This window comes from Neomonachus schauinslandi, chromosome X, assembly GCF_002201575.2.
Source record: "Neomonachus schauinslandi chromosome X, ASM220157v2, whole genome shotgun sequence".
NCBI classification, from domain to species: domain Eukaryota; kingdom Metazoa; phylum Chordata; class Mammalia; order Carnivora; family Phocidae; genus Neomonachus; species Neomonachus schauinslandi.
This window is the reverse complement of record NC_058419.1, coordinates 107,722,543-107,794,631: the sequence shown is the minus strand read 5'-3', so window position 1 is coordinate 107,794,631 and position 72,089 is coordinate 107,722,543. Positions and strand designations below refer to the sequence as shown.

Here is a 72,089-nt window from a genome sequence, read left to right as displayed (position 1 = left end):
TGAGATCAAGCCCTAAGTCAGGCTCTGCGCCGGGCATGCAGCCTGCTTAAGATTCTCTCTCTCCCTCCACCCCCACCCCTTCCTAAAGAAGCATTTGAGTGAAAAGCACAGCATTCCTAAGTGGTATGGATAGAGTGTGCTATGGAGCTTAGTTGAAGGAAATGAACTAATTATGTGATGTGGGAAGAAAATACAGGTTGGGTATAATGTTACTGAAGAGGTATTTGAACTAAAACTTGGGCCATGATAAAGATTATTCTAAGTAATAAAGCTAGTGAATCACTTTCTAGGCAGATGAAACAGCATGTACAAAGCAATGGAGTCAAAAGAGATCGTGCATGCACGATCTCTCTCTCCCCCTCAAAAAAAAAAAAAAAAGTAAAGCACAAGGTAGCTTGGTGATAGGCACACAGAAATAGTAGAAGGGATTCTAGGGGATCGGAGCACATATAGGGGATGTGAAGTCACCATTCAGATGGGCACTATGAGTACAAGGGGGAATAAGGCAGAAAGTATTCCTGCACTAATAGAACTTAATATTCTAAGCTGGAAAATGCAGACTATAAGCAAAGAAACAAAAATATTAACAAGATAAGGACGGTTTATTTAAGTATGATAAAGTGAATTAACATGTAAAATAAAGAGAAAATGAGGAGAGGGCATTTATTCTATAAATATGGAGTCAAAAAAGGCCTCTCAGACAACGGGATATTTATTTAGATACATGAAACTTGAGTCTTAATGAAATGAAAATAGAGCTAGGTAACAAGAAAATACTGTAAAAAAAAAAATGTGGGAGGAGAAAACTCAGTAGAATTCTATATTAAAAGCATAAAAGAATGAAATCTTGCCATTTGCACCAATGTGGATGGAACTAGAGAGTATTATGCTAAGCAAAATAAATCAGTCAGAGAAAGAAAAATATATGATTTCATTCATATGTGGAATTTAAGAAACAAACCTGATGAACATAGGGGAAAGGAAGGAAAAAGAAAATAAGATAGAAATGGAGACAAACTATTAGAGACTCTTAACTATAGAAAACAAAAGGGGAGGTGGGGGGGATGGGGTAACTGGGTGATGGAGGGCACTTGATGGAATGAGCACTGGGTGTTATATGCAACTGATGAATATCCTAAATTCTACCTCTGAAACTAATAATACACTCTATGTTAATTAAATTGAATTTAAATAAAAAATTAAATAATAAAAGCATAGAAGAGGGATGCCTTGGTGGTTCAGTCAGTTAAGCACCTGCTTTCGGCTCAGGTCTCAGGTCAGCTCAGCAGGAAGTCTGCATGTCCCTCTTCCTCTGCTTCCCAGGCCCCCACCCCACCCCACCCCACCCCACCCCGCCCAGCTCATGCGCCCACACATGCTCTCTCTCTCTCAAATAAACCTAAAAACTCAAAAAAAATAAATAAAAGCATAAAAGATCAATTACACAAAACATGGACTACAAGTCCAACATAGCAAGCTCCCTTAGACAAAGTAAAGCCTGAGTTTAATGACCACATGTATAGTAACAGGAAATAAAGCCTGGGATCCAAGAAAGATGGGGATTCAGATCAAAGACCCACATATAAGTACAGTTCGTGGGTAACCTAGTAAAAACTGGTAGGGATGCATGTCTATTTAGCCACTTTGCACAGAACAGCAGGGACAAACAAAATCCTCAAATGCTTAACCACTTTCTCTACTCAGGTAGATTTGGAGTCTAAATTCACACTATCTCGATGGCCCAAAAAATCTAAGATGAAAAATTAGATTACATGATCCTGGGATGAGTGTCCCTGGGTTCTTGGCAGAAGCAAACATAAATCCTCACTGGAACCATGCACTATAATTATAGACACTAAAGTTCTAGGAAACATGAGGTCACAATAAAAAGGAAATCACTAAATGCATGAGTAAGACAGGTAAGCTATGAGAGAGAACTGAGAAAACCAACAAAGTACAAAATTAGACCCACTAAATGAGAGATTTTGGTTTTAGTAGATATGTAATATAAATTTGCTTAATGAATTTATAGAACTGAAAGATTAACAAAAGAAGAGATATAAAAATCATCAGCATTTCTGATGCTGTCCAATTTGATAAACATGAGGTTTAGTTACTTTTCAAATATATTTTAAATGATTAGGCAAAAATATTATTGATACACTTGTAAACCAGATATTGTTTGTTGGCTTTAGGAATCATTCCCACCCATCTATAATTCTCCCCTTTATGATAGGGGCATAAAGACAGGAAACTACATTTCTCAGTCTCCATTACCAAGCAGAGTTTAGCTAGATCAAGCCAATGAAAGGCACCTGCAAGAGATTTGGATGGCACAAGGCAAGGAGAAATTATTTTTCTCTGGCAGCTGCATCTAGGAACATGAGCGTCAGCAGATGGTAGATTTCCTGAAATCCACCCTCCTGACTTTTGTTCCCCAAGGCTTCAATGATTGTGTGAGCCTCTAATTCCTAACGTTAAACCAATTCCTGTTGGAAATACCGAGAATAGCTGCTGTTTTCCTGACAAGGCTTAGCCAGTGATCTAAGAGGCATAGTCAAGGACATGAAGAATGAGTAACAGTATCCACAAGGAGCTTTTAAAGGGAGTCCTGACAGCAGTGATTTATAGTCAGAGCTGAATTTTGACAATTGGATTAAATAGTGAGATTCAGAAACATGGGATCAGTAACTGAACAGCTGAGCAAACTCTGCTGAGCATCTTCCTTGATGCCAAGACAAAACAGGCATGAATAGATAGATTCTGCAAAGTAATTAGTGGAATTTCTCAACTTATAAAAAATGGATCATCATAAACACTCTAAAAACCTGGACAAGATGTCAGAACCCCATCAAATTAATGTGATCACAAACAAGATGATAAATTAGGAAAATGTCAAGCTTAAGAGCCTAAATCACTGCCAAAAGTTGGGCTTATTCCTATAATGAAAGACTCTGGTGGCCATGTTAACTGATGACTCCTTTGTGATTATTTTGTTTCTCAGATTTAATCATTTGTAGTCTTTCAGATTTAAGGAAATGTGGACTATTTTTAGTTGCTGCAAATGTTGCTGAACATTGGCCCTGAGAAATTAGGGAATATACCCAAATTTTCCTTAATATACTCATAGAAACAAGTCAACTCCATAATATTCAGTCTTCTGGACAACAAAGTTGTTTTTTTATTTTTTTGTACAAAGAAACATAAAACATTTCAGAGTCTTTAATTACAAAAGACATATAAATCACTTGGCAATATACTCATATTCAAACAGTTACTATGTTTTGCTAAATAGTATTTACAGGATTTATGCAATTTAGTTTTGAAATTTGTTTTTGCATAATTTAATTTGTACTTGGACACAACATCTCAGCAATCATGCTGCATACTCAAGAACTCCAGTAAAATGAGGTTTTAAAAACATTTAGCACCAGGGTACCTGGGTGGCTCAGTTGGTTAATAAGCATCTGCCTTCAGCTCAGGTCATGATCCTTGGGTCCTGGGATCTAGCCCCATGTTAGGCTCCCTGCTCAGTGGGGAGTCTGCTTTTTCATCTCCCTCTGCCCCTCTTCCCACTCCTGCTCGCTCGCTTGCTCTCCCCCCCCATAAATAAATCTTAAAAAACACATTTAGTGCCAACAATTCTATTTTTCATATCTAAATTTCACAAACACTTGAGAAACTCTACTTGGTATTAAACATGAGACCACCAATAAGCAATTTGCAGCTTGGGCTGAGAGTATGCATTCATATGGTCATGTAACTCAACAGTTACAAGTTTTCTTCTTCCCAATCCAAGCTAGGAAAGAATCTGTCCATCTGTCTTTGCATTTACAAGTCCACCTAAACTGTTATTTGTCAAGCAATCAATTCCTACACTCCCACATCCCACAGGTTAAAGGTGCTCTCCCTCCTACCCAGTTGCTCTCTCATACTCAAGAATCATGTGACCATTTCCTATCAATCTTTAGAGCTTAAAAGAGCCCAGTCTGGCCATTAAGGATTTAGAATGGGCATCAACAAAGGTCTGGAGTCAGAACATAATCACTACTTAGATGGAAGTGCCTAGCTGACAGTCCTCTTGGCTGACACAACTGGCCTTTTCTACCATTTCACTCAAGAGCAGGTATTTTGATAAATGTCTTCCTGGGGAAGGACAAATTGCTTTCCTCCACTAGTAACAGTGGCTTTTATAGGAAAAATGCCTGGAATGGTATCAGTTTCAATAGGAAATGCTATTCTTCTCCATCAATTTATTCATCTTTCTAGCGTAACAGTAGCTAATAGGATATCTGCCCTTTATGAGATGGAACTTTTATCAAAAATCTACTTTATGCCAGACACTGTGCGAGTTGCTTCATATACATTCTAATCTAATTATCATAAAAATTGTATCAAGTAGGTACTTCCACTGTCTATTTTAAAAAGAAACAACAAAGGTATCAGCTTGCATGTAGCTGTTTTCCAGTCCTTGGCTATCAATCCAAATACTCTTTGGTATCAAAGCCCATCTATGTCCCATGACCTCACACCCACTACCTCTGTTTACAAAGCACTTTCACATGCATTCTCTTCTTTTACAACAAAGTCAAGTCCATCATTTTAAAGGAGTTGGGAGTAGTAATTAAAGTAGCAATTTTTAATTAACCTTTTTAGATGTTCTGACATAAAAGGGACTGTGCGGACTTCACAAAACTGTCCATTAAAAACCTTTAGGCTGATAAAGTACATTGTAGAGTGATTTCCTTTCTGAACATTTAATCAGATATAGAGGAAATTTAAATAGTCTCATGCAAATGAAAACATTTTGCTCTTCAGCAAGAAATTACAACAACCTCATGAACCATTCCAAAGTAGCACTACCATACCATAGATGTTATAAGAGAAACAAAGAAACAGACTTGATGAAGTCTATTTTAAAATGATTATTAGTGGATGAAGCCAATACGTGCTATCCTAGAAGGCAATTACCAAGAACCCTGCTCCCTCCAAAAGTGATGAATAGCAGAAAATGCTAGTTTTTGTCAGCCAGGAGGGCCATCAGCTTAACTAACTACTGTATACTTGTTACCAATGTTATTTGAGACTATTTATTTACATTTTGAGTATTATACATAATGAGGTATTTTTAAATACCTCACAAATATGTTTAAAAATGGTCACATAAAATGAGAAGTATCAGGCTAGCCTCATACATATCTGCTATGAGGCTAACCTCATACATATCATACATATCCAAAAGTTAAAAGACAAGCAATTACTAGGAAATTTTATGGAAAAAATTATAGCTTCAAATTTTATAGCCAACTAAGGGCTAACCAATGAGTAAGGGCATCAGAAAGATGTTTGCAGATATTTGAGGGCAGACAACATAGAATATTTCGTACCATTTCTGAAGAAAATACTGATATTTTTCCAACTCATGATAATAAAAAAATAAAAGTTCGAGAAGAGAACAAGGAATAAAGCATTTAAAAAAAAAGAAAATGAGGGGCGCCTGGGTGGCTCAGTCGTTAAGCATCTGCCTTCGGCTCAGGTCATGATCCCAGGGTCCTAGGATCGAGCCCCACATCAGGCTCCCTGCTCGGCGGGAAGCCTGCTTCTCCCTCTCCCACTCCCCCTGCTTGTGTTCCCTCTCTCGCTGTGTCTCTCTGTCAAATAAATAAAAAAATCTTTAAAAAAAAAAAAAAAAAAAAGAAAATGAACATTAAATCCCACTAATGTAGAAATACCTCTTTAAAATGGAGTTATAGATTAGAACTTAAAAGTCAAATATCTCTTATATGAAAATGTCTTTTTTAAAAAAAGATTTTATTTATTTTTTTATTTTAGAGAGAGAGGAGAGAGCAGGGGGAAGGCCAGAGGGAGAAGGTGAGAGAAATTCTCAAGCAGACTCTGCATTGAGCACAGAGCCCAATACGGGGGCTCCATCCCACAACCCTGAGATCATGACCTGAGCCAAAATTAACAGTCAGATGCTTAACAAACTGAGCCACCCAAGTGCCCCTGAAAATAACTTTAATGTAAGTGTATTTTTTAATTGTATATATATTATATAATAATCTAACAGTGAACATGTTTTAAACAAAGACCAAGAAGATGCAAATGAGTAGGCAAAGTGAAGAATGTTAAAATCTTGTCTCAAAGACAGAAGAGGAAAATGCAAATAATCTTAGTTCACCATGAGGGAGAAATACAAAGAAATACATTAAGAAAGGATTTTGGAATAATTAACTAGAAAAATTAGAATTAAAAATAATTTGCAACTTCATTTTTACAGTATCAAAAGCAAAACATAAAATACAAAAAGACATTTTATAATAGAAAAGTTTATAATCTAATGTTACTGTGTATGTTATGAACCTATAGTGGAAATTCTGACTTGGAGCTCTGTGTGCATCTAGATAGGACCTATCAACTGTCTGCCTTTACTTTAAGATATTAGAAAGAGACACCAACATCAGTCTTGGGAACTTCCATGTGCTAGAATTGAAAAGGACTTGACTTAAGGTCAACAACATGTACGAGGAAGTCTCAAACATTTTGGTCTATTTCATTAGAAAAGACTTCCAACATTTTAATTATGTTCTAAGAAACCACAGGCCCAAAATGGTGTCACTTAAACTATGTTCCCAAACCAGGGCTTAACACCTAATTGCAGTTTCAATCTCCCCCAAAAATGTAGTCTTAACTAGTCAGTCAGCAATTTTCTAATCAGCACCAATGAGTCAGCCAAAAGGTCCCTCTCTATCCCTCAAAGGAAGATCTAATCTGCAGGATAAGGCTCCCTGCTCTCCCTAGTAAGGAAAAGCAATTTTACCTGGAACAATCCTTGCCTTTATGGACAGGTTTCTTGCCCCACACTCCTAAAAAAAACAAAACAAAACAAAAAAAACCTTTCATTTTTTACAACTTCTCAGAGCTCCCCTCTAACTTGCTACATGGGATGCTGCCCAACTTATTTAATAAAGCCAATTATATCTTCGAATTTACTCGGTTGAATTTTTTTTTAACAGATTCTAACTCCCTTTCCTAGCAACTACCTTTCATTATATCAAACAGTAACCCTTGCCCCAAAGAATGTGTTCAACCCACTATCCCCTAAATAAATTATGTATGCGATTTAGGTAACTTAAATGGGTCCCAATTTGTCCTTCAGTGTGTGTGTGTGTGTGTGTGTGTGTGTGTGTGTGTGCAATGCGGAAGATGGGTAAGTAAAGAAGCGTCAGTTGTTCTTCAATTAACTCCCTAATTCTCATACCTACTTTTCATTTCTGCCCTCTATTCTTTGCTGACACACGTCCAGAGCTTGTTTGCTAATCCTCTGAAGCCCCTCATAGCATGTTGTTGTCTGTGCTTATTTCATTTTTGGATTTATTCTCATCTGCTTTCTGATTCATATATCTGTAGCTGTATCTATATCTCTATCCTCTGTCCCTTATTTCTACCTTCCTATGTGTATCTATCCATCTAATCTACATTGATACAAAGATATTAGAGATCAGGAATCAAACTCTCCAAGTGTTAAAAAGTTGCCTTTTCTTCTCTAAAAATGATTATGTATATATTCAAATACTGATATAATTATTATTAAAATATGAAATCCTGTTAAGACCCTCTCCGCTGGCAATTTCACTTAGTAATTTCTCCTAAAGTACAGTAAAATAACTGTTAAAGACTGTGTGCATAAGCATATTTGTGGCAATTTATTTCTATTATACAGAAAATGGAAAAAACTAAATCATCAATATAGGATTAAATTATGGCATAAGCTCATCAATGAAACATCATGCAGTCATTGGAAATTATAATCTAATCATCTATTGTGGAGAAGGCCAATTATAATGTTTTTCAGTGTTTGGGAATATATGCTTAGAAAATGTCTGGAATTACAGATACCAAAACATTAGCAAAAGTATCATCTGAGTAATAGTTTGGCTTCCTTATTTTTCTCTATTTTCTTTATTTTTTACTTCAGTGAACATGTGTTACTCATATACTCAGAATAAACCTGTTTCTAGTTTGAAAACTACAGAGAGAGTGTACTAACATAAAATGATATTTATGACACTAACCAATACTATTTTGAAAGATGCCAACATCTTAGTATTTGTATTCACAACATACATTGAGTATTTGACATTTTCAAGCTACTTTTATAAGAACCACTCTTTCTACTGTTTTTCTTGTCATTGTTTTTCCATTAGCAGTACAGATATAACTAGACATATTTCACCTTATGTGGTGGTGGTTAAAAAAACATTGGAACACCTCAATTTTTTGTTATTGAGTATATATCAAATGTTTTACAAAATGATAACATTTCCTGTAGAGACCATAGCTTGCAAAAAAAAAAAAAAAAACAGGCTAACTGGAGTGATTCATAGCTATCATATACTCTAAGTGGAACTGCAAAATTTCACATAATCTCAGCATTTAAACTGATTCAAGTACATTTTGTGAGTATTCTTCTCCAGACTTTATTACCAGACACTGGCTCTATGTCTACTTTTGTATCAGACTGCTCATCTTATCCAGATTTTCTTCAGTAACAATAGCAATATCACTGGTGTTAATGAGTTCTTCACCAATAATCTAAATTTTTGCCTTATATTTGATGCCATAACTTTCTTTGAATGATGTCATACATGTATTTTCATCTTCATGTTCAAGTTATCTTTGCTGAAACACTAAAGAATGTCCAAAAAAATCCTGGAATTCTATGAAACAGAGCCTGAAAATCATTTAAAGGCCTTCAAGTACATTTTTTATAATCTCTTAATTCCTGCAATAAATAATTTTCAGTTTTGCTCTTCCTCTAACTCTTCAGGAAGACACTATCTTTCATTTGTTTTGTCAGTGTCTTTTCCAAAAGTCTCACCTATTTCATTTATTTTTCCCATTTATTTAGGTATTTACCATCTGGAGGATATGTGGCTTTACTTTGGCTATATAATCTTCCCTCTTGGTGCTAGTGAAATCTGTAACTTATATCGATAGCTGGAAAGGGACCAATACCAGTCCAAAGTGATTCCTGCCCCAAGGAGAGGGAAAGATAACCATACACATCAGTCCAACTGAGGCCCCAGCAGTAGGCTGGGGGCAAACATCTGGTCTGACTGCAGGCCCCTCCGACCAATGAAAGCTTCTTAGGGGGCAACACAGGGAAAGCGCCCTGCAGCTTTGTGCTGCTGAATCTCTGCCAAGTGCCAGGTCTGACTCAACTCAAGCACACGGGGACCCTAGACTGGACCACTACCAACACAGAGATCAAATCCTGCCCTCAACAGGCAAAGAGAGCCATTGCAGATGACAGGACTAAAGGCAAAAGCAGCTCAGCCACAACAGCAGGGCACATCCAATACACATAGGTGATATCCCTGAAGTGCCAGGTTCTGGTGAATAAGGGACATTGTGCTATAGGGCACTACAGGACCTCTTCTTAAGAAGGCAACTATTGTCAAGAGCAGGAGATGTAGCTGACTTTCCAAACACGTAGAAACAGACACAGAGTTAGACAAAGTGAGGAGAGAGAAAAATACATACAAAATGAAAGAACACGACAATCACAGCAAAAGAACTAAATTAAATGGAGATAAGTAATATACCTGACAAAGAACTTAAAGTAATGGTCATAAAGATACTCACTGGACTTGAGAAAAGAATAGAGGATCTCAGTGAGGCCCTCAACAAAGAGACAGAAAACATAAAGAAGAATCAACCAGAGATGAAGAACTCAATAACTGAAATGAAAAATACACTAGATGGAATAAATGGTAGACTAGAAGCAGCAGTGGAACAGATCAGTGACCTGCACTACGGAGTAATGGAAAGCAATCAAGCTGAAAAGGAGAGAGGAAAAAAAAACAATAATAAATGAAAATAGAATAAGGGAACTCAGCAAGTGAGGGAGGTCAGTGACCTATAATTGTCATAACATTCACATTATAGGGATCCCACAAGGAGAAGAGAGAGAAAAGGGTGCAGAAAATACATATGAAGAAAAAATAGCTGAAAACTTACTGAATCTGGGGAAGGAAACAAAAATCCAGATCCAGGAGGCACTGAAAAATCCCAACAAAATCAACCCAAGGAGGTCCACACCAAGACACATAATAATTAAAATGGCAAAAAGTAGTGATAAAGTGAGAATTTTAAAAGTCAGCAAGAGAAGGAAAATCGTTACATACAAGGGAAATGCTATAAGGCCATCAGCTGATTTTTCAGCAGAAACTTTGGAGGCCAGAAGAGAATGGCATGATATATTCAAAGTGCTGAAAGGAAAAAAACCTGCAACCAAAAATACTCTATCAAGCAAGGCTTTCATTTAGAATTGAGTGAGAGATAAAGAGTTTCCCAGACAAACAAAAGTTAAAGGAATTCATCACCACTAAACCAGCCCTAGAAAAAATGTTAAAGGTAATTCTTTGAGTGGAAAGGAAAGATCATAAGCAGGAGTAAGAAAACTAGGAAACACAAAAGCAGAATTAAGTGTATCTATAAAAACCAGTCAAGGGATTCACAAAATGAAAGGATGTAAATTATAACACCTAAAATGTGGTGGGGGAGAGAAGAATGGGTTCAAATATAAGGGACCATCAACTTAATAAAGACTGCCATGTGCCTAAGATGTTATATATAAATTTAATAGTAACCACAAATCAAAACCTGGTAATAGATAAGCAAAAAATAAAGAGGAAGGAACCCAAATACATCACTAAAGAAAGCCAACAAATTATGAGAAGAGAGCAAGAGAAGGTACAGACAACTTCAAAAACAACCAAAAAGTACCTAACAAAATGGCAGTGAGTACTTACCTATCAATAATTAGTATGAATGTAAATGGACTAAACACTCCAATCAAAGGACAAAGGATAACAGAATGTATAGAAAAGCAAGACCCATCTATATGCTGCCTTCAAGAGACTCATTTTAGACCTAAAGACACATACAAATTAAAAGTGAAGGATGGAAAAGCACTTATCATGCAAATGGAAGTAAAAAGAAAGCTGGGGTAGCAATACTTACATTGGACAAAATAGACTTTAGAGCAAGGACTATAGCAAGAGACAAAGAAGGACACTATATAATAATAAAGGGGACAATCCAACAAGATGATATAACAACTGTAAATATTCATGCACCCAACATGGGAACACCCAAATACATAAAGCAGCTAATAACAAACATAAAGGAAGTAACTAACAGTAATACAATAATAGTAGGGGACTTTAACACCCCACTTACATCAATGGCTAGATCATGCAAACAGATAATCAAAAACCAAATAGTGGCTTTGAACAACACATTGGACCAGATGGATTTAACAGATATATTCAGAACATTCCATCCTAACACAGCAGAATACACATTCTTTTCAAGGGCACATGGAACATTCTCCAGAACAGATAATATGTTAGGATACAAATGAAGTCTCAACAAATTCAAAAAGAATGAAATCATACCATGCATCTTTTCTGACCACAGCACTACGAAACTAACAGTCAACCACAAGAAAATATCTGGAAAGAACACAAATACATGGAGGTTAAATAACATGCTACTAAACAATTAATGAGTCACCCAAGAAATCAAAGAGGAAATAAAAAATAAATAAATGGAGACAAATGAAAAAGAAAACACAACAGTCCAAAACCCTTGGGATACAGCAAAAGCTTTTCTACAGGGGATGTTTATAGCAATACAAGCCTACCTCAATAAGCAATAAAAATCTAACATAAACAACCTAACCTTACACGTGAAGGAGCTAGAAAAAAAAGAACAAACAAAACTCAAAACCAGTAAAAAAAGAAGAAAATAATAAAGACTAGAGCAGAAGCAAAATAGAAACTAAAAAAACAACAGAACAAAAGAAGAGATCAATGAAACCAGGAGCTGGTTCTTTGAAAAAAAAAAATCACCAAAATTGAAAAACCTTTAGCCAGAATCATGGGGGGGGGGGGGGGGTGTACTCAAACAAAATCAGAAACGCAAGAGAAATAATAACCAATACCAGAGAAAAACAAAGGATTATAAGAGAACAGTATGAAAAATTATATGCCAACAAATTGGACAACCTAAAAGAAATGGATAATTTCCCAGAAACATATAAGCTACAAAAACTGAAGCAGAAAGAAACAGAAAATTTGAACAGACTGATTACCAGCAATGAAATTCAATCAGTAATCCAAAACCTCCCAACAAACAAAAGTCCAGAACAAAATGGCTTCACAGGTGAATTCCACCACACATTTAAAGAAGAATTAATACCTATTCTTCTCAAGCCGTTCCAAAAATAGAAAAGGAAGGAAAACTTACTAAAACCAGATAAAGACATTACAAAGAAAACAGAACTACCAGCTAATATCTCTGATGAACATAGATGCAAAAATCCTCAACAAAAGATTTGCAAACCAAATCCAACTTCACATTAAAAAAAATCATTCACCACAGTCAAGTTGGATTTATTCTTGGGATGCAAGGGTGGTTCAATATTTGCATATCAATCAGTGTGATATATCAACAAGAGAAAGGATAAAAACTATACGATAATTTCAATAGATGCAGAAATAGCATTTGATGATGTACAACATCCATTCATGATAAAAACCCTCAAAAAAGGTCTAGAGGGAACATACCTCAACATAATAAAATCCATATATGAAAAACCCACAGCAAACATCATACTTAATGGTGAAAAACTGAGAGCTTTTCCTCTATCATCAGTAACGAGGCAAGGATGTCCACTCTCACCACTTTCATTTGACCCAGTATTGGAAGTCCTAGCTAACAGGAATCCAACAAGAAAAAGAAATAAAAGGCATCCAAATCAGTAAGGAATAAGTAACACTTTCATTATTTCTACAAGAGTTTGAACATGTGGGAATTAAAGGTATCAGAGCTTATATTCTATGAATCACCAATTATTCTATTTGTTTGAAAAATGCTCGTGTGTTATCTCCACTATACTTTCTGCACAGGCTCCAGAGCATCATATTTAAGAGTTGGTTGGGGTGCAAAGACAGACTAGTCAAGGTTATAAATGCTATCCTCACTTTAACATTTTATTGGCTAGTGTCTTGGCCACTCTCTTAATGTCTCTAAGCCTTGGGTTTCTTTTGTAAAACGAACCTAATAATACCAGCCTCAGAGGGTTTTTTATTCTAAGGATCAAATGACATCAAGTATGTGTAACATGCTTAGCAAAATGCCTACTACATTCAAAACTCAATAAAAGTAAACTGTCAGGCACCATTGGCTGTCAATCTTATTTATTTTATTAGCTTATTTTGTACTGTACTGTAGAAGTTTCTGATCATATTCAGAAATATGGGGGTTACTCTATTTTCCGAAGTATTGCCCTGTATAATCCTACTTTCCTCTTAGACTAACCTAGGAACATCTTCTCCACTGCACTTAGAAAATACCTCTATTTAGAAACAGAAGATTTCTTGAGGAGAAGCAGATCCTTGGATTCTCCCTTTTATCTATGACAAGGGGAAAAGATAAACCATTTTTTTAAAACCACCCACATGCAGAGGAGGCATCCACAAGCCATTTCAATAGCTTGATCTGTGTCCTTGGAACTCAGGCTACTTGCCCCAGGGAACATGGTGCCAGCAACACCACAGGCTCCATACCAATACGTAGCCAACCATCAGAAAGTGGTATGCTGGTAAACATGTCAAAATGGACTCTCCAGAAAAAAAAAAAAAGCCTTGATTTGCAGTTTGCCTATTTCTATAGAGCAAATATTCTTACTATGACTAACTTCAAGTTATCAACATGACATCACTGAACACAGAGCTAAGGAGATACGTACAGTCACCCCATTATACAGTATTTCTGGCACAAAAATAAAATAGACTTAAATAACCACAAGAGCATAGATAATAGTAAAATAATTAGAAATTGATGAGTTTTTATTATTTTTTATAATACCATTGTAAATTTATATAATTTCATTCTTATCGGTTGTGTTTACAACCTGCTCACAAAATTCATGATAATGTAACATCAGCCCTGGCAAGCATACAAGCTGACCTGGGCACACCACTGCCTTTGGAGGTAAGAAAGAAGCATTATGTGCAGAGAGATACCGAAGCTTTTACAATGTAGGGGCCTTCTTTAAGAAAAAAGAATGCTTAAATGAATGCAAAATTAATATTTATTTAGAAGAGAATATTTATTTTGAATGCCCACAGCCACTCCAACACCCCTGACAAGAGGGAATACATAGGAAAGGAACTCCAAATTGAGTGCATTAACCAACTGCAGTTCACATACCTGGCTTTGGCAAAATTTTCCAAAACATATGATCACATGTGAACATATTGCTAGAACCTCTCCCAGAGCCTTAGGGGGCAAATGAAATATGAGTCCAAAAGCTTAACCTTCATCAGCTCAATGTGAAGTCTGTCTCTGATTGTGAGTAATCAGGCTAGAGCTACTTTGATTCTTTATGAATCAGGGAGAATAGCACATACCCTGATAAATTATGAACCTCTGAGAAACCTTTCACCCTTAGAAAAAGCAGGCTGAAAGTGATGTATCAACAGGGACTAATAGGTCAAATGAATGAGCGAAGCATGCCTGCCGGCTCCTGTGGCTAATAGAGGGGCACCTGCCCTGTTTAAGAAGGTACTATTGCCCTGCTCAGGGTTGAGTTTGTCACGGTATACTACTAGCCCAGTATATTCTACCAGATATTCTAGTTTTTCAGGAGAATCCAAAAATCTGGAATTTTACAACAAATCTAATTTTTAAATGTTGGCAACTAATTTAATTAAAAGAAAATGGAAGGTCAAAGAAAACTGGGGCCACCATTTTGCAAACTCTGCCTTAGATAACAAACAGTACATTACTTGAGTGCAGTGCTTTGTTTCTATCTTTCACCGTGACTGTCCTCTATCCCTCAACCCACCAGGACATGGAGAAATAAACACTATATTAGTAATTATTAGGTAGTATCATAATTGCTTGCCAGTGGGTTTGTCACTCAATTAGATCATGTGTTCTTCATAGTGGTTGATATATTCTCTTTGTTTTCCTGGTGTAGAAAATACCTGGCAGGGGGGCGCCTGGGTGGCTCAGTCGTTGGGCGTCTGCCTTCGGCTCAAGTTGTGATCCCAGGGTCCTGGGATCGAGCCCCACATGGGGCTCCCTGCTCCGCGGGAAGCCTGCTTCTCCTTCTCCCACTCCCCCTGCTTGTGTTCCCTCTCTCGCTGTGTCTCTCTCTGTCAAGTAAATAGATAGGATCTTGAAAAAAAAAAAAGAAAAGAAAATACCTGGCAGATAGCAACTGGCAATTTGAACTGCACATGACATCTAGTATCACAGAAAGAGGCAATTTAGGAGAAAGATAATGAGTATGAGCCTTGGGACCAAACTGCCTGGGTTACAATTCCAAATACTGTATTTATTAGTTGAGTGTCTTTGGACAAGTTACTTTATACTTCAGTGGTTCAGTTTCCTCATATATAAAATGGAAATTATTGTAATAGTCATCTCCTAGGATTGATGTATGGATTAAATGAGCTAATGCAAAGAAAGAACTTAGTACAAGGCAGGCACATATGAAGCACTCAGTGAATACCAATAAATATTAGGCTGTTTACATATTTGTTTCTAAAAGGCCAATATTACTCTTATAATGTGGATAAAAAATATAAAGGCTATTTAAGCATTTGTTTCTAAAATACAAGTATTATTTACAATGTTATTATTAATATAGTAGGTTCTCAATAAATATTTGTTGATCCATGCTTTTCAATTTCTACCTGATATTATACTTACTTTTTCATACAAAATTACACACTGCCCATAAAGTGTTTTATGTGAAATTGGTAGAGGTAAACTTATTTGGATTAAACTGTAGCTTCTGTAAACTTGACCTGAATAAAAGGTGCAGTGTAACTATAAAAACATTCTCATAGGGCACGTCTATGCCTCCTCTTAAATCTCCTGTTTGTCTGATTAATCTGGGACATGTTCAAAATCTTCCTCCAAAGACACCGAGCCAAAAGTGGAACCAATTCTTTGTCTTGTGAGGGAAAGCTAGGAACTGGAGAAGGAAAAGGTTATCTTATTCTATATAATACATCTTTCTACCCCACTAGGCTGAGTTTGATGGTAAGTGCTAATTCATATTCCCTTCCTTAATTCCTAGTAACCATGATGTTTGTCATGTGGTAGTTCTTACTGAGTTTTTAATATGAAGAGAAATCCCAAATAGTTTCCATTTTCCTCTATAAAGAAAAGAGCCTCTGAGGAGAAAAGGAACTAATATTTATACTGTATCTGAGATCATTTGCTAGATATGTTACAAAAAGTCATTTTAATCCTTACAAAAACTCTGATTTATTGTCTCCATTTTGCAAAAGAGATAATTAAACACATGAATCACTCAAACTCTCACTGTTAACACTTAAGGAGCTAGTATGCTAGTATCCACCCGAATCCAAAGTCCCTGCTCTTTCCACCATGGACTTGGCTACTCTTTCATATTAATTCAGCACTGAATAGTTTTACTCATTAGCCACTATTTCAAAAGAAAACACATTGAGGATATCAGCAAATAATTACAAAAATAATTAGTGGCACTCATTTTTTCAATTTACATTGATGCTACCTTAAACAGTTATGGTCCATCTCTGTTGAAAAACACTGGTATGTTGGAAGTGGTTAGGAACATCTGCTACTTATAACCAAGTAAAAGTCATCATTTTATGTTTAAGTCCGATACAAATGATCTTAGATTATGTCAGGAATGTATATTAGATTTCAGTGGCTGGAACATAAAACACACTGAAGTGTGTGGGCTTTTTTTTTTTTAATACAAATCTGATCACATCATCTCTCTCATCCTCTAGTAGCTACCATATCCTTTAATAGAAATTCTAATGTTCTTCAAAGGTCTGGCTTTTGGCCCATTTCTGTCTCCTGTCTCACCTCTTCTCTCCTTCAAAACCTCACTCCAGGCCTTACTGAAATTCCTTCAATATTCAGGCTCTTCAGATCCATTTCAGGATCTTTTTGCAAGTTGCCCTTCTGCTTCTACACTTCAATCAATTGGCCCATCCTAATCCTTCACATCATCTCAGATCCAATATTAATAGCAAGCAAGACTTCCAGAAGCCCAAGGGACAGGGCTGGGTGCACAGATAGGTGCCCCCATAACTGGGTCCTTCCTCCCAACAGAGCCTTCATCACACTTTGGCTATTGTTAACTGTCTTCCTTTATTCTTTGTTAATTGTCTACAGGCTTTGGGAATGTGAGAACTATGTTTACATTGTTCAACAGTAACTCTTTAGCATCTCCGAAAATACCTGGCACACACTATGTGCATATTGTTTATCTGTTGAAATGATTTTATGGATAGGTGAATAAAATAATATGCTGGCTTCACAATTCAGAAAAATATCAGATATGTAATACTAATATCTGATATGGATGTTAATGGTAGGTTTATTCCATCCAGTAAAATACAAGCACATTGAAATCTTTATTAAAGATCCTCAGGGCTGGAAAAGACCTTAGAAATCATGAAGTTTAACTTTGTTATTTTCCAGAAAAGGAAAGTGAAGTAAAATAACTGAGCTTGATTATATAATCCCTTAGACCATCAGTAAGTATGTATGCACAGGACACTTACTAGCTGCCTACTAATCACTCCATAGGCACCGGTAGATGAGCAGAGAGGAGACAAGAATGAGAACAAAGTCCCTGCCCTTAGAGAGAATACAGTCTGGCTAGGGAAACAGTCTGGTTGTTTCATTTATCAAACAATTAGAGGACACTAGAAACTATGTTATTAAGTGCTAAATTAGGCAAACATATGATAAATGCTATGGCCGTTCAAAGCAAAGGGAGAGAAAAATTACCAAATGAGCTCAGATTGATCACTTACTCTTCCTTGTGCTTATTACTGACTGTCTCCCATGTCACGGCCAGCTCCTTCAGGAAAGGGACATTTTTGCTGCTTTAATACTTCCTTTGCTGGGGTACCTGGGTGGCTCAGTCGTTAAGCATCTGCCTTCGGCTTGGGTCATGGTCCCAGGGTCCTGGGATCGAGCCCCGCGTCGGGCTCCCTGCTCGGCGGGAAGCCTGCTTCTCCCTCTCCCACTCCCCCTGCTTGTGTTCCCTCTCTCGCTGTCTCTGTCAAATAAATAAGTAAAATCTTAAAAAAAAAATACTTCCTTTGCCATGGATAATTAATTATCACTTGAAGAAAACAGACTTATGCTATAACTTGTATTTGCTAAAGGAACCCTTCAGAAATCACAATATTCTCTTCCATTCAATGATGTTAAGATTTTATCACAGTAAATGAATAAAATATCGCATTAATATTGTATTCAAGTTTTCCTGATCCTCTTTCAAAGTACCACCACAAAGATGTTTTTTTCTGAGTCCTTATACACACAGCTACACACACAGACATCCCTCCTGAAAGCCTATGCATCTTTTAAAACAACACAGTGACTGTCTGCTTTTGTCTACTTAACAAATACACTACTCTTTAGAACTGTCACCTCAAGCTCCCTTGCGGATTTCTTCTGCGCTACCCTTCAATACGAATGTCACACTACCCTCCCTAAGCTTTAGAATGTATCCCTGATCATCCCTCTGATTCCCCAGGAGTCCCATAGGTGTTCCTATCACTCTGTAAGTTATGGTAGAGGAGGAAGGACCATGGAAGTAACAGACTTAATCTTTTCTGTGCATACATCACTCTTCCATATTCCACAATATCTCATAAGCCAAACAAGAGAACAGCTCAGTATACAGCTCTTAAACCCAGTTGTCTTTTCAACCTTTCATAAACTTTCTCATTACAATTATTCATTCCCTGTGCTGTATATCTGCAGCTCTCTATGGTAACATCTAAAGACGTTACATATAGCAGTGAACTATAATGATATGTTACTGAGTTTTTCCTTCACTGATCTGTAACTTCTTGAAAGAGATCTCTGTAGTTTTTATTTCACTCCAGTTAACTTCCTGGCACATAAGAGGCCACAACATGTTTTGCAAGAAGGAAACTAGAGATCAATAGGACTTAATTTTTATTAAATGTGTTCGTTTAATTTTTTAAATTTTTTAAATTTTATTTTGTTATGTTAGTCACCATACATTACATCATTAGTTTTTGATGTAGTGTTCCATGACTCATGGTTTGCGTATAACACCCAGTGCTCCATGCAATACATGCCCTCCTTAATACCCATCACTAGGCTAACCCATCCCCCACCCCCCTGTTTATTTAATTTTTAAGCAACTTTCCTAACAGTAATCCAAGCTAATTGGTTTTCTGACATAGGCAGTATAATTTTGAATGGATCATATTCCTTTTCAGTGAAGTATTTTTAAAGAGGACTATAACATGGGTATTTAAACAAAGATAAAAACAGAGTTCTTTTTTTTTTTAAGATTTTATTTATTTATTTGACAGAGAGAGAGAGAGAGAGAGATCACAAGTAGGCAGACAGGCAGGCAGAGGGAGAAGCAGGCTCCCTGATGAGCACAGAGCCCAATGTGGGGCTTGATCCCAGGACCCTGGGATCATGACCTGAGCCGAAGGCAGATGCTTAACCATCTGAGCCACCCAGGCATCCCTAAAAACAGAGTTCTGAAATTATGAGTCCTAGGCCACCAGTGAACATAGTACAAATTTATAGAGTGAACCAGATTTTATCAAAACTTTCCCCTGGTAAATATTGGCTTCATTCCCTCCTGGAAGTTCTGTCCAGTGGCCTGGTATCTTGAACACTGCCTTGACCTGTTTTGAGTTGTTAGTATGACCCTGAAGGATAACCAATACAATATTCATAACTTCCTCTAAGGTATATAGATTTTTATTGGTTTTATATAGCATATATATAGCACATAGGAAAAAATACAATGGCATGATTCAGATGGATTGGTATCTCTCATGGTGACAGAGCCAATAAACTGAGAATATGGTTTAATGTAGACAAATGTAAAATAATAAGTATAGAGACAATGAACCAAAACAAAGAAGCCATAGTAAGTAGTAGCAATGCAATGCAATGATCAGGAAAATTTAGGGATTCTTGAGTAATAATGCTAGGAACTGAGAACTATTTGCTAGCTGAGCAAAAAAAGCTGACGCGATACACCGAATAGCTATCAAGTTGTGTGGCAGCAGCAATGTGAAAACAGAAGTGTTAACATACCTAAACCTCTACATGTGACTCTGTCAACGTTTCACCACAGGGAAGTAAGTACAACCAATTTCAAGTTGGTTGGTTACAGAGAGCTGTGGTAAATAAATACATTTAAATCCATTATTAGGAAGAGTTTTTTTGTCCCTATGGGCTGTAAAAGAGTAAAATTCTTGAGAAAAATAACAGCAATATCTTATTTTTATGTGGCATTTTCTCACAGTGCTTTCACACTAAGCCTCATTTGCTCCTTAACATAAAGCTGTAGGATACATAGGCGATACAGTCTTTCCATTTCATAGACAGTTAAACTGAGACTCAGGAGTCAAAGATAGTGGCAAGGATAAGGTATAACCACAGAGTTTATGAATATCATTCTAGTTTTCTTTTTACCATAAAATCTCTTCTCTATGCATTGCCAAGGGAAAATTTGGAGCCTAGCTTTCAGATTTTTAAGAATCATAGGAAGGTATGCTCCTTCTGTGAAAGAAGACTGATTCATTTTTTTAAAGATTTATTCAATAGAGAGAGAAAGAGAGAGAGAGAGGACGAGCAGGGGGAGGGGCAGAGGGAGAAGGAGAGAAAATCCTCAAGCAGAATCCCCACTGAGCGCAGAGCCCTACATGTTGTTCAATCCCAGGACCCCGAGATCATGACCTTAGCCAAAATCAGGAGTCGGTCGCTTAACCCAATGAGCCACCCAGGCACCCCAAGACTGATTTCATTTTTAAAGACACCCTCCTGAGAGGTTTTTAATTCAGTGTACTGACTTACACACTTTGAGTCCAGAGAGTTGAAATTTCCTGACTAAAGAAAGTATAGCAATCTATATATTGCACCATCTCATGTGCTATTTTTCAGTATGATCTTGATGCTATTCTTATTTAGACATGGGTTATCTATCTCAGCTCCTTGAATCTGGGTGGACTTGGGACTTGCTTATAAACCACTAGAATGAGGTCAAAGTGACACTGAGTCTAAGTCACAGAAGGCAATTAAGTTTCTGCCTTGACACCCAGAATATTCCCTCTTGAAGACTTCAACCATCATGAGGCTGCCATGCTGTAAGGAAACACAGACTAGGCCATAAATAGAAACCATACAGAGAAACCTGAGACTACATGAAGAGAAATATTCCTGGGAAGCCCAAAACTGCCCCGGCCCTATATGACTGCAAATCCATGAGAGACCAGAGCCAGAACCTTTCAACCAATCTCTTCCTAAGTTCCTTACCCACATGAGAAATAACAAAATGATATGTTGTTGGCTTAAGCTACTGAGTTTAGGAATGATTTGTTATACATCAGTTTACTAGTGACTGGATATAAATTTGTCCAAAACCATAGAATGTATAACACCAAGAATGAACCCTAATGCAAACTATAGACTTTAGGTCATTATGGTATGTCAATGTAGGTTCTTCAATTATAACAGATGTACCACTCTGGTGGGGGATGTTTATAATGGGCTATGCATGTGTGGGAGCAGGAGGTATATGAAAGTTCTCTGTACTTTCCCTTAATTTTTCTGTGAACCTAAAATTGCTCTAAACAAATAGTATTAATTTTTAAAAAAGGTGGGTTGATGTCAAATCAGTTGACTTTAAACATGTCATATAGCACAAGTGGGTGGTATGACAGTGGTGTTCCCAGCAGCTAATGTGTGGGAAGCAATGAATTTAAAGGACATAATTGGAATTTTATGTCCAATTATTTCTCTGTAAAATTGTTTGTAAAGATTAATTTAAAAATAAGATAATGTTCTTATTCATTAAAAAAACATAACCTATGTCAAAAAATTAATGCATTTTAAGAGTGATTGCCTCTTGGGGCACCTGGGTGGCTCAGTCGTTAAGCGTCTGCCTTCAGCTCAAGTCATGATCCCAGGGTCCTGGGATGGAGCCCCGTGTCGGGCTCCCTGCTCAGCGGGAAGCCTGCTTCTCCCTCTCCCACTCCCCCTGCTTGTGTTCCCTCTCTCGCTGTGTCTCTCTCTGTCAAATAAATAAATAAAATCTTTTTTTAAAAAAAGAGTGATTGCCTCTTGGTAGTGAATCTTTGTTCTTCCTAACTTTCTATTATTATCTACATGGTCCCTAATGGGTATATATTACTATTACAGTGAAAAACTACTATATTAATTTATTTCCCTTTTTAAAACATCGTGTTTATGTAGTTGTATTCAGTTATTAGTAACTTAATATTGAACCCACACACACAAAAAAAGAACAGTAACTAAGAACAGAATACAAACATCCTTGAGGGGTGGGCATTTGACTTTTATGGTACTCAACATCTCTTCTTTCCATTAACACTCTGATTTCCTTACCTAATTAGCTGCAGCCTCTTACCCCCAGCCAAGCGGAATACTCCCTCCACGGAATCTTACCCTTGAAGACAGTAATAATAATGGAAGCCCATTATCCCATTACCTCGGCCTGAAAATGGTGGAATCTATTCAGTAAGAAGAAAAGGCACCCTAACCAAATGGTGCCAGGCATGAGGTATTCCTCTCCTTTCTGATTCCTAAGCCTTTGAAGTTGTCTTATGTCCTGTTCCATTCCAGGTCTAGCTCCTTTAGCCTTTCAAATAGTTCTTTAAGTTCTCTTTATCTTTTCAATGATTTCCCTTTAATTTAGTTTAGACCAAGTCACTTTCTGTGATTTACAACCAATGAGCCATGACTGATATATTCAGTCTCATTCAAGGAAGAAAGTCTTTATAGCTGACATCTAATCAACAGCACATATTTAAAGGGTACAAATGGACAAATTTTGGTGTATGTATCTACTTATGAAACTGTCAGTACAAGGAAGGCTATTAAACATAGGAATTACCCCCAAAAGTTTCCTCATGTCCCTTTGCAATCCTTCCATTCTGCCCCCTATAACCCCTATCTCCAAGCATCACTCATCTGTGTTTTTTCATGAGATTAGTTTGAATTTTCTAGAATTTTATATAAATGAAATCATACACTTTGTAGTCTTTTATTTTCCTCTGCCTTCTTTCAGTAAGCCTAAGTATTATTAGATTCACACAAGTTGTGTGTATTCCATTGTATAGGCATACCACAGTGCTATAGATTGAATGTCTGTGTCTCCCCAAAATCCATATGTTAAAAGCCTAATGCCCAAGGTGATGGTATTAGAATATAGGGCCTTTGGGAAGTGATTAGCTCATGAGGGCAGAGCCCTAATGAATAGGATTAATGCTCTTATAAAAGAGGCTTAAGAGAGCTCCCTTTCCACCATGTGAAGAAACAAGAAGTCGGCAACCCATAAGAGGGCCCTCACCTGACCATGCTGACACCCTGATCTTGGACTTTCAGCCTCCAGAATGCTGAGAAGTAAATTTCTCTTGTTTATAAGCCACTCAGTCAGTGATATTGTGATACAGCAGCCTAAAAGGACTAAGACCACAGTTTATCCATTCATCTGTTGATGGATATTTGGGTTGTTTCCAATTTGGGGTAATTTTGTTAAATGCTACCCTGAAAATTCATGTACAAGTCTTTTTGTGTTATATGTGTTCATTTAATTTGAGTAAATACCTAGGAGTGAAATGGCTGGTCATTTTGTACATATATATTAACTTTTTAACATGACACCACAGTGTGTTCCAAAGTGGTTGTACCATTCTGCATTAATATAGGAGTATGTGAGAGTTCCAGTTTTTCTACATCCTTGCCAATGGTAGACTTTTTTATTTTGGCCATTCTAATGGGTGTGTCATGCTATCTCGTACTTCTCAATTTGCATTTCCCTGATTAATGATTTCGAGTATCTTTTCTGTTCCTTATTTGCCAGATTCTTTAGAGCTTCTCTTAAAAAACATTCTTCTGTCTATGATGCTAACACATTTCTGGTGAGCCACCCACAACTTATCACACTTACCTGACTCCAAGCAATGGACACAACTTAGGCTCAAACTACAACTTTTGTTACGTATCTACATAAAGCAACACATATAACAAGACTAAAAGAAGATATGCCAAAAACAATTATTACCTCTGGGTGTTAGGATTATAATTGAGTCCTCTTTTTTTCTGGTTTTAAAAACTTTCCTGCTTTTTCTGAATGTTTATAGTGAATATGTATTATTGCACTCTTCAGAGAAAATAACTAAATGGAGGCAAATGTAGCTGTACTCCTTGAATATTCAAAGATCCCAACTGTAGCCATGTTCCTGCTGTTCCTTTTTCTACCATAAAGAAACCAAGTAGAGAATGACCAGGTGGTAGCCAATGCTTACTCATTTCCATGGCCAGTCACCTGTAATGAAGGCTAAACTGGGCAGTCTCCCAGAGAATTGGATCATGGGCATGGATTCAGTTTTTTTAACAAATAGAATAGCTAAAATCAGATGACATTCAAATGAGAAGCAGTAACAACAATTCCTCTATGTGAAAAAGTTTCACTTAGGAGTGCCTGGGTGGCTCAGATGGTTGGTTAAGCATCTGACTCTTGATTTCAGCTCAGGTCATGAACTCAGGGTCGTGAGATGGAGCCCTGCTCAGGATCTGTGCTTAGTGTGGAGCCTGATTAAGATTCTCTCTTGCCCACTCCCTCTGCCCCTTCCCTCACTGGCTTGCATGAAAGAAAGAAAGAAAAGAAAGAAAAGAAAAGAAAAGAAAAGAAAAGAAAAGAAAAGAAAAGAAAAGAAAAGAAAAGAAAAGAAAAGAAAAGAAAAGAAAAGAAAAGAAAAAAGAAAAGAAAAGAAAGAAAGAAAGAAAGAGAGAAAGATTCATCAAAATTAAAAATTTTAACAAGGAACTCACCTGGAACCTCAGAGATGTGCATGTAATACGTATGCCGCATGCATGTCTAAATAGAGAGGTGACATTCTTCTTTACTATAAATATTCCAACAGTTTCTTGGAACCAGCTTTCAGAAGATGCTACCCTTGAATAGCATTTATAATACCTCATGCATGTTTAACTAAATATCGAACAAACGAACTCTCTAATGGAATTTCAAGTAATTTTGACCCAAAGTTGCATATGGCTAGGCAGGCATTTGACCCTCTTTGTTTTCAAGTATGGCTTTCAAGTACAAGTTTTCTCCTCTCCACAACCCAGAGAGCCTATGGTTCGGTTCTCATTCCCCAAAAAGGAAATGGAATGCTGAAATTTAAATTGTTACTAATGAGGCTAATGTATCCTAAGATGAATACAAATTTTCCTAAGATAAAATTGTGGCCTACTTTTCTCTTGAATATCACTTAAATTATGAAGGAAAAAAATAGTCATCTGAGAAAAACTGAAAAGTACTTTCATTTATTTAGAATCCAGATGCAAAGGATTGTATTCATTATAACCCTTCCTTCATAACACACACACATGATTGGCCAGTTATATTTAGCTTATCAGTATTTTAGCTATTTCCAATTCTCTAATAAGCAAGCAAACCCACTACCCATTCCTAAAACAGTTTTCAAATGAATTCACACATATGCAAATGTGATCCCAATACTGAAGATTATAGTAAAATAGGGACCAAAGCCAGTGGGTCAAGAACAGCAAATGGTATTACATGATGGTCATAGGTCAAATTTGAAGACTAGATTTTACTGGGTATAGGAAGAGGAAAACAGTAAACCTAGTCCAAGAACACAGGTGTTAGCTAGACCCATAAATGGGTAGTTACAAAAACCACATCAGCAATATGGCTTATATCAGAAGTTCCTTTACACCCCAGCATGTAGTAGTGGTGATACTTGAAGGTAAGATATAAGCATGTGAGAGTATAAACCAAAAAAGCTGTTACTTTGGAGACCAAGTCTGGATCATCACTGTCGCCTAGGTAGTAACATAGACCAGCAGTTATATTACCCTAAGGGAAACACATACTCAAAGGATGTCATAGGACAATGCTTCATACAACACTGTATGACAGCAAAAAAAAAAAAAAAAAAAAAAGGCAGTAGCAGTAGTGAAGATACAATTTCTCCCTCCCTCTGGCATGTAGAAAAGGATTGAGTCCCTGCCCCTATAAGCCAACTACACCTTAGTTTTTGGATAATTCAGAGATAAAGGAGAACAGTCAAGCAGGAAATATACTGATAGTGTTAAAACCTGTGGGTCTACAGAACTTAGAGAAACTAATGAGGTATAAATCCATGTATACTGAGTATGTTTAAGGAGCCATAGCATTGTAGCAAGCACAGGCAGAAATATAAGGACAATGCAACATAGTACAACTACCACAGCAGAGCCCCAAAGCTCTTGGTAAAACAACTACTTCCCCCTTCCAAGTACAGAGATGAATTAAATTTTACATGCTGGGCACACACAGTGAGATTAAAAGGGGGTGGGATTAGGGAAAAGGAAAAGCAATGGTGGGCATGCAGTGCTCAGAACTCACACCAGACACATGTGGTACTGAGTGCACATCCATGGTGGGTATGATGTTAATAGAAGCTGCTTGCCTTGGTCAAAGCTGTCTATGAAAATAAATAAGGCTGAATTTGCCAGTTGAAGATATCTGTAACTTCTGCTTAAAGGGACAGTGGAAGGCAGATGCTGGCATCCTATAACCAGACTTACTCATTTGTGTATTCTACTTTTAGTTTTTTAAATAGAAATTCTAATATCTGCAAAGTAAAGTGCTGGGTAGATACAGAAATGAATGAGGCATGATAATTGCACTCAAGAGCTTTGAATGTACTAGTTTCTCATTTACCTGAGCCACTAAAAGGAAAATCAAATTAGTGTTTTATTAGAGTGGTATGACAAACATAGCACCAAAGCTGTGAAGAAGCAGAGAGCCCCTATATTCAGAGGTGGGAAATCAGTCAAGAATCCAGAACAAGAACATTTGAACTAAGGCTTGAATCATGAATCAAAAGAAACAGGGCAAGAGTTGACATGCATAAGAGATCATGGCGTAAGAGAGACCAAAAGGCTGGAAAGAGAACAAAGTTCTCATACTTCAAAGTGCCTATGAATCAACTGAAGAATACTGTGAAAATGCAGAATGAGATTCAGTTGGGCCTGTGGGTGGGGCCTGAGATCCTGCATTTCGGTTTTTTTAAACATTTATTTTTTTATTTTTAATATTTTTTTAGAGAGACAGAGTGCATGCACACATGGGCAGGGCAGGGGAGGGGCAGAGATAATCTTAAGCAGGCTCCACGCCCTGCGTGGAGACCAACATAGGGCTCAATCTCACAACACTGAGATCACGACCTGAGCAGAAATCAAGAGTAGGTCGTGGGGCGCCTGGGTGGCTCAGTCGTTAAGCGTCTGCCTTCAGCTCAGGTCATGATCCCAGTGTCCTGGGATCGAACCCCGCATGGGGCTCTCTGCTCGGCAGGAAGCCTGCTTCTCCCTCTCTCACTCCCCCTGCTTGTGTTCCCTCCCTCGTTGTGTCTCTCTCTGTCAAATAAATAAAATCTTTAAAAAAAAAAAAAGAGTAGGTCTCTTAACCAATTGGGCCACCCAGATGCCCCGAGATCCTGCATTTTTAATAAACCCCGAGGGGATTCCAGTGCTATGGGTCTATGGTGCAACACCCTTTCTGCGGTAAGGTATTAGGAAAAAAAACAGGGTATTAATATGGTCATACTATAGGGTACAGGGTTGTAGAGTATTTGATGAGGCTAGTAATAGAGATTGAGACTGGATCATGGTTAACTTAGAGTTATCTAAGCAATTTGAAGGTTGTTACTATGAGTCCTGGGGAAGCATTTAAACACTAAGTGGTTTCACTTGGTTCATCATTGTATCTTTCATATTGTTTACAGTAGTATCTTTGTGTAATACATAGCTGAGCCAGCTATTTTTCTTCAAAACATCCTTTGGATTTAAAGAGTGCTAGGTAAAAAGACACAAATGACTAAGGTAGTTAGCCTGAGTGGGCAAACAAGTGATGTAGCTGCCTAAGATAGGAGAAGATTGAGAGAAAGAAAGCTGGATAGGGTGTAGGGAAGTGGGAGAGAGGAAGGAAGAAAGTAAATTAATCCACATCCTCAAAATTCAGTGCTTCCCAAACATGGCTGCACACTGGAATCCAGCTAGGGATTTTTAAAAAGTGTTGATGCTTGCCTATCACCTGCAGAGATTCTACCGTAATTATTATAGGGAATGGACTGTACATCAAGAGGTCTTACGATTCTTCAGGTGACTCTTATATGCATCCAAGATTGATAACCATTCTCTTAGCTATGTAGCATCCCTTGATTATCAGAATCTAGAAAATCATTCTCTCATTTTCTTAATAACCTGGTATAGGAACCAATCTCAAAAGGACTCTCACTGACAAAAATGCAATAGTTTGAGCCTCAAAAAAATTATACTAAAATGTACTGAAACATATCAAGTACATTCTAAAAAAATCCAAGTATTCATAAAGTTTCTTTCTGAGATGATGGAAATGTTCTAAAATTAGATTGTACTGAGGGTGGCACAACTCTGTAAATATACTAAAAACCATTGAATCATACATTGTTCTTTTTTTTTTTTTTAGAGACAGAGAGATAGTGAGAGCGAGCAGGGGGAGAGGCAGAGGGAGGGAATCTTAAGCAGGCTTCATGCCCAGTGCAAAGGCCAACATGGGGCTCCATCTCACAACCCTGATAACATGACCTGAGCCAAAATCAAGACTGGGATGCTTAACTAACTGAGCCACCTAGGTACCCCTGAACTGTATGTTGAAAAGGAGTTAATTTTATGGTTTATTAATTAAATTTCAATAAAGCTGTTAAAACCAATCCAGAAATTCATATGATAGTTTTTAACAAATTCAACGAGGGGCGCCTGGGTGGCTCAGTCTGTTAAGCAGCTGCCTTCGGCTCAGGTCATGATCTCAGGGTTCTGGGATCAAGCCCCGCATCAGGCTCCTTGCTCAGCGGGGAGCCTGCTTCTCCCCTCTCTCTCTGCCTGCCTGCCACTCCCCCTGCTTGTGCTCTCTGTCAAATAAATAAAGTCTTAAAAAAATAAAATAAAAGAGATTATGCTAAGTGAAATAAGTCAAGCAGAGAAAGTCAATTATCATATGGTTTCACTTATTTGTGGAACATAAGGAATAACATGGAGGACATTAGGAGAAGGAAGGGAAAAATGGGCGGGGGGAATTGGAAGGAGAGATGAACCATGAGAGACTATGGACTCTGAGAAACAAATAGGGTTTTAGAGGGAAGCGGGGAGGGGGGATTGGTTAGCCCGGTGATGGGTATTAAGGAGGGCACGTACTGCATGGAGCACTAGGTGTTATACGAAAACAATGGATCGTGGATCACTACATCAAAAACTAATGATGTACTGTATGGTGACTAACATAACATAACAAAATTAAAAATAAATAAATTAAATTAAATTAAATTAAAAATAAAAATAAATAAATAAATACAACGGGTATCTTTGTAGGTGTAAGTGAACCTACTCATTACTCAGAAAGTGACAACTGAAGGGACAGAATCAAGTATTTATCCTGCCTTTCTTTTGAAAAACTATACATCAAAGTAACCAAATAACTGATGAGGAAAAGTTCTCATTTATAAAAGCATTCCAGCTAATTAATTAAAAGCAATGATAAAATCACCATATAACCACTTTCTAACTCCTAATGAAACAATGAATCTAGGCAATGATGATTAATAGCTACTAAAATCTTTAAGTGAATACCTGATTATAAATTTGACAATGGATGGATCTGACTGGTAACCTGAACCCACTGATCAACTCTTGCCAAAATATGGAACCTGAATCTGCTCAAGCCTTTTGGTATATGTGTCCCTCTATAAGAAATACAGGGCACAGAGGAACATGATAAATAATAATAGGGGAGAAGGGAAGGAATCAGCAAAATCCAAAATATGGAAAACCCTGTAAGAAAAATGACTTGGTTTCTTCAGCAACTATATTCAAAGAAAAAAAAGGAAATAATGAAAGTCCAAACAATCACATAGACTGGTTTCCAAGGAGCCAGGCCCAGCTGGACAACCAGGAAGATTATCAATGTTAGGGAAAGCCGAAGGCCCAACGTTCAATAGAACATACACCAGTGAACAGGCCCTGAAAGACTACAGCAGGAGCCAGGACCCAGAAACATTTGGGAGGTGAAAAGACCTGGTTTTCTCCCTCCCCAACTGCACTCCTTTTTAACCCTCCACAGTGTTCCAGCAACATGATTATGACCAGTTAGCCACTTAAGGGGAGCATTCTTAAAGTCTTAGATAAACCATGAACTTAATAAAGGTTCAATCAAACAGCCTGAATTTGGCACCCAGCCTCAGGGAGAAACTCATTTAACTTCCTCATCCCTTTTGGAAACTTCTCTGTTTTGTTTCCTCAAGGACCACCACCCTTCAATTATTAACTCTGACTCTCTGTCTCCCTCTAGCCCAGTGGTCCTAACCTTGGTTGCATGTTAGAGTTACCTCGGGAACTTTGAACATTCCTGATGCCCAGGGCACACTGAGACATATCAATCATAATTTCTGGGAGTCGGATTCAGATATGAATAGTTTTTGAAAACTTGGATAATTCCAATATGCAGCCATTATTGAGAACCATTGACTACTGAACCTTCTCAAATAAAATTCTAGCTAGATTAGTCCACACTAGCCATCCCCACACCCAAATTTCCCATTTCATCCACAACTATCAGGTCCTGTTTTTCCCACTGTCCTTTCTCTGGGAATGACCCCTTAGTTTCTGGATCCAAATCATACATTTCTGAGGCTCTCCTCCTTCATGTTCCATAACACTTAAATACCTACTCCGTTCCCCTGTGTGTCACAACATTTCTCTTCCTTGTTTTTTTACTGCCTGAAATCACCCTTTGCCTTCTATTTTGCAGGACTCTCTTTCTCACCAAATTCCTAAGTGTCCTTTTCTATAAGCCCTGCCTTAAAGATCACCTGTCTTATTCTACGTACCTACTCTGAACCATCTCATTCTCTCCATTGGCTTCAACTACCTGTATACTAAAAATCCACCAATACATTATCTTCATCTCAAATCCATTTTAATGCTTCAGACCCATGTGGCCAACTCCCTGGCAAACCTCTCCAGCTGCATTTCCTATAGACACTCCATCTCATGGGGCACAAATTAAACTCTCCTTCTACTCAATCTGCTGCTGTGCCAATATGAGCATGGAGTCTGTACCAGGATGCTTGGGTTTGAAATCCTGAATCAGCCATATAATGAGCTTGGGTGAATGAATTAACCTCCCTGAAACTCCAATTCCTCATCTGTAAAATAGGTACAATAACTTTCTCATAAGATTATTATTAAGGTTAAGTAAATGAATATGTGTACAGGACTTAAGGTAGTGCCTGGCACACAGTAAGCATTCTACTTGCTGCTGCTGTTGTTACTACTATTACTACTATCGGTATTATCATCAGTCTAAATTCCTTAGCTCCACGGAGGTCACCATCACCTAATTAAAGAGAGCAAAAATCTGTCACTATTTTTATCTCATTGCATCTTTTTTTTTAAAGATTTTATTTATTTATTCATGAGAGACACACACAGAGAGAGAGAGAGGCAGAGGGAGAAGCAGGTTCCCAAGGAGCAGGGAGCCCGATGTGGGACTCGATCCCAGGACCCCGGGATCATGACCTGAGCCGAAGGCAGACGCTTAACCGACTGAGCCACCCAGGCACCCCTTATCTCATTGCATCTTATCACCTGTCAGTTATTATACTCAGTGTTTCTTCAGATACTTTCCTTATTCTTCATACCACCATCACTACTTCAAATCAGGCCAGGCTTGCTGGAGTGAGAGCTGATTGAGCAAATCTCCTAACTCAGTGTTCAGTGACATCACATTGGTAACTTTAAATCGGCTGTGGTGGGAGTATTTATGCCATAGGGATCAGCACACTCTACAAATCTGCAGTCTTTTTTTTTTGGAGCACAGTTGTTTAACATTTAACCAGTTGTTAAATACTCAGGCCCTCATGATTTCTCCTGTAAATTTCTGTAAAACATCCTAATTGTCTATTTCTACCACTGTTCTTGAGCCACTCTAATCCCTTCTTCCTGATACCAGAAAAAATTTTTTATAAAATGCAGATCTCATCCCCAGATTAAAGTAATTCAGTGGATCCTCATTTTCCTTCAGTTAAAAGCCTAAATCCTTAGCATGGTATACATGGCCTATCATATGCCATAAGGGTCCCACTCAGATCCTTTTCACACTCAACTTTCTTCTGTACATGCCAACAGCTTGTTACCCCAAGTACCTGTAATTCTCTGCCTGAGGGCTTTTTTTCAGCCTCAGGGGTATGCCTAAAAAGCCAGGGAGTTAACTCTCCTGGGAGCAGCCCTCACCCAATAACAGATGAAAAAAGGTTGAATCTTCTCCCAGCACCCACTCTTCAGGTACGACAACTCAGAAATACACAGTGTCTCTAGTGGATTGAGCCCCAGTTACCCACAGCAGTAACCTGCTTTTACTTCCCCCTCCTCTCTCAGTGCATCCTACAATCACCTCCCAAATGAACCAATGGCCTTCAAGTCCTTATCTCAGGGTCTATTCTGAGGGGAACCCAACCTAATACATGGCCATTTATGATCTGCCTTTTCTCCACTTCAACCTTACCATTCCTCTCCTTCAAGCTGAAGCTATACTGAACAATTTCATGCATAGTTTCCCAAAGGTAACATGGTGTCTGACAGTTTGTTCCTTTGCAGATGCTGCTTGCTTTATCAAATAATCAATTTAAATTTCACCTTTCTTCACCCAGAAAATTTTAGCCTGTCCTTCCAAATACAGCTCAATATCCACCTTTCCCCTGATCATTATTGTCCCCACCCCACCCGTGCAAGTAAGGGTCTCTCGTGTGTTCTTCTGTCACCCTGTGCTTACAAAGCTGTTCTTCAAATGATCGTGTGTTCCTTCAGGCTCTTTTCCAGTCATATACCCACCCTCCATCACACACACAACCCTGGTATGACAAATACTAGCAAGGCAATAAAGGTTTGTTGAAGGGATATAGTTTTCAGGATCTATTTTTCCTTACGTTCTCATGACTGGAAAAAAATGTTCAATAAGGACTTTAGCATCTCAGTCGAGAGACCAAACTATCTGTTCTTGTATTTCCCAATAATTGTTGTATAATTACAAGCATTATCAGAAACTAAGCTATTTGCATAAATATAGCCAAACACCAATTTTTGTTCAGCACTGTTGATACGTTTCACCAAGATCCTTAGCTTTTTAGCCCTGACATTTTCTTATTATCTCTGCATTTCAATGTTACCTTGGAGGCTCTGCAATTAAGCAAATTCTCAGGATTTTAAGCAAATATGCTTGCACCATTTTAAAGTGGCAAAACACCCAGGGGTACTACTTAATCCTCCGATTCTCCCTTTCAAAGGGGTTTCTCAGCTGCAGCTGACAGCTTTGTGACTGCAGAGCCTCCTTGTCCAACAGGGCGGGGCTTTCTGTTATGCTTACCACAGCACTCTGCGTCCTCTGCAGAATGTATTTATTTGCAGCATTTCAGCAGGAAGACCCTGGGAGGATGAGTCATCATCCTTATCCAGAGAGTCGCCCTTGAGGCCACAATGAGAAAACTTTCTCCCTTTTATTGTGTAGAACAGGCCTCAATCAGAAATCAAGTGTTCTGTTTATAGCAAACTTTCCCACCTAGGCAGGAAATAACACTTCAGAAACGCTGAAAAATAAATCCAAGGGAGTACAATGTAATTTCTTGACCCAAGTGCATTGAAAGGTAATAAATCCAGTTAAAAACATACTGAGCAACCACTACATGTAAGAACCTACAGTACCAATGCAAGGGAAGGTAGAGAATATAAAACAAAATCCCTGTACCCAGCACCCACCCCTATGCAAATTATTAGTTTAACATTTTAAGGGTACTTAAGGATTTATGCAGAGAGTTTATATCAAATCACTAGTTATAAAACTATAACATTATCGTGCTTACATGTAAGTGGATGAATGTGTGAATGCTGGAATTATGTCCAGATTCTATATTCGTAAGTGACTAACAAAATCTCTTTGGAAGCACTTTTCTAGGAACCCCCATTCTCATTCTTACATCTCCTTCCTGGTATCACTATCAGTATCTAGAATACTGAGACAACCAGTGAATTACAGAGGGAAAGACAGGCACAGAAAACCAAGATGGAGCTGAGAGAGAAGCTGGTGGGGATTTAGTTACAGAGTGCCTTCAAGAGTCTTGATCATCAGAGCAAATGAGCATAGCATTCAGGTATCAATGACAGCAGGTGCATAAAGTCCATGAAGGCTTGCTAATCTAAGTAAGTACTAAGGCTTTGAGTAGCCAAATATGCCAGAATCCAGTCAGCATGAAAAGCTAGGAGAAAGGGATACAGTAAAGGAGCTGGTAGAAAATTTATAGCAGAATGGGTCAGTGGATGTGAACTCAAACTCCGGAGCCAGATCACCTGGTTTCAAATCTTTATTCCAACAACCACTAGTTGTGAGTTATTTAATCTTTCTCTGCCTCAGGTTTCTCATCTATAAACAAGAACAAAACAATCTACTATTTCCTCAAGTCTAACAGCCCCTTGATAAGATGCATCATCTTACAATGATATCCATTCTTTAAAATAAATTCACAAAACAGATAATTCCCAAGATACAAAAACTGTTCCTAATGATCGAAAAAACTAGAGAGCTACCCAGTTCATTTTGTGAATGTCATATTTAAAACTGAGAAAAGCAACACAAAAAGAAAATTAGAGCCCAATCCAACTTAGGAAAATCATCACAGAAATTGTGAAGTACTAGCAAAAGTTTCAGTCATAACTTCAAATCTTATGCAATATAGCTTGCAGCATTTTTGCTAGAATGAATTATGATGTAAGACAAATATTTAAAATATATCACATCAGAAAGTGAAAACAAAAAGTTATATACATCAAAGAGGCATTTAATAAAATTCAGTATCTACTTATGAGCTATTTCTTATTAAGCAAAAATGAGAAGAATGTGACCTCATTTAAATTAAAAGGAAAAACATTAAACTAGTTATCAATGAACACAAAACCATTTCATTCATTCTTAAATAAAACTGCCTCTTTAATTATATTTTTACTTTTGTCAGTGATCTAGAAGTGTTGTACAATGCAATAAAACAGGAAAAAACTGCAATCATATTGTTTAGAAAGACAAAAATTTCCTTATAAAATTCAAGATAATCCTCTGAGAAATTCTTAAAATCAATGAAAATTTAGTGAAGTCACAAAATGCAGGACACAGAAAATATAAAATGTTCTATTTATACAAAAGTAAGAGCTATATGATGAATAACAACAAAATACATAAATACATCAGGTAACCTTTGGTATATGTACTTTGGAGAACCAGAAAAGATTATTTGCAAATATGGAGATACATCCTTTGATCCACCTATAAAGGCTGAATCATGAAAATAAGTCAACTCCTTCAAATTAGTTAGTAAATATAAGTAATTGCAATATAAACTGTATTATTACCAAAATAAAACTCAAATGGAAGACTAACCTAATAAGTAATTTAATAACTAATTTTTTGGTGACAGAATGCTTTCAAAAGCAGAGAACTTGCTCTATGTTAAACGCATTATAAAACTACAATGGGGCACCTGGGTGGCTCTGTCACTTGAGCATCTGACTCCTGGTTTTGGCTCAGGTCGTGATCTCAGGGTCATGGGATTAAGCCCTGGGTTGGGCTCTGCACTCAGCGGGGAGTGTGCTTGGGATGCTCTCTCTCCCTCCCTTCTGCCCCTCCCCCCACTCACACACAGTCTAAAATAAAAAAATCTTTAAAACTGCAACTATTGCAACTGTGTGTCCAGCTATTAATAGGCATTCCATAATTTGTTTAAAATACATAGAACATGAATATATCAATATAATGGAAAAATTTGTATTAAAATGAACCCTAGGGGCGCCTGGGTGGCTCAGTCGTTAAGCGTCTGCCTTCAGCTCAGGTCATGATCTCAGGGTCCTGGGATCGAGCCCCGCCATCGGGCTCCCTGCTCTGCGGGAGGCCTGCTTCTCCCTCTCCCACTCCCCCTGCTTGTGTTCCTGCTCTCGCTATCTCTCTCTCTCTGTCAAATAAATAAATAAAATCTTTAAAAAAAAAAAAACAGCTTTAAAATGAACCCTAAAACATATGAAAATGTAGCAGGTAATAAAAAGGAAACTTACCATGCAGTGAAAAAGGGATACATATACAAAAGTTAGTGGAAATATATAAATATGTATTTACATATACATAGTGGATATAAAAAAAATAAAGCAAATATAAACAGAACTAAAAGGAGAAATAAAGAGCAATATGATAATTCTTGGAGACTTTAATACCTCACTCTGAACAATGGATAGGTCTTCCAAACAGAGAATCAATAAGGAAACAGGAGATTTAAGCAGCACTATGGACCAAAAAGCCCTAATAGACATATATAAAACATTCCATCCAACAGCAGGAGTATACACAGCCTTCTCAAGCACACATGGAACATTTTCTAGGACAGATCATATGTTAGGCCACTAATCGAGTCACAACAAATTCAAGAAGATAGAAATTACATCAAGTATCTTTTCCAACCACAATGGTATGAATTAGAAATCAATAACAGAGGGAAAACTGGAAAATTCACAAATATGTGGAAGTTAACTCAATCTGAGTAATAAGTAGGACCAGGAAGACATCAAAAAGGAAATGAAAAAATATTGTGAGACAAATAAAAATGGAAACACAACATGCCGAAACTTAGGGATACAGTGAAAGCAACATAATTTATACTATAAATGCATATATTAAGAAAAAAATCTCAAATGAAAACCTAGAATTACTTGTGAAGAAACTAGAAAAAAACCAACTAAGGCAAAAGTTAACACAAGGAAGAAATAATAAAGATTAGAACAGAAATAAATGAAATAGAGCATAGGCAAACAAAAAAATTAAAATCAAGAGTTGGTTCTTGGAAAAGATAAACAAAATTGAGAAACCTTTAGCTAGACTAATAAAGAAAAAAAGAGAGGACTCAAAAAGATAAACTAAAGAGGTGACATTACAACTGATACCATAGAAATACAAAGGATAATAAGAGACGACACTACTATGAATAATTTTATGCCAACAGACTGAACATCCTAAAAGAAATGTGTAAATTCCTCGAAACATACAACTTAGGGATGCCTGGGTGATTCAGTCGGTTAAGTGTCTGCCTTTGGCTCAGGTCATGATCCCAGCATCCTGGGATCAAGTCCCACATAGGGCTCCCTGCTCAGTGGGGAGTCTGCTTCTCCCTCTGCCCGCTTCTCCCTCTGCTTGTGCTTGAGCTCTCTCTCGCTCTCTGACAAATAAATAAAATCTTTAAAAAAGAAAGAAACATACAACTTACAAAGAATGAATCATGAAGAAACAGATAATCTGAACAGACCAATAATGAGTAAGGAGAATTAGTAATCCAAAAACTCCCAACAAATACAAGCACAAAACCAAATTGTTTCACAGGTGAATTCTACCAAATATTTAAAGAACTATAATACCAATCATTCTCAAACTCCTCCAAAAAATAACAGAGGAGGGAACACTTCCAAACTTATTTTATGAGATCTTTATTTATTAAAACACCAATTCTCCAACTCTTCCAAAAATTGAAAAGGAGAGAACACTCCAAAACTCATATTACAAGGCCAGCATTACCCTGATAACAGCCAAGTAAGAACAAAACAAGAAAACCACAGGCCACTATCCTTCATAAATATGGGTGCAAACAATTTCAACAGAATATTATTAAACTGAGTTCAAAAGAGGGTAAAAAGGATAATACACCATTATCAAGTGGAATTCATCTTGGGGATACAAGAATAGTTCAACATGTGCAAATCAGTAAGAATGATACATCACATTAATAGCATGAAAGATAAATATCATATAATCATCTCAATAGATGTAGAAAAAGCATTTGACAAAATTCACCATTCATTCATGATTAAAAACGCTCAACAAAATGGGTTTAGAAGAAACATACCTCAATGTAATAAAGGCATTACTTGACAAGTTCACAGCTAATATCATACCCAGTGGTAAAAGGCTGAAACAATTTGCTAAAATTAAGAACAATACGGGGTGCCCACTGTCACCACCCATATTCAGCATAATATTAGAAGTCCTAGCCAGAGGCATCAGGCAAGAAAAATAATTAAAAGTATCTAAATTAGAAAGGAAGAAGTTAAAATTTCTCTGTTTGCTGATGACATATTTTATATATAGAAAGCACTAATGACTTGACAAAAATTGTTAGAACCAATAAATTCAGTAAAGCTGCAGGATACAAAATCAACATACAAAAATCAGTCACATTTCTACACAGTAATAACAAACTGTCTGAAAAAGAAAGAAAATAATCCCACTTACAATAGCATCAATAACAGTGTTTAGGAATACTTTAACCAAGAAGTAAAAGATCAGTATACCAAAAATAGCAAGATATTAATGAAAGTAAATGGAAAAATATCCCATGTTGATGCATTGGGAGATTTAATATTGTTAATATGCCCATACTACCCAAAGCCATCCATAGGTTCAACACAATGTCCATCAAGATTCCAATGGCATTTTTTACAGAAATAGAAAAAAAATTCTAAAATTTGCATGGAACGACAAAAGACCTTGAATAGCCTAAGCAATCCTGGGAAAGAAGGCTGGAGGCATCACACTTCCTGATTTTGAATTATACTACAAAGCTATATAATGAAAATACTGTGGTACTGGCATAAAAACAGACACAAAGAGCATTAAGAGCTCAGAAATAAAGCCTAATATTTGACAAGGGAGTCCAGAATAGTTAATGGAAAAAGATACTCTCTTCAACAAATTTTACTGTGGAGAGGGGGGCTAAGATGGCAGCTTAGCAGTGATGAGGAGAACAAAAACAAGAGAAATGTAGCTTAAATTAAATCCCCTTACAACCTGCAGCCCACTGCTAAATACCTGAGACATGCAGAGTTGACATTCCTCAAGGAACTCATGGCTGCCATAATGTTGATGTTTTATTAGAAACTAAAAGCAACCTTATCTTGGCAATAGCCAGACCTCCAAGGTCCTGTAGATCCTGCTTTCAGCATATAAAAAATCCTTAGAAACTTACGTTAGCTCTACCCTCACCTCCCTTCACAAACTTAAAAGTATATAATCAGTCATTCCTCACAATCCTAAGTGCAGCTCTTTCTGCCCATTGGTCCTGTCCCCATGCTACAATCAGAATACCTTTTTGTACCATAAAATGTCTCAAGAATTCTTCCTTAACAGTTGGGCTCAACAATCCAGCATCAGTAGGAGGACCTGAGGCTCGACTCTAGATAACTAGGTAACTATCAAATGATTCTGAATAGCCAAGAAATCAACCAGAACTGACAGAACAAACTCCACAGCTAAAGGGAGAGAGGAAGCCACATCAAAGAAGGTAGGAAGTGTGGAGATGTGGTTTGGGGGAGAAATGGACCATAGGTGCTATGGAAGGGAGGGAGTCATGGTGGCAGAGAAAGGAGAAAGCAGAGAATGTGAGAGTGAGACAGAGAGGAGCACACAGGAGAACACATAAGGAGAACACTTCCCCAAAGGGGAAGAGAGAAGCTGATTTTCGTGAGTTTTTGCAACCAGTGGGACTTTAAAGACTGCAGTTTTAAAGGTTGTGGGCTTAGCTGTGATAGAGCCCTGAAGGCACTACCCTACTCCTAAAGAGAAAGCTGGCAAACAACCTGGGAGCAGATGGTAGCATGGAGGCAGATCTCTGAGGAATGTCTTGGGCACACAGTGGGGATACTGTTCTCTTTTCTTGGAGCATGTCACTGAGAGGTGGCATTCACAGAAATGCCTCTTCAGGGAAGAAGGAGCTGGCAGGCACCATTTCGCTTCCCCATCCCTCAGCATAAATGCAGAGCCACCTGCAGAAGGCAGCTCAGCCACGACACTGGCTGCCTAACCTGTTTGTACCAAGTCCCACCTCCCTGCACTCTGGCATGACTGCCCTTCTCCATCAAGCCTCTCTCAGATCCAGTGTGGAAAGACCTCCCAGAAGACCAGCACAGACTCTTGCCCACACAATGCCCCTAAAGCATGGAGTTTTAAAAGTCAGCAGGCTTGACTGGGATAGAGCCTGGAGGGTACCACACTGCTCCTGAGAGAATGTGGGCAGGCAACCTGGAGGCAGACAGTATGGAAACTGTGATCTGAGAAATGCCTGGGGCACACAGTGGGGAGATTATTTGCTCTTCTCGGAGTGCTTCCATGGGACCACCAAGCACAGACACCCCTCTCTAGGAACAAAGGAGCTAGCTGGGGCCATTCTGCCTCCCCTGCCCTTCAGCATAAACACAGAGCCACCCACCTGTGGGAAGCAACACAGTGCCATCCCTGGCTGCTTAACCTGCTTACACCAGGTCCCACACCCCTGTGCTCTGCTGGTACTTTCCTTCCCAAATTTCCCTCAGTCTCAGCTCAGTGGGCCCCTTCCCCAGAAGACCAGAGGAAGCCCCTGCTCACTCCATGTCTCCTGACCAGAGAGCTCTGCAGGGCTTCAGTTCTAGTGGAAGTAGTATCAGGTCTCATTTAACAAGCAGATAAGAGCACACCTAATTAACTCACCACACTCTCCCTAAGGACCAAACACTACCCACTTCCGGTGATGAGAGCCTCTACAGGTGAATGGCCTGAGGGACAGAGCAGCCATTACACTGCAGCAGAGTGCACACAGCACACACCAGAGACACTCCCTGAAGCACCAGGCCCTGGGCACTATAGGACCTCTTCTTCATAAAGCCATTACTCTCAGGAGCAAGAAACATAAAAGGCTTTTCTAACAGAGAAGAAGGCAGAGACTTAGACAAAATGCAAAGACAGAGGAATTCATCCCAAATCAAAGAACAAGATAAGGCCAGAGCCAGAGATCTAAGTGAAATAGATAGAAGTAATACGCCTGATGGAGAATTTAAAGCAAGTCATGAGGATACTCGCTAGGCTTGAGGAAAGCATGCAAGATTTCAGGGAGGCAAAAAAAAGTCAGAAATGAAAAATACAATGAGACTGGAAACAGACTGGACGCAATGAACAGAAGGATGGAATAAGCAGAGAAACAAGTAAGTGATATAGAAGATAAAATAATGGAAAATAATGAAGCTGTATAAAATAGAGAAAGAATAATTATAAAACAGGAAAATACACTTAGGGAACTCAGTGACTCCATCATACACAATAAACTGTGTTGTGGAAACTGGATATTCACATGCAAAAGAATGAAACCGGACCCCTATCTGATAATACTTGCAAAAATAAACTTGAAATGGATTAAAGACTTAAATATAAGATGTGAAACCATAAACTTGAAAAAAAGAAGTGGGGGGAAAGCTCTTTGGCATTGGTCTTGGTAATGATTTTTTGGCTATGACACCAAAAGCATAAGCATCAAAAGCAAAAATCAGGTGGGACTACATCAAACTAAAAAGCTTCTGCACAGCAAAAGACATGCTCAACAAAATGAAAAGGCAACTCAAAGAATGGGAGAAAATATTTGCCATCTATCTATCTGATAAGGAATTAATATCCAAATATATAAGGAACTCCTATAACTCAACAGCAAAAAAATTATATAATCTAATTTTTAAAATGGAACAAGGACCTGAATAGACATTTTCCCAAGTAAAATATACAAACAGCCAATAGATACACGAAAAGGTACTCATCACTAGTCAACAGTGAAATACAAATCAAAACCACAGTGAAATATATCTGCTGTTAGAATGGCTGTTAGAGGGGCCCTGGGTGGCTCAGTCGGTTAAGCATCTGCCTTTGGCTCAGGTCATGATCTCAGGGTCCTGGGATTGAGCCCCGCATCAGGCTCCCTGCTCGGGGCGGGGGGGGGGGGGTTGCTTATCCCTTTCCCTCTGCCGCTTCTACTTGTGCTCTCTTCTTCTCTCTCCCTCTGTCAAATAAACAAATAAAATCTTAAGAAAAAGAATGGCTATTATAAAAAAGACAAGAGATAACAAGTGCTGGTGAGGATAGGGAGAAAAGGGAACCCTGTGGCACAGTTGGTGGCAACAGAAATTGGTGCAGCCACTATGGACAACAGTATGGAGGTTCCTCAAAAAATGAAACACAGAACTACCATAGGACCCAGCAATTCCACTTCTGGGTATATATCCAAAGGAAATGAAATTCCCTATTGGAAGGGATATTTATACCCCCGTTTATTGCAGCATTTTTTATATAAGCCAAGACATGCAATCTCAAGGTCTGTCAATACAGGAACAGGTAACTATACACATATGCATACAGACACACAGAATAATAGTATTATTTTTGCTGATGACAATACTGTGGGATGGAGATACTAAGTAACTGCCAAAAGTCACACAGTGATTAAATAACCAAAGAGCATATAAAGCCATTAGACTGGGCTACAAAGTTTGCAGTTTTGTTGTGTCCTGAACGTAGAGAGAGAAGCTCAAGAGAGGGAAGGTGCAATTAAATGTCAAGACTGGTAAGCTTAGTGATCATTTTACTGGTTATTTTCTTCTTTATTCTTTTTTGTATGTCTAAAATTTTTAATTGATGGCTATCTAAAGAATAAGAATGATTTTTTAAAACTCAAGTGTTACCAGCAAGTACTATAACAACTCATGGTGCAGAGTAAGATTTGACTTGTTTATAATTCTGCACTTATGCATAATTTGTTGCTCATTATCTAAAGAAATATTAGCTGTTCTATGGTTGCTCCTGGGAAAGGGGGAAAATATATTTCCCACTTCATTGTTAAGTTATGCTCCTGATTTTCTCATCAGAATGCTTGACAGATAATAACTGTGGCTATTCATAGACACATGCATTTACTACACTAATACCCAATGTCCTGAATGTAGGACATTTGTGGTGTAAGATGAATGACAAGTTAATGAGTTTTTCTCCTGTTTCACCAGCATTGGGTCCAGTAAACATTATCTTCTTTTGCACAATGCAGAACACACAGTAGGCATAGGATACCTGTATGCTAAAGAAAAGAAATAAAGCCCTCTAAATTTCCACTGGGGATTTCTGCCAGGCTGCGTAATTTTACAGTGGCAATAGTGTTTCATTCCAGAAATACTTTTGAGCAGAAGCTCTGTGCCATGATTAGAGAACCAACAGTGAAAGCAAGACAAGATCTCTGCCCTCACAAGGCTTATCATCAATCAAACCCTAGAGAAGGATTCAGTAAGCTATGGCAAGCAGGACACATCCAGCATCCTGCCTGTTTTTTAACATTTCCAAGAGCTAAGAATGATTTTTATGTGGTTAGACTACTGGAAAAAGCATCAAAATAAAAAAAATATTTTATGAAACTTGAAAAACACATGAAATGCAAACTGTGTCCATAAATAAAGTTGTATTGGAGCACAGCCACACCAATTTGTTTACATTTGTCCATGACTCTTTTCACTCTATAAAAAGATCACTCAGTAGTTGTGGCACAGACCATGTGGCCCACAAAGCCTCAAATATCTGGGATCTGGCCCTGTAGAGAAAAGGTAGGACTGTGAACCCTGATTCTATTTTAACTGAGGACCTATGAGGACTGAGTCTTTGTTTACCAAAGTAGTAAATGCAGAGGTAACTCTGCTTCTTTGACTTTGTTATGCAATGAATCCAGGGGGATCTTGTTAAAATGCAGATTCAGATGTAATTCTGGCTAGAGCACAGATTCACAGATTCTTCATTTCTAACCAGATCCCAGGTAGGGATTTCTACCATGATTTCATTTAAATTCAAGTTAGTTAACATATAGCATAGTAATAGTTTTGGGAGTAGAATTTAGTGATTCATCACTTACATAACAACACCCAAGGCTCATCACAACAAGTGCCCTCCTTAATGCCCATCACCCATTTAGTGCATCCCCTTACCCACCTCCCATTCAGTAACCTCAGTTTGTTCTCTATAGTCAAGAGTCTCTTATGGTTTGCCTCTGTTTTTATCTTACTTTATTTTTCCTTCCTTTTCCCTATGTTCATCTGTTTTGTTTCTTAAATTCCACATAAGAGTGAAATCATATGGTATTTGTCTTTCTCTGACTTATTTCACTTAGCATCATACCCTCTAGCTCCATCCATGTCATTGCAGATGGCAAGATTTCATTCTTTTTGATGGCTGAGTAATATTCCATTGTATGTATGTATGTATATATATATACACCACCTCTTCTTTATCCATTCATCTGTTGATGGACATCTGGGCTCTATCCATAGTTTGGCTATTGTGGACATTGCTGCTATAAACATTGGGGTGCATGTGCCCCTTTGAATCAGTATTTTTGTATCCTCTGGGTAAACACCTAGTAATGCAATTGTTGGATTGTAGAGAGAATGTAGTTCTATTTCTAACTTTCTGAGGAACCTCCATGCCTTCCAGAGTGGCTGTACCAGTTTGCATTCCCACCAACACTGTAAGAGGGTTCCTCTTTCTCCACATCCTTGCCAGCATCTGTTGTTTCCTGAGTTGTTTATTTTAGCCATTCTGACAGACATGAGGTTGGTATCTCATTGTAGTTTTGATTTGTATTTCCCTGATGATGAGTGATGTTGAGCATTTTTTCACACATCTGTTAGCCATTTGTATGTCTTTGGAGAAATGTCTGTTCATGTCCCAGGTAGGGATTTCTAGCTAGGTCAAGAGACTGGGTCCCTTAACTCTCATCATGAATTTTTGTTTTTTAAATCTCTTCAAGAACTTGAGTCAAAGAGAAAAAGATATCAAAGCAGGAAAATAAAAGTAGGTTTGAAACCTAGCTTAATGCAATTGGTTATTTTCTGTCATAGGCTTATTGTTGTGGCAAAGATAAATGATAGAGACATTAAAGTTCATTTCTCAATTGTCTTTGGTCACTGCACTTTCTTAGCAGAGCTAAGGTGAATCATCTTCCAAAGAGTAAAAAAGGATTCCAGCTGTTTGCTACTATTAACTATTTGTTAACTGAGTTTTGGGGAAAACTAATATTTGCGCATGAATTCTGTTCTGAGGACAGGAAAAAAGAAACTCATAAAAATACTATTAATTTCTGAAATAATTTCTTTGTATCTTTAATAAGAATGGAATGTTAATAAAGTATCTAGTTTTATGTCCTCTGATTAAACATTATTAATAAAAAGATGAGTAAAGGCTCTCAGAAGATACTGGCCAAAATTTTGAATCTTGATTATTTCCTGTAAACACTGTGATTAAAAAACCAAAACAAAAGCTATATGTTCAATATCAAGCATTGGCAAGGACATTGAGCAACTAGCATTCTCATGCACTGCTGGTGGGTGTGTGACTCGATACCATCATTTTGGAAGACAGTATCTACCAAAGCTTAACATGGGTATTCCTGATGACTAATTCTGCTCCCAGCATATACTCAACAGAAATGCATGCATACTGTATATCACAGGATTCTACAAGTATATTTATTGCAGCAGTATTCCTAAGAAATCAAAAACTAAAGACAACCCTAAATGTTCATCAATAGTAGAATGGAAAAAAATTGTGGTATATTCATTACAATGGAATATACACAGCAGTGAGAATGAAGAAAACAAAACTGCACTAAAAAATATGAATAAATCTCATCAACTTAATTGGGCAAAACAATCCAGACACACAAAAAACCAATTCTATAAAGCTGTTAAAAGTCAGGGAGTGGTTATCTGGGTAGGGGGATTAGTGACTGGAAGTAGGGATGATGGGGGCTTCTGGGGTACTGATAATGATTTAGACCTGTCTGAGAAGACCTTTGCTACTTTGGAAAAATGTAATCAATCTAATACATTTTAATAAATTTATCTACACAACCATAAAGCCCTCATGTAGACACTTCCTGACATAGCAAATGAAGTACATCTGTAAGGACTTCTTCACTCCAAACCCACCTTATAAACTGAGGAGGGCTTGGGGTACTTGGGTGGTGCAAGAGGTGAAGCATTCAACTCTCAGTTTCAGCTCAGGTCGTGATCTTAGGGGTCATGGGATTGAGCACCTCGTCAGCTCCATGCTGAGCGCAGAGTCTGCTTCCCCGCTCTCTCTCCCTCTTCCTTGGACCCTCCTGCCTCACTGTCACTCCCTCTCTAAAATAAACAAATAAATCTTTAAACTGAGGATGGCTTGGATCAAAAGGGTCACTCTTTTTAACATTAATTTTAGAAGGAGGTATGACCATGACAACTTCAAGATTAGAGAGAACCTCAGGTATTCCCCTATGCTGAGTCTTTTCTGCCCACTGTTATCATCAGGAAGTTAGCAGGGCCTCCCTTTGCAGGTTATTTCAGTTTACACTGAAGTTTAAGAAGAACAGGTCAGCACAAAACTGAGAACATCTCTGATGTACTTCTCTGTATGCACTAGTGTTTACATGAAGAAATCTAAATCACAAACAATGCTTACCTCAAACATGATGGCACAGTCAATGAGACATCATTGGGAACAACCTCTAATCCCAATATTTATGAGAGTGCATCTTAATGTCACAATCACCAAAAAAGCTGGAGTTGGCTCTGTCCCATTTGCATCTGTAACTTCAGCATCTAATGCAGTGCCAGATACATAGCAAATAGCTAAGAAAAAGTATTTTTGTCATTAGAGAAATTATATTTTTGAAAACCAATGGTTTGGGAAAATGCTCACAACATAAAGTTATGTGAAACAAATCAAGGTATTAATAAACAAATATTTATTTATTTTTTCATATTTAATGGCACCACTATTATTAAAATCCACAAAAGTATATGCAAATACCGAAGGGGAAAAACAAGAAAAATAAATTTAAAATCATGGAAATTACTGGTGGTTTGTTTACTTGTCCTCATGCATCCATATTTAGCAACTGTTAATATTTAAATTGTATTATTACTTTTAAAAATAGTTTTAAAAAGATCAAAGTGTAAAAGTTTGAAGGACTCATAGAAACACCAACCACAGAAAAGAATAAAAGGTGAAACACTTCAGGGATCTGATCTATGCACTAACTCAAAGGTGATCATTGAGCCACCATCCTGTGCCCTCCCTCTAACATGGATACAAGCTCTTTTTCTCCTCTATTTGGGCCAATAGTCTGAAGCTAGGTCTCCATCTGGACATCCATTTCTCTTATGTTCCATTCTAGAAGAGCAAGCAAATCAGAGGTACCATCTTCCTCCCATGTTGGAGGCCATGGTCTAGCACTCTGGTGCACTCCCAGGGCACTGTGTTACCTGCTCGCTTACCAGTCTACACAAATATTATTTTTGTCTCTTCACTTTATATTTTGGAAGCTCAATTTACCATGTGAGGAAAAGTGGTCAAGCCTCAGAATGACTCTAGTTTGGGGCCTTTCCTGAATCCACATAATATGCCTCCTTCTTACCTCCCAGAGCAATAGGGCTCTGCTTAGATCTTCTCTGCCCCAAGTTTTCTTCTCTTCTGTAACCAACTTCTGAGCACTTGCTCCTTGGGTTCTATGTCTCACCCAACTGTTAACCAACGCAGCCAATCTCTACCAAATGGCTCTGATACATGATATGAAGATGCTAGAATTATTCCACATTAAATAAATTCTCCCTCCCCTCAATACCACAGATTAAAGGATGATTAAGAGATGCTTCATGCCCTCAGAAAGGATATGTTGTCCAGTGAAAAACAACTGACTGGGGTGGGCTCAGGGCAGGCCTTGGAGAAGCAAAAAAAGTGTGAAAAGGAGAGCTGAGAAGCCACCAAAGAGAACATTTGTAGTTTTACAGTCCGAGAGGCCCTGCAGCATGACAATTCCAAGACTGTGAGACCTTAGGAAAAGCCTGTGAGGTCACTGACACACTTGCTTCACTCAAAAGGGTTTAATGGATTTCCTCACAAACATGTAGCCAGCCATCACAAAAATATCTATATACTTTCTATGTCTTGCATCTTCCATGACAACTGTATCCCAAGACTTTTGGATCTTCACAAACAGGTTCAAGTCTATAAAAGAAAATTGCTTGTTGCTGGGAATATTATATGGTTGCCAACCTATCATTCGTGGAGTAACTTTGTTTTAAAAAAGGAGAAAAAAACCCTAAATACCATTGTACTGCAACCATCATTTTATAAAAGACATAACCTCAGAGAAAAGGACATTCATTTAAATTGTCAAAGTGGGGACTGTAGAGGTATTGGCGAACCACTGGCCCTCCGTATTCTGCCCCAGTTTATCAATGAATTGTTATGCATATGGGTTCTACCTGAATACCAAGACCTGGGTATACTGCTTCTACCTCTAAGGGCACATCTTAATATCCAGTAGGAAATTATATTGACTATTCATGTCTGTTTCTAATCAGTGGCTTGATTTGGGTTCCTCAAAAGCAAGGATATGCTTGGATATGAATATAAATAGTTTATCTGGGAGGTGAACCCAGAAAGCACTGGTAGATGAGTGGGGAGATAAAGCAAGGAAGGGAAAGAAGCAATACAGTGTGCACTGTGGGCAACTGGGCTCAAGAAAGAACTGCCTGGGACTTCTAGGCAATACCTCCAATATGTATCCATCAACTCTTTATCTATCATTGGTAGACAGCTCCCAGAAGCATTAAGTCCCTAGCAATACTGTTCTGCTCTTAACACTGGTTGAGCCTGCTTCTGTAACTAGAGAAAGTTCTCAAGCAGAGAGATCCAGGGACCAATAGCAGCTTCCATACCAGTTTATTAAGGGTTCTCAAGCATACAGGTTAACTACCTTCACATTGAGACCATTTCTTTATTTAATGCTAGAATTAAAGCAATATAGGAGAGAATTTGTAGGTCTCAAACTAAGAGGATTTCCTGTATTCTCTGGAGTTTCCAAAAGGCATTCTGGACACTTTGTGATCTCTTTTTAAGTAAGGGATGGACATATCCAGGAGAAAACAAGATTAAGAACTAAGGAGGCTTCTAGAACACAGAAGGTGATAGGACTGACTTACATAGGCTTTTGCCTCTTCAGGCAGTTAGATAACAGGGGAAAAAATAGTACATGAGAGATTTAGGGACTATCAGAATGAGTTTGTAAAAGAAAAAAAAAAGCCAAGGTAAATTTATTTCACCTTCCCAATAAGCTAAAATTAGTCACCACTGAATAAGTCACAAAGGCTACTGGAACCCCTTTCCAGAAGCTTGCAAGATATGATGTGTAAGTCTTTGGTATTTGTGTTTTATTTTAACTTTGGATTCTGATTTGCTTATAACATGGCTTTACCCATGTCGTCTTTTCATACAGTCATCTCTAACTATACATAGAGCCGTATTAAAACATAAGGACAAGAAGGTGAAGATGTAGTTATTCTCTCACTCCAAAGATATTTACTGAACCTCTAGGATGTCTGTCACAGAATACAGGTTCAGCATTCAAAGATCAAGAAGATGTTTTCCTGTCCTCAAGGACTTCACAGTGAAATAGTCATAAAAACTGGATACAACATAGAAGGAAGAACTAGAATACCCACTGTTGCCAAATCAAACCAAAGGTGTGGGAACCGGAAATCTAACTTAGGCATAGGAAGAGGCTTACAAGCCTCAGTGTCCAAGGAAAGAGCTTGGGTAAAGTTAGATAACAACAAACATTGATGAGAGTGTAGAAGGAGCCTCCAACTTGGCAAGAAATTAGGCCCTTGTCTTCACTAGTCTTCATTAATGTTTTTCTCCTGGGAATCACTCCCCTTACCAGGTCCCAAACAGACTCCACAGGCGTCAAGAACATCAGTCCCACCATTTGGTCCTGAAGTTAGTCCCACTGGGGACTCGATAGCAGGCAAGCATGACCTGAGTCCTAGGTACCCAGTATCTTGCCCTCACCCTTGCTATGTTTGTTCATCTTCCAGGACTAAGTTTGCACCTCAGTACCATAATGGTATTGAGCAACCTCAGCCCACTTGACCAGAACCTGAATTCATTTCCAGCAATCTAAGTATACCCTTCTTCCCTAGACAGATCATCTTGCCACACATCTCCCTCTGTGTGCCCCACAATGTCTGTCAAAGTTCCTGGATCCTATCTTGATTAATCACCTTATCCTGCACTTTGATGACTTTGAATACCAAACACTGCCTGTGCACCCTGCTCCTATGCCCCATCTAACACCGTGGACATATTGGGATATCAGCATCGGCAAGAATAAGAATGATATCAACTGACATTTACTTATGCCCATTAAATTCCAGGTAGTGGATCACACACTATCTCATTTAAACCTCAACCTATGAGGGAAGTACTCTTACTATCCTCATTTTGCATAAGAGGAAATAAAGCTTAAAGGACTTAAAATGGCAGCTCATAACAGGAATAACCAAGTTTGGGATCCAGTCCTGCTGAAGCCCCTCATCATGCTCTAAGCTGTTAAGCTCCACTATGTTGAGTTCTATCCAGGCACTGTGGGGAGGGATGATGTTAACTTCCTTGGGGATATGCCCCTTAGGAACTACAAGCTCCCCAGGCCCAGGCCCACAAGGTCCCTGCTTTCTCTTTCCTTCCTCAAATCCATGTACTAATAAAGCCCCAAGAAGCCTCACAGCAGAACTCCACTGATGTATGACATTGGACTTAATTGCTAGGTTATTTCTTTCCAACTAGAGAGTAAGTGCGCTCAGGATGTTAAAATATGGGGGCCTACTAGTATGGAAGAAATTAATGCAGTTGACTACAGGAAGGGCAAAGGAGGTGGCGGCTGCAGAAGTGTCTCCATAAAGGGATTAATAAATCTCTACAAGAAAGAAAAAAAAACCCCTTTCTCATGAATTTGACTAGAGAACACACACTCACTTATTTGAAGTTATAATAACCAGAAGTGCTAAGTTTTCTATCTTCTGATAGTTCTTCTATTATTAGTAATTTTAAACAAACATCCAATAGTGACACTGGGTATGTTTTGAATTTAGAATTTAGGTCACAGTGTATCTTTGAGCAGCATAAATCATTGGCAAGAACAAGGGCAAAGCTCACAGTTCATGTTGTTACCATTTCTGCCACTTCCTCCCCGGTTACCTTCTAGCAGAAGTGGCAGAGAAAAGATGGAATCTATAAAGTTTTGGCAGTTATTGGCAGACAAATGCCATGTCATTATCTTGAAAGTTTAGCTGCTGATCCACAGCATTATAAATCTAAGACAGGCCTCTCTGGACTAGCTGGCTGCATGGCCTTGAAGTGGGATTAGTGGGATTTTCCGAATGCTATACAATCTTCTCCATCCCAAATGTCCCATCTCAGTTTCCCATCTCTGGTTTTACCAACAAATAAGATTTGGCACCACTGTCCATTAAAAAGAATAATGTACAAACAGAAACTCCATCTAAAGTTTGAGTGAAAAACATGGGTACTTCCCAGGATCATGATCTGAATCATCAGACCAGAATTTTCTCTAGGCTTTCTTGCCACAGATCTTTCATCTTATTCTTAAATCGTAACCTTTCTTTTTGAAAAATAAGTAGCATGCATCGACTAAAATCCTGATACTGATACTTCAAACTCTAAATACAACCAACTATCAAAGATAATTTATACAATTACTCTCGATTATTCAGTGTGGGGATGATGAAATTATAGTGTATGCAATAATCTGATTCTATTCTGCTAATACTTTCCTATTCCCTGTGTCTTCCAGTCCTCTGTAGGTGCCTCTAAAAAGATGAGAGCAACTCATCCTTCCCAGGACAACAGGGGAAAACAGTAACACACAAAGTAAGCCATCATTAGATTCAGGGGGCTAAGGAGAGTTATAGGGAATGAAACAAGCATTTGAACATGAGAGCACGATGACTTTGCTTTGTGATACATATGTATCCTCTGCCCACCCTTCTCACCCCCACCCCCTACACAAACACACACTCAGAAAACACCTGTCTGAACAGATTTTAGAGCAAAATCCTACTTCCCTAGAGGGAAATGCAGAGAACAAAGCTATTCTCTCTGTTCTTACCTAGCTGCCCTGACAACACTTAGAGAGATTATAGAGCAAACCTCAAGCCTGTTACTACAGATGTTTCAATTTATAATTTAATGACACAAACAACATCTCATTACTGTGCTTTCCTTTTCATTACTAATCGTCCTTAGCACCAAGCAAGTTAAAAGCATTAAAGGAGTCCTACCACCCTTCCATTCTTGCAACTGTTAACACCAACAGTGAATGTCTAACATTTTACCTTTTCAAATCCTTTTAAAATGACTTCTCTATTATTTCCCCTTCACATATTATTGACACATGACATGTGTAAATACACAGATATATATCCATCCATTCCCATCCCCTTAAACACAAACATACACACACTCTCAAATACATGTACACTCATACCTACCCTCTTCCCTCCCCCCTACACAAATACAGTGTACTTGGAGGCAAGGCAGGAAGTGTCAGAGAAGCAGCAATTCATCTGATAGAATCTAATCTTTTCAAGATTTGGATTCCCAAGAGTGGCAGGAAAAAAATGTGATTTAATAAGTAAAGGAGGGTTTAGAACTAAGGAAATACTACTGTAAAAATTAGAAAGCTATGTGCATATGTTTTATTTGAGGCCCCACCAAAAGCAGAATCTGAGCTAAGGATCTGAAGTGAGGTAGGATATGTGGGAAGAAAACAGAGATGAGTGGGGAAGGGAAAGTATCCAATAAAGAGCATGTGAATGAGCAGGTTTACCCTGTAAGAAACTGGAGCTTGAGCCCTCGGAAAAACTGGGGACTCAGTACAGGATGGGCAACTCAAAATTCTCACCCTTAACCGCAGAGTGAAGGAGATAGGGTATTTATACACCAACTTCCTTCAGTCACTGATTGAGGGCTGGGGATGGAGAGTAAGTAATTCCATGACACTTTTTTTTTTTTTCACCGACTGAGCCACCCAGGCATCCCCCGTGACACTTTTTTAATGACCTGCGACAAGTGAGCAATAAGACCCTGGAGGCCAGAGAGACCACTCAGACCAATAGATGTGGTTGCTGGCAAGATACACAAAATGGTGAGGGACACGAATGCCATCAGCTAGAGAAAAAGTTTGCTCCTGTGTGTATTTTTGTATGTTTTAGTGTGTGTGCTTTAGTATGTAGCTATGTGAGGAAAAAGGCTTCCACAAATGTGGCACAAGACACACTGTACCACAGAAAAAAGAGTTGGTCAACAGTGAAGTGTAAACGACTCTCCCAATGGCAAGGGGGAAAAGCTATCGAAAAGAAAAACAGAGTGACCGAGGTGTACGGCCTGTACACCAGGTGTTGGCTTAAAAATGCCATGAGAAAATGCTTCTGCAGTAGACAGAAACAGCATTAGTGCATTCCAACCAGGAAAATGAAGAAAAACGCACGCTGGAGTCACTTAAAAGTAACAGTTTTCTGACTCTAAAATATCTTACATGTTTCAAAATTTATCTACATAAAAAGCAGGGTGAAACAATGTCAGAGCAATTGGCAACACCCAGCAGTTCTATGGAGAGGAAGAAACTTCCAGAGAATAGTATAAAAAGTTTGCACTGGACAATACTCAGATGGAGGAAACAGCTCACTGGCTGCTCCAGAAATAGGCATGTGGCTCAATAAAAGAGAGACCATTCAGTTAGACACGGAAGAACAAAGGGCTGTGGCAGATTGCAAAGACGGCCCCAAATCTTCCCTTCCCAACACTATACACTTGCAATCCAGGTATCTTTGTAATTTCACCCATCAAGGGGTGGAATCTAGATCTCCATCACTAGAACCTGGGCTGGTTCTTGGAGTCTTTGGCCAGAAGCTTACAGGATGAAGAGCAGTACCAAACCCAGTTCCCTTTCCACTTGTCCCCCATCTCCAAACTGCCAGCAAACTGCCAGACATGGCACACAGATGACCAAGGCCCAAAAGATGCTGAGCCTGATCCAGCCCAGCGTGACTGCCTGGCAGATGGTGGTTGTTCTAAATCACTAAGATTTGGGATGGGGTTTTCATGTAGCAAAGGGTTATCATCTCAAGACCCTAACAGACGTTCAAGATCAACATGCAATTCACGCTTTACAAATATTTATTGATTGCTTACCATGGTTTGCCATTGTTCTGGGTTTAAGGAATACATACATGATTTCCAAAGGAGTCAAAGCATCTACTTTCATGGAGCTTACATTCAGATGTGAAGAAATATGTAAGCAAATAATAAACAGAGAACATGCCAGATAGTAGCAGTGCTGAAGGAATATAAAGAGGGTGAGGGAGATAGCAAGTGAGAGAGGTTGGGGACATTGTCTGTTTTAGATAAGAATTGGGAACACCTCCCTGTGCGCCTGGCATTTGCTCTGGCTTCTAGCTACCTTCCCACTTCACCCCTTCCTCTCTCCCTGTAGCTCCCTTCACTTTAGTCACAAAGGCCTCCTATTGTAACCAGGCAGGTACACTGTTATCTCAGGGCGTTTGCACTCACTATTATCTCTACTTTATTCATGGAGGTATCTTTAAGAACTTTGTGAGTGGAAGCAACAGTGAGTGGAGCTGCTATTTCCGGAAATGGGAAAACTAGGAGGAGTCATGCTAAACGTGGTTTCCATTGTTCTTTCCTCCAGACTCCAAGCTAAAAGAATCTGGCAAGCAGGAGGGATGATTCCACAGAGAGGCTCAACACTGAAGGGAAGATGGAGTAGCATCCACCTGGACCCACAGGGAATCATGATGCCATGAAATGATTCTATTTCCTAATGTGAACGTATGGATGCTTTCAGTGTATCACTCACTTCTCAAAATAAAGGAATCTTGAGCCAGGAATAGATCCTCTTGATCAAAGGAATCTGATATGCAATATATCTGGGGTCTATTTAAACAAGAAGAATTCTCCCTTCTCCAGGAAAGACAGGCTGGACTGTGGCCTAATTTCATCAGGATATGCATTCCAATTAGTCAAAGAAACTCCATAAAGAGAGATCATTGCTGAGGTAAGCATAGGAGGAAAAAAAAATCTCTGCTACCCTTTTTGCTAGATCCTCCTTCACATTTTCATAATTGTTTTACACTATGTTACAGAGATCCAATTATTAAACAGTATTCATCACATAATGGGCTTAAATATTTTTCACTCAACTATGAGTCTCAATGAAACCAAAGCTTGGAAAATATTAAATCCCCAAGAGGTATACACTGTCACGTACAAACTTATTTCCAGAGCAACACATTTTTTGGTTCCTTTAAAATATTTTGGCCATTAAATTTTGATTACCTCCTGTGTAATATGGTTAAAAATTACTGGGCCATTACAGCACCAAGTAGGAACGTTCAATGAATAGTATATACAGTTTCATGTTCAAAACACTGATGGCTCCTTCATGGCCCATAATATCTAGAGACCACCACAGCAGGGTAGTTGGAAGAAGGCTCAACAAGTTGATGTAATATGACCCTTCAATAGCCAGGCTTTTCTCAAACTGTTTGTTAGATGCTTTCTTTTAGGATGGAGATGGCAAACACATGGTGTCATTGTGCTGCCTCCCTTTGCCAACATGTGAGAGACACCACAAATCAATCGGAACCCTAATAATTAATCCTTCCCCGTTAGACTCTGTAGGCAGCCATGACCAAGTGACCAATGTGGCCACCAGGATGAAATCAGCAGATCTCTGTTTTGGTAGTGTGATCCAGTATCTGCATACAGTTCCCACCAGGCAACTTAGACTCACCTCTAACCCAAATGTGCTCTGTTCATAAAGTCCAAGTAATAGGTACATATGATCCTCAGATATTTCATCCACTTAGGAAAACGTGAACTAAGAACTGCAAAGGTCTTGAGCAATGTACTCAGCTTCAGAGTTAGCTCATCAACTCTAAGATGTCCAACAGGCCACAGCCCCACAATTTATAGGGGAAAAGTTCTCCTCGGAACAAGAGCGTAACTTGCACTAGCACGAGCCTAGGCACATAGTCAACATAATGTTTTTTAGTGAGTGAGTCACTGATATGAACAATTCATCCTGAAATTTCAGGGACAAAGCATGTTGCCTCTCCATAAAGCAAGTGAGCAAGAGTTAACCTCACCCTACGCTGGGGTGTATAATGTACCTAAAAAATGCTGAAATCTTCTTAATTTTACTTGTGTCCCTCTCTAAAATAGAAAGGAAAATCTAATTTGCTGCCCTGCTCCTTGAATGAGATACACTTGGATTTGCATCCTCTCCTAATCCTTAGCAGTCTTGACCTCGAGACTTCAAGCAGCCAGTCATGATGCTTTATAAAGGAGCTCTACTCACCCAGCATACCTCAGAAATCTACTCTGCTTTAGTTCCCATTGCTACCTATTAGCCAATGTTGTCAAGAAGCAGGCAAATATGCGGAGAAAATTATACCCTTCTGGACACCTTTCTCCCCCTATTTCTGCCCACAAGTTTTTATTTGCTGCACCATGTTATCAAATAAAAAAAATGTTTATTATCTGTCCACCCTTCTGTAGTTTCCATTTTTCTCCCACGGACATGGTTGAAACCAGTAATTCTTAACCTTTTCAGGCAATCTGACCAGTCCAGCCAACCAATTGATGGTGTGTAACCTTTTGTTTTTCATTTCAGGAATGACACTTCCCATGGCAGACCTAACTTGCAATTATGACACCAGCCCAGCTATCCCTGCTTCCCTTGGAAATTTCATCGCCCACTTCTGACACCGTTTATGCTCTTAACAATTCCAGCGAGAATCTTGTGTGGTTCCTGAAAAAAAATGCCCCCAGCTTTAGCAGAACACAGAAACACAAGGTGAAGAGGGATTCCCTAATACCTAAAGAATTACAGGCTTTTGCTTCTCCTTCGCTTTGCCTGCAACCACACCTATTGCTGATACAATGTAGTGTGATATGTAGCAGATCAAAAAATAAATGTAGTTTAGATACCGTTCTGGAGGGGGCAATTATCACTTGGTATAATCATCCAAGGCATCAGAACTTAACTTCAGCTGCCACTGGTGTCAGAAGTACCCTTCTTTTCGTTTATATTGAGATTACCAAGGGATAATTTAAGAAATGCCTGATGCCACTCTTCTGATCTCAGTTGGAGCAGGGATCCACTGGGATAGGCATGTACTTCTTTACCTCTTCTTCCAGGTCAGAGGGTACAGTCCAGACAGCTACCATCTGACGAGGGTCAGTCAGGCAATAAAGCCAGAAGTGATAATCAATAATGAGTGGTCAGAAAAATCATGATGCAGAGCCAACTAGAATGGAGGAAGCCGGTGTATATTAAGAAGAGCTATAATTACAGCATAGGAAACACACAGATCTAGATTTATTCCACACAGTCTGGGATTGAAAGTAATTTTTCTGCATTTGTAGGTTCACTTTTCAAGGGATAAACTAGATGTGTTGAAAAGCAAAGGACGGGGTCAACAATAATGGACTGTGCAATTAACAGTGTCTGATTTATAAAAACAACTGATGCAATCAAACATAGACATACTCCTAATAAATAATACACATAGGAAATATGGGATCAACTTTAATTGCTCCTCAAAAAGGAAAGGTGAAAACCTCAGCCAGTGCTATGTTACTCGTCCTCTTGTCTTACTGCTGGGGTCTATGATTCATTACTCTACTTGTATGTCCTTTGCTTATCTATGTAGCATTTGGAATGGCCTCACTGTTGTAACAGGAATAATTAAACAACTCTACAAAACTCCCAGTCTGTCATCAGTGGTCTCACATTCTCTAGCTCTTGCCGTTCCCAATTAGCTCCAACTCCGTTCTGTGCTCTAAGCAGGGACTCTCTTCCAATGTATCACCTGTAAACAACCTCATGGTTATCTCAGAATGGTTGCTCTCTCTGAAGAGTAGTGTGTGAAATGGAGTTCCCACTCTGGCTGCCTTTAAATTCTGAAAAAAAGGTAGAACATGTTCTAGCATGTGTGTTATTCTAAAGAACTGCCCAGCAGAAATCATTGCCCTTAATTTTCCTGTCACAAAATCTAACATTTGCTCCGGCTGCGCTGAAATTGGCCCTGTACTTATTTCCTACCAGATCATGTGCAGGCCAGAGTAGTATGAATTTAACTTCACTGGGTGGGGGGGAGATAAAGGCAGAAAAATTCTGCCCTTGCATTCTTTCTCCTTTCCAGGAACAGAGAATTCTGGAGCCCTTAACTTCATCTTCTCAGTCACTCAATTCAAGCCTAGGGAGCACCCACCATGGGATTTCTCTGTGGATCGCTTTATGGATACTGGGAAGGGAGAATGATGGAGAAAATGGGAAGGTTCTCCTGAGTCATTTCTCATCTCAGTGGACAGACAGGCCCAGCGAACCCAAAGAGCTTGTCCCCAAAGAGCACAAAAGCATTCTGGGTTAATTGTTCATTCTCTCTCAGCTCCTACCTGCTCTGCTCTTCCCTGCCTGGTTTGTGAGGTGGGGGCTGGGACTCCGCAGTGCACATTTCTGCTTTGCTGGATGGAGCCCTATTAGCTCTAGAGGGGACTGCAGGGCTAGAGGAAGGAGGGGGAGACTTGCTCTTTCCAGTCTGCTTCCTGTGAGGTTTCTTCCAACACTTCTCCACTGCAGTGGCAGCGCCGTCCCGTGACAGCAGCTGAATGCGGTTTGCAGATTTTTCAACCCTTGTACAAGCAGCTTCATTACTCTCTCCTCAGAAACATCACAACGCACCATCCTCAGAGGTCCGGGTTTAACTCCAGGGACACCCTCCTCTGAACTGCTAAGTTTTAAGAATACCTGCTAATAGAATTCCAGTCTCTTCTTTTTGTTTCCCTAGCCCCAGAAGTAGATGCTGTCTCCTGTAGCTTCTCCTTCTCTGATTGCTTAGTGTTTTCTTTTTTCCCTGTTTAGTATCTTAGTTAACAGTGTTATACCTTGTTAACAATTCTTCATACCTAGGTGCACATTTTTTCTGTTAAAACCACTTAAGAGGTTTCTGCCTCCTCACTGGACCATGACTGATACACGATCCCAAGAGTAACCAGCTTTTACAGTTCAACAGGTTTTTTGGAAACCTTCTCAACAATCAGACTGCTACAAAAGTCCACTGAGCATGCATGCAGGTGAATTTCCCTTTTTCTCACAAAACAACATCCTCAGTAATCTTTGAGTGAGTAGGCAAGGTCATGAGATTTAAAATAGGTATGGTAACTTACAGCATCCAGGCATGTACCAAAACTCAAAATTATGTGTATGAATCTGGGACTTCATGCCAGCCAGTCCCTACTTGATACCCCTGGGCCCCACAGTGGACTGAAAAGCCTTACAACCTGCCTTCCACGAGAACATGCCTGATGGTGGTAGTAGGAGCCTCCTGGAGCTGCAGCTGTCCCCTGGCCCCCACTGGTGTACCCATTCCCTAATTCCTGGGCTTCAACTCCAGCGCTGAGTTTGTTCCACCTTGGCTTGGGGCACCAAATCCCTTGCCAGATTCCTTTTCTGAAGAGTTGGAGCCTGGTCTTTCCACTTGCTCAGGCTCTGCCTCAATCTCAATCAACTCCTCTGGAAAGAAAATGACAACCCAGAGATCCCACTACCAAGACCCCACCCACTGCCTGATTCTTCTGGATACAATGGCAGTCCAACTCTTAACAGAAATGTACCGAAGCCTAAGACACTGATTCTACAGTGGGGTCAATCCTCCTGGTGCCCTCAGGCCTCTGCTTATGACCCTGCCCTTCCTGGCTCAAAACAAGAGGCCCTGCAAGCCTGCCAACTAGAAATACACAGTTTATGCCAATACACTCCACTGCTCAGTTCCCCTGTAAACCAAAGACTCGTATTTGGGGCCACCGGGATTTTCATGTGTGGCCATGGAAAAATCAACCATTTTACAAGCTATGTTGTTTAAGATGGTCACCGGGGGCTATGCTGTGACTCTCTGGCAAGTTTTTAACAGCATGGACTAGGGCTAGGAAGGCTCTAGGCATAAGCCAACACTGAATGAAGGAGACACTGCCCCCAGGAACAGACCCATTCCCAAGCACAACCTTGGTGTTAAATGAGAATCAATACTCACCTCATCCAAAAGATGTACCCTCTTCCTCACCCTGCACTTCTCAGCTCCAACACACAGCCAATGATATGATCATCTCTGCTTCCTTCCTTGGTCCCCAGAAGACCTTGAGGAAAGGGCTTGGAATGAACTCCAAGATCTGCCTCAAATTTCTCTTTTTTTTTTCCTCATAATTTGATCTACCATGCCATCTATTTTGTGCATTTTGGGGGGGGAACAGTTTGCTTACCTGTCTATAGCTGCTTTCTCACTAAAAGAGCAGAGTTGAGTAGTCACAACAGAGACTGTGTACCCACAGAGCCAAACATTATCACTATCTACCCCTGACAGAAAAAGCTTGCCATCTCATATTTACAGTCACATTAACTATGTGAGGTGATGGATGTGTTAACTAACTTGATTGTGATAATCATTTCATAATATATACATGTATCAAATCATCACATTGTATACCTTAAATATGTACAGTTTAGTCAATTATACTTCAATAAAGCTGGGGGGGCAGAAAAAGGAATTAGCCTAGTTCACTAAAGCTCTATCGCTATCTATTTTAGGATCATGGTGAGGGACTTATAAAGCCAAAGGCCTGGCAATAGCTGACCACATCTAAAGCCCTGAAAATTACTTATTATTCCTTCCTAGCAATCACAGATTACACTGCCCATACACTGTTGGAGTACCATTAAGTACTCTGACATGTTATTTCATATGCTCTTCCTAATCCTAACATGTTAATTATTCTCTTTTTACAGATGAGATATATACTCAGAGAGCTTAACTAACTTGAACAAGTTTCGACAGCTATAAGCAGGATACATAACTTAAGATAAACCATTATACAGGTCCTCTCAAATCTTAATGTGCACAGGATTCTTCTGGTGGACCTCATGAAAACGCAGATTCCGATTCAGGAGGACTGCTATGGAGCCCAAGATTCTGCTCCTTAAACAAGTTCACAGGTGATACTGTTGGTTTGCAGACCATACTGAGTAGCAAGGCATTCTATCACGATGCACCATGATGAACTGCTAGAATTGAAAACATCCCCTCTTTCCTGCGAGATATGCACTTGAAGTGCATTGTTTCATTTTACCCTTACAATCACCGTAGGAGATAAATATCATTTAACCCCACTCTATAACAGAGGAAACTGAGGCACCGAGCTGTTAAGTAACTTACCCAAGGTCATACAAATAGTAAGCAGAAGATGTGAAACTCAAATTTCCACCTATATGATACAGTCTCTGCTCACTATCACCACACGCTATGCCATCTTACTGCACGGGACTCCTTACATAACAATGATGGTCGCTGATGCCATCTGTGAGTGCGTGTAAGCCCGCAGTTCTGAGACATTTCTACCTGGACACACCAAAGGTGGCTCCGCCACAAAGCCTGATCACAACACTAATTTTATTAGCAACCTTGACCCACTTTCCAGTGGGGTTAGAATCAGCTTTGCTGTCACTGACATAGTATCAAATGTACCACATGGGCTCTGCCTCACGTAAGCCCCACCCCATGCTGAAACAGCCTCCACAACAAGCATTCACCCTGTTTCCTTCTGCCCAACATTCCCACATTCCAGTGACAACAAAATCCCACCCTGAACCATAGCCTGCTTGTGTACTGCCCTGACACCTCACTAATTATTTGTTCCTGAAAGTTGGATAATCCCAAAAGCTCTCTGACTAGCAAGTTGCCTGGAACCACAGTAGCCTCTTATACCAGACATCTTGTACTGCCCGCTGTGTGAATTACAGCTCTGTATAGGATCAGAACACCTTTATCCACCATGTAACTGGACGTGGTCTGAGATAAACATGCTTTTTGGACATTGCATATTAAAAAGGCCGGCTGTCTTTTGGGGTCATCCCCAATAGGCAAGCAAGTTTCCCTCACCACCACCCTTCTTTCCCTCAGCTGCTTCCTCTCCCCACTGGCCCACCCTTGAGGACCCCAGCCTGTGTGACCTGGAACATGCAAACCTCAAAAATTTCCAGGTTTTAGCTCATGGCTGCCGGCCACGAAATCTGTGTCATTGCAAGGAAAGAATATTCAGATCAAAGTCAGACAGTCTAGAAAATACCACTTGATGTTCTCCCTGAATGATCTTTAAATAGCCACACACATTAATTAATTTTCTGCCATACTTCACTGGGGTTGCAATCTTTCTCAGCAAATTGAGACAGAGACTCCATAATGAGAACAAAACTATATCAAATACCATTTCAGCAAAAATTGAAAAATCAAAAGTGATAATATTTCTGAAGTAATGGCCATGTTGAAAAGAGTAAATGGCATCAAATGCATCTTTTTTCCTGTCAAGTGCTATAATAAGACTGACAGAAAAACAACATGCCAAATTAATCCACCTTTAAAGGCTGTTACCTTTTCTTCCATCAGTTTTCTACTCCTATCATTTAGGAATATCAATAAACTCCCAAAGAGAAGATTCGGCAGTTGTTAACATTATCATTTGTGTTTCTCTTCCCCTACAATGATTTTTACTGAAGATTTAAGTCACCTGCTGTCTCCCTCAGTAGTAATGTGCACTGCAAAGAATTGAGTATAAGCCCTTGTCCCAAATCCTTACTCTGAATGGCTTTATCAACTACAAGCAGTTCCGAAACCCCTGAGAAAGGCAATAAAAACTTCTGTCATACCGGATTGCCTTTTTCATCCCAGATTATCACAACTGAATATGTTTATTGCAAATGGTTTCCTTTTCTTGCCTTCCCCATCTTTCCCCAGCCTATTGTTAATCACCCTTGTGTATAGCCAGGAAATCTGTTTGAGTTTGCTATGTGGAGCTCGGGAGTTAGCTGTGTGACCTTGGAAAACAGCTTATTATTTGTGCCTCAGTTTTCTCATTTGTCAACTGTATTGCTTTTAGAGGGGAAAATTAGAGCATGCACTTAATTCACATATAGGAAAGGGGGCAAAGTTCTCAGAAACCTAAGATTCACATAGGTCCATATATTACTTAACAATTTATTGAGATATAGTTCACATACCATGCAATTCATGCATTTAGAGTTAATAATTCAATTTTTTTTATATTTAGTTTTGAAATAGTCATCATGAAGTAATTTCATCACCCAAAACCAAACTCTGTAACAGTCACAACCCATTACCCCTCTCGCCTCACTTCCAAGTCCACCTCATCTCCCACATCCGTCCTCAGCCCTAGGAAACCCTCATCTAGTTTCTCTCTCTCTATTTGCCTACTCTAGACATTGCATATAAATAAGGTAAGTGGTCTTTTGTGACTGGCTTCTTTCACCTCACATGTTTTCAAGGATCATCTATACCAGCATTCACCAATATCACCTTCCTTTTTATTGAACAGTATTCCACTGTATGTATACAACACGCTTTGTTTATCAATTCCTCAGGTGATGGACATCTGGGTTATTTTTGGCTCTTTACTATAAATAATACTGCTATTTACATCTACGTACAAGTTTTTGTGTGAACATGTTTGTACTTCTCTTGGGTAGATACCAAAGAGTGGAATTGCTGGGTCATCCAGTAGCTTTATTTACTTATTTATTTTTATGGTAACTTTCTATTTGACATTTTGAAAAACTGCCAAAATGTTTTCCAAAACGAATGCACTTTTTTATATTTCTACTACTGTATGAGTGTTCAAATTTCTTCTTCACATCCTCACCACCTTATTTTTGTCTTTTTTATTACAGCTGTTATAGCTGGTATGAAGCTGTATCTCACTGTGAATTTGATTACCATTACCCTTATGACTAATAATTTTGAGCATGTTTTCATGTGCATATTTCCTGTGGGTTAGCTGAAAATTTCTTAGAATTCCCTTTTAATTTACCTGTACTGCTTTTGAGTGTACATATTTGTATGGCTTTTTAGTGGTTCCTCCAGGTATTGCATTATATATCTGTAACTTATCAGAGTCTATGGTACTATTATTTTACAGTATGGTCAAGTATAGAAACCATTTCTCTTTTTATGTCCCTTTACTGTTCCCAATTGTAATATACTTGTTTTAACTATCTCCTCTAATACATTTAAAATGATATCATACATTATCAAAATGTCAAATATCATTTATAAAATTCGAGAAGCGGCTACTCTATTGTATTTAACCCATATTTTTGCTTATTGTTTCCTATTCTTCTTTTATCATTCCCTTTTCATGTAGAGAATGTACGTCAGCCATTATTTTACGTTAGGTCCGCTGGCAATAAATTCTCTTAGCTTTCCTTCATTTGAAAATATCTTCATTTGAAGATAAGATCAATTATCTTCATTTCTGAAGTTATTTCCTCTACATATAGAATTATGGGTTGATTGTTCTTGTCTCTCAGCATGTGAAAAAATATTATGCCACCTCTTTTTGGCCTCCATGGTTTTTCATGACAAATCTCCTATCATTTGACCAGGTGTTCCCCCTATAGGCAATGTGTCATTTCTCTCTATTTGCTTTCAAGAGTTTTTCATTGTCTTTAGATTATATAAATTTGATTATGCTTTGCCTTGGCATGGATTTCCTTGGCTTTAGTGTGTTTGGGGTTTACTAATATTCTTGAATTTGTAGGTTTATGCTTTTCGGGAAATCAGGAAATTTTCAGTCCTTATTCTGTTGAGTATCTGTTCATACCCATGTTCTTTCTCATCTTCTGCAATTCCAAGGAATATTAGAGCTTTTATTATTGTCCACAGGCCTCTGAGGCCCTGTTATTTTTTTTAGTCTTTTTTTCTCCCTGTTGTTAAAATTGGGTAATTTCCAATGTTCTATCTTTAAGTTCACTACTTCATTCCTCTTTCATTTCCGTTCTTTTATTAAGCCCATGAAGGGAGTTTATTTTGATTACTGAATTTTTCAGTCCTAAAATTTCTATTTGGTTCTTCTTTGTATCTTCTATTTTTTGCTAAAACTTTTCTCATTTGTTTCAAGTCTGTTGATAAGTACTCACTGAAGCTTTTTAAAAAATGATGGTTGACTTTAAATCTTTTTCAGATAATTCCATTGCCCATTTCTTCTCATTGTTGGTATCTATTCATGTGTTCTTCCTCATTCATCCTCATTCATCTTAATTCTTGATATGATGGGTGATTTTTAATTCTGTCTAGGACATTTTGTGTACTATGAGAATTTCAGTATTATTTAAATCTCCAATTTTGCAAGCCTCCACTGATACCATACTGGTATGGGAAGCTGGGCCCTAACTTCTTACTGCCAGGCAGATGTGTGAGTCCAGGCTCCCCACTAGAACTTCACATATGCTGTGAAAAAAGTAAGATATGCCACATTATTGCTAGGTGAGGGTAGAACTCCAGGCTCCCCACATAGTTTCTACTGACATAATGGTGGGGAGGGTGTGGGTGTGGAGAGGGCATCTCATTACCTCTGCACAGTGCTGAAAATACAGTCTTGGAGACTTGGTCTGCTTGGACATCACTGCAGCAGAGAGAGGTAGGAGTGTTTCGCTACCAATGGATGTGGATGGAAGTCTAGGCTCCACACTAGGCCTTTGTTGATGGGGGCAGGGGAAGTGCACTGTGTTGTTGTTTTCTGCAATAAGCAAGCAGGGAAGTTATTATCAGAAAAATTTATTTCTTAATAGGCTCCTCCTTTCCTGGTCCTTTGGCTTAAAAAAATAGGTTTTTCTTGGGACATTTTTTTTTGGTTGTGCCTGTGGGTGTTTGCTTCTCCAGCACCCAATCTAGGATATAAGGGAGGCAAAACAAAAAAACAAAAAAACAAGGGAACTTAGCATTTTTGTCATTCCTTAAGTTCCAAAATCCTTAGCTGGTCTGCCTTCTTCTCTCCAGATTTCAGAGTCTTCTTGTTTTATATATATAAAATAAATAAGCAGAAGGAATAGGGAGAAATGTGCCTACATCATCTTGTCCAGAATCAGAAGTCTCCCCCTCTTACTGTTTTTTTTAATGTGGCCACTAGAAAATATAAAATTGTATGTGTGACTCACATCATGTCCCCATTGGACAAAGCTGCTGTAGATGTTAGATTTCTCACTTGCAAATATGAAGGTTAGAAGAGATGCTCTTCCAAGCAGTCCTTCCCACCTCTAAATTCCCATGATTCTAAGGATTGTTTGGCTTCGGTATAAAATACGAATAATGTAAAACACTGTTTTTCTTTCTACTTACCTACATCATAGCTATCAGAAATGAAATGGTCCTAGAAAGCCCTTCAAATGCCTCAAAATAGAGCCAAGGGATAATTGAAACTTATTATTTTTAAAGCTCATGCCAATATGTTAAAATTTCCATAGGAAGTAGTTGGTAAGCAAGAATTTCTCCAATAGTGTTTATTGCAGGTGCTAATCAGCTTACAGTTTTTCTTTCTTTTTTTTTTTTTTTACTGTTTGTGCTGAAAGGAGATTTAATTACATCAATAGCCTCACTTCTTCATATACCTAAATAATGCATTCCCCCCACTCTGTGGAGAATAAACTAAATTTGATAGAGAAAGGTTTAACAGGTAGCTAAAAATAGCACTGTAGTCTCCTTGAAAGAACTCCCAGTACTCCCTATTCCTCCTTTTATAAAGACTTTCCTTTTCTGAAACTGCTAATGAATGGTTCTTGTCTCCTTGTGATTCTCTCCCTCATCCTACCCTTCCATGTATTTTGAAAGACTATTACAATTCATTTCTTTCCAATATTCATGGTAAGTTATCTTACTGAAATCCACTGGATCTTTAACAGAACAATCTCAGTAACTGCCTATGAAATCTTAGTTTCCTAGAAGCCTTGTTTAAAAATTAAGACAGTGCCTTTCAGCTTTTGGTACAAGATGTAAAGTTCTCTCCCCAGCACTGCAGGGTTCCCCAGTGGTCCAGTTGTCTCTCTTCCCAATTGCTTCCCTAGCAATATGTGTTTCTCCGTCATGCCACAAAAAAGACCTTCTTGAAAGTCACTGCTAATTTCCTTCTCCCACCTTCAGTAGTTTATTTACTCCGTGTCCTCCATGAAGTATTTTACATTATTTAGCAGGCCTTCTCAACCTGTTCCCTTGCCTTATTTCCTACTATAATGCTCTCTTCTTATTCTCTTGAATTTTTCTTATTTCTTCACTTGGTTCCCTGTCCTCCCCTTCTCATTATCTAATCATATGGCTTCTCTGATTCCTGAAGATATTCTCAAACCTGTTTTCCATTACTCTCTATTTTGTGGGAAGAATATTCATTCAACTCTACTTTCTATGCTGATTATTCTATTTTTCTTCCTGTCTTCTTACCTGAACTAAAGTCCCAAATCTCCAGTCCTACTTCACATTTCTACTTCCATTTCCCCAAACCACCACAAATTGGACATGTCTTAAACCAAACTCCTCTTCTTGCCCTATAAATGACTTCCCCTCCAACTTCCCTGCCAAACAGTTCCACAGTTCTTTGCTCCGAGGAGTCCCCAACTTGTCAGTTTGAGTAACCTTTGACTAAACGCTCCTTTCATTCCATCTCTACAATCAGGCACTAAATCAAGCATATTTTCCCCTACAGACGGGAGTGTAGTGGAGGGAGAAAGGTCTTGAAGCTAATCAGACCTGTGTCTAAATCTGTCTAAGTTATTTACCATACCTTTGCATGAATTTGGATATACTACGTGACAACTAGGAGTTTCAATGTTTTCACATGGAAAAGGAGGAAAACACCTATTACAGAGTTGCTGTGATGATTAAATGAAACAATGCATTTTACATATTTGGCATATACTAGGACTAAAAATATTAGTTTGCTACTTGGTTCCCTGCTCATTTTAGCTGTTCCTTTCTTGAATTAGCACTGCCACACTCTGTTCAAGTCTCTCAGTTCAATATACTTAAAATATCACAAACACAGCCCCCATTCTTCACTTCATTGCATCCTGCTTTCCCCATACAGCCCTGCTTCCCTAATTAATACTGACAGCGTCAAGAGAACTCCTTCATTCTAGATTCATTCCCTACCCCCCCATTTTTTTACCATAGTAATTTGAAACATCTTTGTCTTTTCAGTTCCTGAAAGTTCCCTTTTCCCTTCCCCTGACCCAAACTATTTTTCTCCATTTCCCCTGTCTTTAACCTAAATCTTCTGTCCTAGTCATCCAGCCTGCCCTTATCACCTCCCCAAAGCCACATTGATTTCTTCCCCTAAAACTTTAATATCCTCCTATCTGTAATTTCACACCTCCTAGTAACAGAACAGACCTACATCCCTTAGAGAGCTTTGCCTCAAATCTCCAGCCTCCCAGACCTTTTGGTCTGCCATCATGTTTAATACCTAATAGCATTCTCAATCGTGTTTATTTGCTAATGTGCTAGATGAGTACCGGCAATTTCTTGGGTTTCACATACAAGTAACATTTCAAAATCAAATCTGGCTACTGGCATTAGTTTTACCTATTTTTTTTGACATAGTAGGGATCTTTAAAAATCATTTGTGATCCTCATTTCACTTTCTAAAGGATATTTTACCAATTCATGAACAAATTTTTATTACCCTCATTTTCATTTTGATGTGGACAGAGGAAACTCTAACAGGAAAAATCTTGGATAGACATTTGGGAACTTCCCTAATTGTCTCTACATACCTACTGTTTCTGTAACACAGTTTATTGAGACTTCCTACTCTGAACCAAGGAACGTAACTGTGTGTGTCTCTGTGTATTTAAGTATTACTGTGTCATTCCACAGTTAGCAGAGCCAAGGCATAAGAAGCTTAGAAATAGCTCAAGGACCCACAGGTAATAAGTGACAGAAACTGAGAGCAGAACCCAGTTATTTAGCCTCTTGTGTTCTTGACCACTACCCCATACCACTGCCACTTCTTTAGACTCTACATTACGTAGTTTTGTGCACAAAATAAATATACCAATGTGTACAGTGATGATGGAAACCTTTGCCATAATATATTGCACCTGCAGAATAGAATAATGGCCAGATGCTTAGCATCCAAATAGACCATTTCTACAGGTATTTATAAACTATAAAGTGCTGTACAGACATAAATCAACTATAGTTATTATAATTATTAGTGCTAACTGGAATTCCCCAAGTCTAGGTTGCTTTAGATTATCAAAATTGTTTCTAAGGAAGTTCCACCTACAAGAATGCTTTAGGATATCAACATTAACTTATCTACAGGAAAATTTTCTGGAAATTACAGTGGTTTAAAATTACCTCAATTCACTGCCTATAATATTTCACTCTTTTATTGTTGTCTATCAAATATTAGGGACCACCCTAAGCAAAATGGTGAAAAAATGCCTTAAGCACACTCCTCTCTTTCATTACCTTTCTTCAGATATACTTTATCAGAAATTCCAACCCTTCCTTTTTGGCCTCCCCCTGTTCTAGAAGAACCTCTTAGCCAGCTGCTCCACTAGAATGCATCTAGTGCATTGACAACTTTATACTTTTATGTTGTGTTTTGTTTTGTTTTTTTTTTTTAGAGCAGATTATTAAGGTACCAAACCAAAACCCACAGGGTAAATATCTAATGGGAACATTTCAGAAAGGAGATAAGCCTGTTCCAGAGATTTCTGAAACAAAGACTATCATACTGGTGGCCCTTAATTTAGGTGACAATCAGTTTCTCCAATGGTAGGGAGTGACCCTGAAGGCACAATCTCTCTCAGTACCTATAATACCTGCACAAGTCTTCAGTCCCAATAATTCACTACAATAAGTACTGCCACAAAGTGCATTGCTTTTGTACACAGCTACCTTTCTCCCCACTTTATGACTTTATTTCACTTCATTATCATGGCTCCTTCTATTCTCCTGTATCGCCCACATGGAACAATAGGAGCAAAAACAAGTCACTTTACAGTAGAGCACTGAGAGCCGCAGTCTATGAGCTAAGAAATGGTTCTCAATTTATACTTTCAAGGATTTGCTGAGAACTCCTAGTCAAGTCCTTAAGGATATCAGGGCCTCAACTTCATTCTCTCTTTAATGAAGAAGAAAAACAAAATGACCCTGACATATCAAACACCTCTAGAATTGTGTGGTTCTGTAATACATACTATTATTCAATGTAAAGATGAAAACATACACAGGGAAATACTGTATACTCTTAAGTTAAAGCCACACTTAACTAAGCAAATTTCCCTTTTTAATAGTTAATGAACTGAAAGATATTGGGAAAACTTTAAAACTCCTAGTATAATTCATAAAAAAAGTGTGGGGGACTTGTAATGTGTTTCGTCAGAATAAGTCTTGTTGAACAACCAAATGAAAAAAATTCATTCGATGATCAATATTCATCCAGAGCAGTGTTTTCCAAATTGTATCACAAAGAACATTAGTTTCTACCAAGCGTTAGAAAGAACTGAATTTAAACAGGAGGTGAGCCTCTGAGGGTCAGCTAGACTTAATGAATTGTTTCCAAAAAATAGAGTAACCATAATTATTTATTATTACTATAATGGAAAGGGAGAAATAATTGTACAGTGCGGAAACCCTGGGTAAAACTACTTAATCACGTGACCAAGGTTACCACTGCCAGCGAGAGGTCACATTACAGCGTTGCTTTCAATTTTGCGTCACAAGTGCCTGCCTACCTCACACTAGTACCGAGTCCTGTGATTGGTCAGCCCATTGAAGCCCCTGCCACTATGTCACATTATAATTCCCTTCCTAACAGCTGCGCAGCTACCCACTGGCACCACAGCCCGTTGGTCAAGCGCCTGAAGAGAGAGGCCTCAGACTACGTCTTCTTCCCACTCTAGGTAGGCAAAAGGCCAACACCAGTCTTACCTTCCTCAGCAATGGCCTGGGCCCCAGAGCAGAAAAGGGCAGAGCCTAATTCAAGAGATTTCAGGGCCAGCTGGGATGGCAGGGGCGGCAGCGGCGGCGGCAGGGGCGGCGGTGGCGGCGGAAGGAGCGGAAGCAGCAGAGGCTGGAGCGGCCCCTCCGGCTACATGGAGTTCAGAGCCTCAGGCCCCAGAGAACCACCTCTCTGCTTTAAATTAAAGAACAACATGGTTGGTGTGGTGATTGGTCGTGGTGGATGGAGGATAAAAGATATCCAGGCTACCACAAACACCAAAATACAGATCATAAAAGGTGATTCTGAAGCAGAAGTAAAAATTTTTGGCACCAAGGCCATGAAAGCAAAGGCCAAAGCAGCTATAGATGCTCTTGTTAAAAAACAAGAACGAGGCCACCATTCAGAGTCCCGTGTCGATAGTGCCGCACCTCAGGCTTCTGCTGGAAGAGAGTTTCGCCCAGATAACACTGGTGGTAGACAAGTTCAGCCACTGATAGACTGGGATCAAATTAGGGCAGAAGTTGTAGAGTGGGAAAAAAGAAAATGGGCAAATTTACCACCAATTAAGAAAAACTTCTATGTAGAATCTAAAGCAACTAGCTCAATGACTCGAGTTCAAGTAGACATGTGGAGAAAGAAAAATTTTGACATAATGTGTGATGACTTGAAAGGTGGCGAAAAGCGCCCCATCCCCAATCCCACTCGTCAATTTGAAGACGCTTTCCATCCTTATCCTGAACTTATGAAAAGCATTAAAAGAGCAGGTTTTCAAAAGCCAATGCCCATTCAGTCACAGGCATGGCCAGTTATTCTACAAGGAATAGATCTTATAGGAGTTGCCCAAACTGGAACAGGCAAAACTTTGTCCTATTTAATGCCTGGGTTTATTCATCTCAATAATCAACCAATACCGAGAGAGGAAAGGAATGGACCTGGCATGCTAGTCCTTACACCCACTAGAGAATTAGCTCTTCAGGTGGAAGCTGAATGTTCTAAGTATTCATATAAAGGTCTTAAAAGTATTTGTATATATGGTGGCGGAAGTAGAGAACAACAAATACAAGACATTACCAAAGGCATAGATATCATTATTGCAACTCCTGGACGACTGAATGATCTGCAAATGAATAACTTTGTTAACTTACGAAGCATAACCTACTTAGTCTTAGATGAAGCAGATAAAATGCTAGACCTGGGGTTTGAACACCAGATAATGAAGATTTTATTAGATGTGCGCCCAGAC

At 38.7% G+C, this 72,089-nt stretch overlaps 1 protein-coding gene across 1 annotated transcript in view; it reads left to right on the top strand.

The window, feature by feature from the left end:
• Positions 1-70,844: 70,844 nt before the first annotated feature.
• Positions 70,845-72,089, top strand: part of DDX53 (DEAD-box helicase 53) — a 1,929-nt gene continuing 684 nt past the window's right edge. The window contains exon 1 of the mRNA XM_021704694.1: positions 70,845-72,089. This exon is cut by the window's right edge and continues 684 nt beyond it. Within this exon, the coding sequence (XP_021560369.1) occupies positions 70,845-72,089 (1,245 nt within the window).